The sequence below is a fragment of the Mustela nigripes genome, chromosome 17 (assembly GCF_022355385.1).
Source record: "Mustela nigripes isolate SB6536 chromosome 17, MUSNIG.SB6536, whole genome shotgun sequence".
NCBI classification, from domain to species: Eukaryota; Metazoa; Chordata; class Mammalia; order Carnivora; family Mustelidae; genus Mustela; species Mustela nigripes.
Genome location: NC_081573.1, coordinates 6653993 through 6714940, shown reverse-complemented (window position 1 = coordinate 6714940; position 60948 = coordinate 6653993). Strand labels below are relative to the sequence as shown.

At 54.5% G+C, this 60948-nt stretch overlaps 3 protein-coding genes across 6 annotated transcripts in view; all 3 read right to left on the bottom strand.

Annotated features, from left to right (window-relative positions):
* Positions 1–525: 525 nt before the first annotated feature.
* Positions 526–7810, bottom strand: KPTN (kaptin, actin binding protein). Of its 3 annotated transcripts, none has more exons than XM_059382380.1 (12): positions 7508–7810; positions 7094–7176; positions 6900–6984; positions 6752–6806; positions 5298–5373; positions 5099–5172; positions 4638–4747; positions 4485–4562; positions 3740–3815; positions 2896–3031; positions 2630–2812; positions 526–950 (listed from the first exon to the last, which is right to left on the bottom strand). In XM_059382380.1, the coding sequence occupies exons 1-12, from the start codon at positions 7728–7730 to the stop codon at positions 822–824; spliced, it is 1308 nt and encodes a 435-aa protein (XP_059238363.1). In that variant the 5' UTR covers positions 7731–7810; the 3' UTR covers positions 526–821. The 3 variants fall into 3 exon arrangements, with proteins under 3 accessions (XP_059238363.1, XP_059238364.1, XP_059238365.1); XM_059382381.1 differs by having other exon boundaries at positions 6900–6997; positions 7508–7754; XM_059382382.1 differs by lacking the exon at positions 7508–7810 and adding an exon at positions 7400–7485 and having other exon boundaries at positions 6900–6997.
* A 2679-nt stretch (positions 7811–10489) lies between these two features.
* On the bottom strand, positions 10490–32148 carry NAPA (NSF attachment protein alpha). Of its 2 annotated transcripts, XM_059381188.1 has the most exons (11): positions 31906–32147; positions 23336–23415; positions 20807–20923; positions 16139–16185; positions 15336–15413; positions 15037–15092; positions 14866–14950; positions 13964–14068; positions 12757–12825; positions 12193–12243; positions 10490–11268 (listed from the first exon to the last, which is right to left on the bottom strand). In XM_059381188.1, the coding sequence occupies exons 1-11, from the start codon at positions 32001–32003 to the stop codon at positions 11167–11169; spliced, it is 888 nt and encodes a 295-aa protein (XP_059237171.1). In that variant the 5' UTR covers positions 32004–32147; the 3' UTR covers positions 10490–11166. The 2 variants fall into 2 exon arrangements, with proteins under 2 accessions (XP_059237171.1, XP_059237172.1); XM_059381189.1 differs by lacking the exon at positions 12757–12825 and having other exon boundaries at positions 31906–32148.
* Positions 32149–36294: 4146 nt separating this feature from the next.
* The window catches only part of ZNF541 (zinc finger protein 541), a 24739-nt gene continuing 85 nt past the window's right edge, over positions 36295–60948 (bottom strand). The window contains exons 1-13 of the mRNA XM_059383924.1: positions 59206–60948; positions 57430–57488; positions 56995–57154; positions 56594–56761; positions 55426–55750; positions 48004–48067; positions 47233–47375; positions 46748–46851; positions 45641–45716; positions 44990–45078; positions 37523–37663; positions 37155–37336; positions 36295–37026 (exon numbers count right to left, since the gene is read on the bottom strand). The exon at positions 59206–60948 is cut by the window's right edge and continues 85 nt beyond it. Of these exons, the coding sequence (XP_059239907.1) occupies positions 36858–37026; positions 37155–37336; positions 37523–37663; positions 44990–45078; positions 45641–45716; positions 46748–46851; positions 47233–47375; positions 48004–48067; positions 55426–55750; positions 56594–56761; positions 56995–57154; positions 57430–57488; positions 59206–60948 (3423 nt within the window). The 3' untranslated portion in view covers positions 36295–36857. The remainder of the gene's footprint in view (positions 37027–37154; positions 37337–37522; positions 37664–44989; positions 45079–45640; positions 45717–46747; positions 46852–47232; positions 47376–48003; positions 48068–55425; positions 55751–56593; positions 56762–56994; positions 57155–57429; positions 57489–59205) is intronic.

The window sequence follows — 60948 nt, the reverse complement described above, 5'->3', positions numbered from 1 at the left end:
GGGGTCTTTCCCTCCTGGGTTCCATCTAAGCATGTCTCAACTGGGATCTAAACTCAGTTGCTTTCTGCTGGGGTCTGACTTGGGCCCTTGGCACAAAGTCTAACCATAGTAATTTGTTGGGGGTCCAACCTCAGCATTATTCATGGTCGTGGTGGTGGGGGTCTAGCCTCAAATCCTTTGCTGCAATCTGACCACAGTTTCCCACAACAGCCCTTCCCACCCATATCCTTCCTCTGAGGCTTAATTTCTGTACTTCCCCCAGGGGGTCTAATCTCAGTCCTTTTCCGCTTCTGTAACCTTCCACCTTGGTTTCATTTCAGCCTTTATGGCAGGTCCTCATTTCCGTCCTCTGAGGTCTACACTAGGATCTCACCACAGTCCCGGTTCTAGGTTGAACCTCGGATTTTTCTCTCCCCATGTGTCCCTCTCTCCTATTCTTCTGGGCGAATCCAGCACCCAACAACGAGCCTGGCCCACGGCAGTTGTCAAACACTTGCCAGAACAAAAGAATGAAGACAACTGAAGTCCACTTCCTCTGGACATATAAATAATCACAGGTTGACCAAGTCTCCATGGGGGTGATCAGGGGGGTGAGACTGTCCCATTTTTCAAACGGCGACACTGAGGTACAGAGACAGGAGTGCGTCAGCCAGGCCTGCAGTGCACAAGGGGGCAGAGTCAGAGCACTGACTCCCAGTTCCACCATCCTGGGGGGCCTGGGGAGACCCTCCCTTCCTTCAGGAGGCTTCGCCACTGTGAACGGTTAGAGGCAATTACTCCAGTGACTGCCCCTGGGCCTGGGACGGGCAGTGGGTGGGAGCTCAGGAGGCCGAGGTCTCAGTGGGCCCCGGACCTGCCCTGTCCCCAGGCCTCTGCGACTGATGTCTCTTCTGCTGCACTTCATGCCGAAGCCGGGTCAGAACCAGTTCTGATGCCTGGACCAGGCTGTGCTGTGGGGAACGAGAGGGGGCCGGTGCTGAGAAAGATCAGGAGGGGCGCAGGTTAGACCACACGGGAGCTCGGCGGCGGGAGGTCGGAGAGTGGACCAGCGTGTGGGGTGGGAACAGGTCTCTGTGATGGGGTGAAGGTTAGACCCGGGAGGACGGCCTTTGGTGAATTTCCAGTGGGAGGGACAGAGCCTCGGCCAAAATGTGCGGGTGTGAGGTTTGAACTCAGAAGGGACAGGGAAGGACCGAAACACGGGAGAGACACACATTGTACGGTAGTGAGGCTGAGGTTAGCCCATAGTGGGGGAGACAAAGGTGAGACCTTGATGACAAAGGACAGGCTAATAAGGGGCAGGAGGAAACCAGCAAACTGAAAAAGGGAAGAATGTGGCACCACATGAGGGACAAAATGAGACCCTGGTTGGAGGGTCTCAGGCTAGACCCTAATAGAAGGGACAGAAGAGATTACAGTGACATGCCTTGAATGAGGCAGAGGGTTGAGGGGATGGTTTGGCCACAGAAAAGGGAAGTCCTCTGTCCCACGGTTGGACCCCAGCCTCTTCTACTGGGATCTAACCTATGTCCTTTCAGTTCAGGCTCTAACCTCAGACCCCTCCACTGGGGTCCATCCTTTCTCCTTTCTGCTGAGGTCTAGCCTCGACCATTCCATTGAGGTACAGAATGTAGGAAAAGACCCAGGCAAAGCCTGCAGAGGAGCCAGTACCCTTGACCTCTGAGAGAAAGCAGCCAGGCTAGACCACAGAGACAGGGCCTTGGAGGTGGACCAGAGGCAAGGAGAAGGCAAACAACACACCAGGAAACAAGGTAGAGTACAGCCTGAGAGGTGGCGGGAGGCCACAGGGGAAAGGTGAGAGGTCAGACTGGATGAGCTGCAGTGGGGGTTAGGGTTAGACCCTGGACCACTGGAGCGGTTGGGTACTAGACTCCAGCGGGGGTTATGGCAGTTGGGCTGCTATGCGGTGGGAGTGAGGGGGTCTAGGTACTGCAGAAGGCCGGACGACAGACCCCATGGTTCAAGGGCTGGCTCACTACAGGACGTTCAGGGATTAGGCCAAAGCGGGAAGGTTCAAGATTAGTTAGATGCCAGGGGAAAAGCAGAGACTGGTTGCGGGAGGGCTGGAGGCTGGACTACAGGGACAGTAACTCCCTGCCTGCCGTGGAGGGCAGAGGTTAGACCCCAGAGGAAGGACTGAGGTTAGGTCACAGGGAAGGGGGTAGGAGTTGCAGGGAGGGAAAAAGGAGAGAGTCAGACAAAAGGCATGGAGCCAAGGACTGAAGGTAGGGAGACTGAGGGTGGCTGGGGGCGGACAGCTGCCCGGGTGGGTTCCCTCTGGCAAGACAGTCCCCTCCCGATTGGCTGCCCCGTCGGCCCTGTCTCTTGGGACTTGTCCTTGGCCAACAGGAACTGCCTCCTGGAAACAGTTACTCCTTCCTCCGGGGGGTGGGGGCGGCCCACGGTCCCCCCGCTGAAGGTGGGCTCAGGCTTGCCGAGCTCCTGTGCGGTCAGGCCCCTGAATGCATCTCCTCGTGGGGCTCCTCCCCGACCCCTTCCGTGTTTCTGGGGGAGCGCACCCTTGACACAGCAGGGGTGCACCGATCCCCCCACTCCCACCCCGAGGTCGGGCTCAGCGAGGGGAACCCAAGGTGGGGAGCCCAGCTACCTGCAGGATGTGCACGCCCTTCAGGGAGACCACGGCGAGCTCCTGCAGCCCATCCCCAGTCAGGTCCACGTGCGCCATGGCCAGCAGCGGGCTGGAGAAGCCCCGTTGCCACAGCAGGCGAAATCCGTGCTCGGCCTGGGGCAGCCCGCACTCTGAGCCGAAGTACTTGTAACAGAGCAGCTCCTGCAGGGGATGGGGGGCGAGGGTCACACGGGGATGTGCGGCAGTGGGAGGGGACATGCGGTGGTCCCATCCCTCAGCCCCACCTGCCCGTAGGTGGCCACCAGGACTTCAGGCCTCCCGTCCAGATCCACGTCGGTGACCAAGCCACAGAGGACGCTGTCAAACTGGTCACTGCCGGGCAGGAGAAGCTGGTCCTCGAGGCCCCGGCTCAGCAGGTCCCTGAGGGTCCCCAGATGCGGCAGGGAGACCAAAGTCACACCACAGTGCCTGCCCCCTCTAGGCGGCAGGCCCGGGCTGGGGGCCCACAGTGTTTCCCCTTCCCGGCTCTCGGCCATGCTGTTCCTCCCAACACCCAGACCCCCTCGTCTCCAGCCTGGCCATCTGCATATCCACCAAAGGGAACCCAGATCATTTCCTCAGACTGTTCACTGTTGCCCAGAAGGGACACCCACCCACACTGCCCCCTAGAGGCGGAGCCGTCTCACCCCTGCACAGAGGACCCTGTTGCCCTTTCTGGCAACACCCTTGCCTCCAGTCTGGACACGCACAAGGCCTCTGGGAAGCTGGCGTGGGGGGCTCGGACCCCACCTGGACACCTGTGCTGCCCACCAGGGGAGCCACGGCTGGCTGGCTCTGGCTCCTGAGAGCAGACTGGGACATTTTCAGAAATTTTGCCAGCTGACTTGAAACCCACCATGGTGGGAAGAGGTACGCCCCCAAAACTGGCCACCCTCTGAATCAAGGCTTTCTTACGCACCGAGTTGGCTCATAAGCTCTTGCCCACACACTTGTCTGGGGGTAGTGGGCATCTCCGTTCTCATCCCAAGGCCGCAATGCAGCCCCGACCAGTTCCAGACCCAAACACTGACGCTCCCCTCCCGGGGGGCACAACCGCCTTGACCCGCCCCACCTGGAACAAGCCCTCACCTATATACCACTGCCGGCTCCAACATGCTGGCCACGAGCACGCTGTACTCTTCCCGCTCTGTGGGGTCCTTGGTCTCTGGAGAAGGGACACGGATGGGGGGCACTGAGGGGACAGTCTTCAGGCTCCTCACATCCCCCTCACTCCCGTGTGAGGGCAGAGACCCGAAGCTGTGCTAGGGAAGGATGCATCAAGGTCAGATCATGAGAGGTGGAGGGAGGGGAGACGCCAGGAAGAGGAGCAGGTGTGAGGCCAGAGCAGGAGGGAGAGAAGTGAAGACCAACCCAGAGGGTAGACGGCGGCCTGCCAATGTCAGGCGAAGGGAGCTGCCAGGGAAGGGCCCAGCAAGAGGAATGGAGCAACAGGTGTGGGTAAAGGGGAGCCTGGGGAGGAGGAGGAGGGCAGCGTGGAGTCCCCAGGATTGGGGCTGGGAGAAGAGCTCAGGCTTAGATTGCAGCAAGAGACAGATGAAGAGGCTGGCGGGGTGGGGAGGTGTAGGAACAGAGGAAGTCTGCAGGTTGTGGGTTAGACCACCAAGGGAAAGGCAGAAGTTCAACACCAGGTTAGGTCTCGATTAGACCATGGGGTGGTAAGTCACTGAAGTACAGTAGGAGAGCACGAAGGAGAGCGAGTGGGCCCGGGAGGGATGGGGGACGTGCCAAGGGATCGGACACTTTGTTCCCAAAGGGCATGAATCTGGGTGTGGGGGGCCTGTGGAGTTGCCCCCCCACCAGGCCCAAAGCTCACCCCTGGGGGCCGAGAGGCTGAACACAATGACCCGGGAGATAGGGCCGTCCTGCAGGATCGTCCATGTCTGCAGGACCTCTGTGGGGGAAGGGGGGATTCAGGGCCCTGTCCCCAGCCCCTAGCCCCCTGCCCCGCCCCCATCCCAGCCGTCACCTTGGCTTCGCTGGTCCACATGGGCAACTCGGACATAACCGCTCTGACAGCCAAGGGCGGAGAGTCGCCGGGATGTGCCAGGGAGGTTGTGGACGTCAAGCCAGAGGACGCTGGTGGGTGGGCGGGCAGACCGTATGGCTGGAGGGCATCACTGGGTCCTGGCCCCATGTTCTGCCCCTCAAGGAGCATCCACCCCCTTCCTGTAGCCCTGGGACCCCGCTGGGGAGTCTGATTTCTCTGAGGTTACCCCTACCACCTGCTTTCTCAGATCTCCCTGAGTCTGTTTTGTGTTTTTTCTGTGGACACCACCGTTGACCAGCTTCTCCTAAGTGGCCTGAGTTTGCTGAAGTCCCCTCTCCTGCCCAATTTCTCTGAGGTCATCTCTATCCCCGCTACCCCTGATTTCTCTGAGGCTCCCTGCTCCCATCCCCATGGGCCTCGCTTTCCAGGGGCTCTCTTACCTACTGGTCAGGTTCGTGAGCTCTGGGAAGAGGTTTTCCACGGGCTGTTCTTCAAACTGATGCAGCCCCTCGTTCTGGGGGAACCAAGACCAACCCCCACCCAACCCCCGACCTGGGAGTCAGTGGCCGGCCTCACACCCAGCACCAGCCCGTGGCAGCCTGGGCAGGGCCCTGCCCACCGTGCCTCCCTCTGCCTCACCTCCTTGTACAGATGAATGGCTGGGTCATTCCCACTCAGGAGAAACACTGTCTCGAGCTGATTCCCGACCTGGACCCTGAAAGCAGAGAAATCTAGAGCCCCAGGGTGGTAGAACTTTCTGAATCGCGGAAACCTTCTGTTTCTAGAGCCCTCATCTGCTAGAACCCTCATTCTGGCTGTGGATTCAGGCACGGAACATGGGGCTCTTATATTCTAGAATACCAGAACCTCTTTAATCTAGAACTCCAGTGTTCCAGCAGTTCTGTTTTCCATCTCCTTTGAAATACTCGAATTTCTAGAAACTGCCACCATAAAAGAGCAGAACATCCAAATCCTAGAATCCAGAATATCAGCTTCTAGAATTCTCACCTGCTAGACCAGAGGCTGGCAAACTATGACCTACAGACCAAATCCAACTTACCCCCTATTGCTATAAATAAAGTTTTATTGAAGCACAGTTACACCAATTATTTACAAAGTATCAATTTCTTGCTACAGTGGCACAGCTGAGTAGTTATAAGAGAGAGGATCTAGGGGCACCTGGGTTGCTCAGTGGGTTAAGCCTCTGCCTTCAGCTCAGATCATGATCTCAGGGTCATCTCCTGGGATCAAGCCCTGCGTCCGGCTCTCTGCTCAGCGGGGAGCCCATTCCCCCTCTCTCTCTGCCTGCCTCTCTGCCTACTTGTGATCTCTCTCTTTATTAAGAGAGAGAGAGGATCTAGCCCTTAACAGAAAAACTTGGCTACTCACTGTGCTAGACCACTGGTGTTCTAAAATGGAACTCAGAGCTCAAGTGGAATTTTCAACACTTTGGGATTCTAGAAACCTCACAATCTAGATGGTCTGTATTCTTGAAATATGAGAATATAAAATAGGAGAATGACTTTATCACTAAAGAATCTCAGAATTACCAAACTGCAGAATTTTAAAATCATGGGATCTCAGAACTTGTGACTCTAGAAATCTCAGTATCTCTGGATCTTGCAGGATCCAAATCTAGCACATTGGAACCCAAGATTCTAGATGTCCAGAACACAGGTGCTCAATCAGCTCTCAGATTAGCTAGCTCGGGGCTGAGGCTGGTCCACAGCCACTTTAAAAGCACAATATTTGGGGCGCCTGGGTGGCTCAGTGGGTTAAAGCCTCTGCCTTCAGCTCAGGGTCCTGGGATCAAGCCCTGCATCAGGCTCTCTGCTCAGTGGGGAGCCTGCTTCCCCTTCTCTCTCTCTCTGCCTACTTGTGATCTCTGCCTGTCAAATAAATAAATAAAATATTTAAAAAAAAGCACAATGTTCTAAAAAAACTGGAGTGTGACTGTCTACAGGCAGGTTTGCCTTGTTGGCAGGAGCCTCCACTGTGTGCACACACGCGTGCGTGCATGCGCGCTCACACACACACACACACACACACTCTCTCTCTCTCTCTCTGTTGTATGACACCTGCAGCTTACGTACTCTGCATGGCACAGCTGGAAAGGAGTGAACTGGAGCTCCAGGTTCAGGCAGCTCTCTGTAAGGGGAGCACACGCAGATGGGGACCGGGCACCTGACAGGTGCCCCCTCCCATCTTCCCCTACCCTCCTTCCCTCGAGGCCACACTTACGTGCAATGGAGTCAAGGTTGTACTCAGAGCCAGGCTCGTAGTCGCAGTAAATGTTAAGGAAGGGGCTGCCCTTGTCCCCTGAATCCTGAAGTAGGAAACTGGCCTCAGGGGAGAGCAGGGGCAGTGAGAGGGATTTGGGTCAGGCGTACAGGGACTGTAAGGAGGGAATGGGTAGATGGAGGGGGCCTGGATACCTTGATGAACGTGATTCCCACCACCAGGCCCCGCTTTGGGGGTGACTTGTTGAAGGTGTCAATGGAGACAATCTCTGCATCCACTGGGAGGGGACAAAGTGCACGTCAGGCAGAACCCTATATATGCAATCATGGTGACCCCTGATCTCTAGGACTCACTAATCTCTGACCATGGCAATTACCATCATCTCCTGGTCCCTGTGAATCCTGATCACAGCCCTGGTACGAGGGATCCTAACCTCCGGGTCTCAGGAATCCTGAACCCTAACCATTGACAAGATGCCTCCCGATTATCAGCCTTGATACCTTTCAGTCACACTGATCCCATTTTCTCACCGCGGTGACCCAGCTCAGAGCCTCAGAAACCTTCTCAACACCAAGTTCGAGGCCCCCCAACCCCATGGCGCCACGCACCGGGAATGTAGTTGAACTGCAGCTCCTTGGCCACGGGCCGGATTTTCTGTCGGAGGTCTTGGTAGCGGAAGCCCAGTACCTTGCCTTTAAGGGTAGCGGCCAGCAGCTCCCCGCGCCCGCCCGCACCGCCCGCCAGCCCGTACACATTGCTCTGCGACGAGAAACGCGTGAAGCTATCCTCGCGCAGCGGGCACGGCCCTGCGGCCACGGCCGCCTCCCCCATCACGCCCCTCAACCACTCACCCCCCGACAGCGCCCGGCGCCGCCGCCCACCCTCCCCATCCACCCACCGCTCCCTATGCGACCTGAACCGCCGGGTGCCCGCACGTCGCGCAGACTGATGACGTAAAGAAGCTGCCGTCGCTGCCCTTTACCAAGATGGCCACCCGCCGGGCGGCCAGGGCTTCCGTCCCATGACTGCCCCACCGCGCGTGCGCGTTCCTCTCCGCTCCTTTTCTGAGTGGCGGAGAAGGGCTGCGGCTAGCAGATTGTGGCCTGAACTGGGGGGCGGTCTCGTAGTGCAGTGTGGAAGGTACAGTAGTAATCCTAAAACTCCGTATCGTCCTTACGTACCAGGAGGTGTTCTAAGCGCTTTCCATCTATTTATTTCAAACTCAGAAGCAGGCTGAGGCAGTTACTAGGTTTTACGAAGGAATCGAGGCTCCTGAGGTAATCTGCGTCCTATAGCACAGCTGGTAAGCAGCAGTAGTGGAATCCAAACAAGATAGTTCACAGTCTGTTGTCTTCATCACGTTCCCTTTAAAGTGGTTAAATGGATTCCTACTCAACGAAGAAGGATCTGGCTGTCTGTCCCGGCAAATAACCACCTCCTTCACTGAATACCTACTTGGTGCAGGCACGTTGGCCCCGATTGTCACGGAATGCTGACAACCACCCGGCTGTGGTTACTCTGAATTCATTTACTCAGCATTTATTGAGCAATTCCTGTGTGCCCGGTCATCCTTTATGTATCAGTCTCAACAAACCCTTCCAACTCTGCAAAGAACTTCATTATCCCAATTTACAGAGGATGAAATTGTGGCTCTGATAGGACTCAAAAGTGGTGGAGACTGGGGTGTCAGCCCGGTGTTTCTGACTCTGGGGTCTTCAGGGGTTCACATACGTGCCTCTTTTTTGACCTAGAAGGGCATCAAGAGTTTGAGGACTCTGTATACATCTGTACATCATTTCCAGAAGACATGAGTTGGCCAACTGTGCGGCCACCTTGAGTGATCTGTCACACACACACACACACACACACACACACACGGTAGAAAGCTCACGTGTGTGCACACAATAAACAAGGACAGCGGGAACCATGAAGGTATTGACTAGATGTCCCTTGGTCACAGTCAGATCCCCAGTCCTGGACCACAAGGCTGGACACAAAGTTAAGCATTCAGTATATAGGTGTTGGAAATCCAAAGACTCTGTGCCAGCCCCTTTGCCAAGCACCAGGGACGTTACGTAAGAGACACAAGGGGAAATTTCTCAAAGGCACATGGGATCTGGAGGGTGGTGAAGGGGAGTTTGTGTCCCTTCTCGACTTTGGGATTTGGTGACCAAATCTTGGAGGGCAGGGTCTGGCTGTGTGGTTTCATGCTGTATTCCCAGGGCGTAGCCCAGGCATGGCATACAGTAGGTGCTTAGTAGATACTCGCTGTGTCAGTTGAACGTGGGGTCTAATTCTGCTTCTCAAGAATGTTTTCTTCAGGATGCTTCTCCCTCACGTGGTAACCTCTGAACTATGTTCACTTAACATCTGTTAAGTGAATAAATAAAGTTGTATGTTGGGAAGGAAAGAAGTGTCCTGCTCAGTGATTTCCACCTCTTGTGGCACATGTGACTCAGCTGTGGAATTTACAGGAAAAAACCAAAACCCCCCAGAAGGGTGGGGAGCTTCACCCAAATCACAATTTATCACGCTGTGACCCAAGCTTGTGTACTTTAAATGATTTTAAGCACAGCCAGGGTCGAGACTCACTACTGAGGTCAGGGTGGCAGAAAAATTCTGACCTACATATCTTTAAACCTGTGCCAGTGGCAGACATTGGTAATCGATCTCAGGTCTCAGGAGTCTTAACTGAGCCCTAGGCAGCCATCATCAATCAATCCTTCTGAGCTGTGGGAGGAGCTGAAGGGGACAGGAGTAGGGCCTCCTACAGTAGTCTATAGAGAATGGACTTGACACTGAACCTGAACCTCTCTTGGGCTTCTTCAGGGTTCTGGCCTGGAGCACCTCTTTGAGGAGCCTGACCTGGTCTCCCAGGCAGCCCCTCCTCTGCATCTACCCCACTCCCACCCCCCAGTTCACTTCCTGACATCCCAACCCATAGCAACTGTGCCTTTTGGGCAGAGCTTCCTCCAGCTCAGTGACCCCACAGCCCAGGGCCAGGCACAGCCCATGTACATCAGACTGCTCACCTCCACACAGGCCTCCACTGTGGCGTGTGGTGGAGGCTGGTGGTTCTTGCCCACCTTCCCTGGGCAGAGGGCTCCTGCCATCTCCTCTTCCACTGCCATGCCCGCTTGGTCTTCATGCACTGCCCACCTAAGCTGTTTCCCCCCTTGTCCTGGGATGCCTGGAACAAATAGCAGTGGGGCTTTCAACCCTCCTTCCAGGCAGACTTGAGCACCAGGGGACTCTCTTTCAGCCTCCTTACCACCACTGTCCTTAACCTCCATTCTCCAGCCAGCTGAGGGCTGGGACTGCCACCCGCCATCCCAGCTGAGGAAACTCAGGCCCACAGAACTCAGAGGCCATAGGATTAAGCTGGGTACTCCTAGACTCCCAAGCCCACTCATCCCTAGGCCTCCCTGGGGACCTCTGACCCCAGCCCTGTCTCCTGGTCACACCTGCCCTCTTTCCCACCCAGTGTGTCCAGAGCCCAAGCCCGGGACCAGGAGGGGTAGGGAGACAGGACACCAGCCCTGAAGGGAGAAGGGGGCAGCAGAGGTGAGGAGGAGGAAGGGAGACTCATGCAAAGTATTCTTTTTTATTTTTTTTCTTAGGCCAGCTGCAGCTTCTGACCATAAAACCTCAAAGCACTAGGGAAGGAGCAGAAGAAGGGGTGAATGCAGGGATGACCCTGAGCTCCAGGGCCTGCGGTCTATCCTGAGAGGTCAGGGCTGCAGGAGGCTTAGTGGGGGGGGGGGGGGGGGTCCCGGGGCTGGGGGGGGGGGGGGGCCCCCCCCCCCCCTCCAAGGTGAGAGCAAATCTCAGCAGCTACATGTGCTCAGAGCTCGGCTGGAGGACAAGTGGGAACAGCAGAAACCAGCCTCACGCCTCAGCTGGTCAGGAGATGGGGGACCAGTCACTGACCCCCACCCCTGGCAGCACCCACAGCAAAAAGGTCTGTGTCAAAGAGTCTGTGTTTTGGGGCAGAGAAGGGGACCTTTGGGGGGCTTAAATAAATGGGCAGGAGGCAAGGGGTGCAGCGAGAACAGAGGGGGACTGTCCGGCCAGCAGGCCCCGCCTCAGGGGCTCCAAAGCAGGGCTGAACCCACACTATGGCTTGGGGAGACTCCTCTGCGGGAAGGGAGGGAAGGTCTCACAGCCAAGGTCTCGGCCCTGCCTTTCTCTCTGGGCTCACGCACTGGAGGGGCGCGGGGGAGAGAAGACGGGGCAGGAAGACAGTTGCCAGGGGGCTGGGTGGGGCTTAGCGCAGGTCCTCCTCATCCCCCTGGATCGTCTTCTTGATGCGGAGCAGCATGGTGGTGAGCCACTGGTCCAGTCGGGAGATGGCATCGTACTCCTTCACCTGGGACACACAGGGGGCGGGGGGGTGTCTGAGGGGCCGGTCCCATAGCTGGCCCTGGCCCTGATTCCCTCCTTGTCCCCAGTTCCAGAGTCTCTGGTCCCCAAATTCTCTATGTGTGTCCCAGCCTGCCTCCCAGAGAGGAGCAAAGGGAGGGGGTTCCCTCTAAGGCCGCCTTGGGAAGAGGAAAAGATGTCGCAGCATAAAAATGCTCCAGCTTCCTTGTTTTATGGGTGGGAAACAGGCCTGGAGGTGTGAAAGCCTGTTCACAGGGACGGAGGCCAGAGGGAGAACCAGTGCCCTGTTGCCTAGAGGCAGCCCTACTCCTCCCTTCTCCTCGCTGGAGCTTCCTGACGTCCAGCCCATCGTCCCAGACAGGAGGGAATGGAGGGACTTCAGTATCTGTCATCACTGATAGTGTAGGATTCCTGAGGAGCTCCCAGGAGACACCACTGGACAGACGCAGTCTACACAACTGCATTAGGACCGGAACTGGGCCCAACAGAGTCCCAGATTGTTCCAGAGAGTAAGAAAAGGGAGAAACACCTCTGTAGGGTGCTTCTACCAGGGAAGGTGGTTATGGAAGGGGAGGCCCTTTCATGACTTGTCTCCCTCTCTCCCTGTCCCCACTGCTCATGGGGGGCACTCATTGGTGCAAAGACCTTGGCTCAGGGAACAGAGAGACAGATGTGGGTCTGCCTCCCCACTCTGCCCCCAAGAGGCCGAGGATGAGTCTCCTCACCTCACCCCGGTGTCATCATCTCTGGTATGCCAGGAACACCTCCTGTACCTCTGGGGCTCCCCGTGAGAATTCTGGGGTGACTGGAGAAAGGAATTCACAGCCAGGGCTGGGCCCAGACCAAGGGTGGGATTCACAGGACAGCGTGTCTGAGAAGGACGCCCCCTGCCCCTGCCCCAGCCACTCACCGCCTCAGTGTAGCTGTCAATATTCTGCTCCTCATGGGCATCTAATAGTTTCTGTAAGAAGACAGCAGACAGGCAGGGGTCAGGGGCCAAGACTGGCCTGAGGCCTGACACCAGAGTCCTATCACTGAGGCCTGATAAGACACACACCTACTCCATCTGGGGGTTGTAGGTTGGGTGGGGGAGGGGAGGGTGGAGGAAGGAGCTAGTTCTACCTCTGCCTGGTGCGTGTGTGCACGTGCATGTGTACGTGTGCATGTGTGTACGTGTTCGTGCAAGAGATCACGCGGCCTCCTGGCTCTGCTCCCACCTCCACCATAACCTGAGCCTTACTTCTCGCATCTAGAAAATGGAGGCCCAGACAGGAGAAGAGGAAAAACAACAAACAAACGAAAGACCCTGAAGAACCGCCCGTACAAACTTTGGTGACGGTGACAGTGACGGTGATGGTGACAGTGCCAGTAATACCCAGAGTCCCAGCCTCTGGATCCCGTCCCCCAACAGGGTCCTGGCTGAGCTCTCCAGGCTCAGAGGCAGGGAGAGGGCGGCGGGGCGCCTGGCACTCACTTTCATCAGCGTGCACTCCCGGGAACCGGAGAAGGCGGGGAACAGCTCCTCGTACTTCTGGACAGCGAGCTGGACATCGCCAGGGTGGTAAGAAGGAAGGAAGGAAGGGGACAAGCTAATGAAGATGGGACATGGGAGCCACCGGCCTGGCAGCCAAGGGGATCTGAGCCACCTGGCCCCGAGTCAGCACTCTGTGCCCTTCCGCCAGCCTCCAGTATCACCTGGCTCTGTGCCCCACAGGCACCTCCATGGGACTGTGCCCGGCCAAGCCTGGCCGCAGAGACAGCTTGTGGGGAAGAAAGCTGAGGTGGGGGTAGAGGGGAGGGAGAAGGTCTTCCAGGCCGGCGTGCAGGGTAGGGGGCAAATGCCAGGCCGGTGCACAGGGTAGGGCGTAAATGACCGCTGCCTCATGTGAGTCCTTCCTACGTGCCAGGACTAGTGCTGGGTTCGTCTCACATTTAACCATCACGTGGACCCGGGGAGGGTTGAATGATAGTGACCCCCATTCTGAAAGTGGAAAACGCCCGATAACCTGCTCAGGGCACAGAGTTCATGGGGGCAGGGACGCGAGCCAGCCCGACACCAGAGCCTGGGCTCTTACCCCAGTGGGAGCAGAGAGCAGTGGTGCTCAGACACCCCATGTGGCAAAAGGCAGGGCGGAGGGCAGGGCGGCTGGAGGCCCCTCGAGACTCCAGCTCCCCCGCCCCTGCCGTTCCCTGCCCCCTCGCCCAGCACTGACCCCTCTATCGCCAAGAAGCCCTGCAGACGGATGACGAGGGCGCGCAAGCTGTGGTTCAGATCATGACACTGGGAGCCAGAAAGATCTGGACTCTGGCCATGAGGCCCTGAATAAGGGTCTCTGGTCTCAGCCTCAGCATCTTCATCGGTAGGACAGGGGACAGTGACGCTGACCTCAAAGGAGGCAGGAAGGACTCAAAATGTGCCCTCAGCTGAAACACCACCAGGCACTGCGTGAGCCAGGAGCTGGATAAACTCAAAAGCAGCAGAGACTGGGCGGGGGATGCCAGGGATGGCCACACAGCAGCGACAACACGCAGCTGACTGTTGGGGGGCCAGATGTGAGGGTGGGGCTCACCACCCACTAAGGGGTCAGGCAGCAACCTAGCTCAGTGACAGCCCTGATGCTCTGAGGTGGTCAAGGGGAGGCGGGGGAAGCCCTGGGCAGGCTGATGGGGCCCCTGCTCACCTTGGCATTGAGCATGTCGATGCAGAAGTGGCAGAGGGCTGCCTTGAAGAAGTAGTCCTTGGCGCTGTACTTGAGGAGGGGACTGTCCATGGCGTTGGTTCCCACCTGTGGGCATGTGGAGGCAGTGCCATGGGCTTGCAGCAGGCAGCCAGAGGGTCAGAGTCATGGCCAGGCACACGGGCCAGCGGGGAGCAGCACCTGTATCCTAGGTGAGGCCCTTCTAACCTGGGACCCCAAGGGCAGGGAGGCCAAGGACCAGCCCCAGGGAAGTCAGCCAGTGGTGCACAAGCAGCCAAGGCCCAGGGTTTGACAGGGGGTGGGTGTTGCCACAGGGCTGAAGCCAGGTGTCCGTGGGCCCCCCGAGGTGCCCAAGACGCTGGGAGGAGGCGGCTCTGCTGTCAGGCCCCACGGGAGGCTGGCTCTCGGTGGGCAGAGGGGTGGCAGGCTGAGGGAACATGAGAGGTGGTGCCCACCCCCCTTCTCCTCCGAGGCCAGCTGCCTGCCATTCTCTTGGCCAAACTGAACCCACCAGGACAGCCTGGCCTGCCCAGCCCTCCCCACACACCCCAGGGAGCCTGCGCACCCAAAGGACACTCCCTCCCCATCCCTCCCCCCTGGCCCCCCTCCCGGAGGCCCCCTGGCCCCCCCCGGCCCCCCCCCCCCCCCCCCGCCCAAGCCTCAGTGATTCTGCCCACTCCCTCTGGGACCCTAGGCCTCCCAGAAAGCTCCCTGTGAGAAGCGTACAGGGAGAGAACGGTGACACCATGTGGGTTGTGTGTGGAGAAAGGTTTAGCCAGTGAGGCCAGGACAGAGCGCCAGGGAGGTGATGCAGGGAGTGGAGAGGAAGGCACGGGTGCAGGGCCCTCCCAGAGAGCAGGGCTCAGAGCCCCACCAGCCCCCACCTGCTCGTAGATGTCAATGGCCTTCTGATACTGCTCTAGCTGTGCCGCGTAACCAGCCACCTTCAGCAGACACTTGTTGGCTGAGCTGTGTGGGGTGGGCAGGGAAGACAGAGGTCAGTAGTGGCCTAGGGGCTTACTAAGGGCTGGGGAGGGGAGCCCGCTGCCCCATACCTGTTGGATTCCTCCCCTTTGTAGTAGTCTGCAGACTGCTCATAGTGGGCGATGGCCTGGGGAGACATGAGGCAGGCGCAGAGGGAAAAAGGGGGTAGCAGTGCAGCCCTTGCCCATCACAGGCCGGGCCCTGGGCCCATTACACAAGCTCGGCCCAAGCCCCACGCCCTCTTCCAGTACTCAGACATCAGGGGACTCCCCAAGTGCACACAGCAGTGAGACGAGCCCCAGTCCAAGGGGACTAGCTGCCGCGGTCCTCCCCCACCACTGGCCAGGCATGGCAGCTGACCACCCCTCACCTTCTCGATGTCCACCAGCTCTGTCTCGTAGATCTCGGCAATGGAAATGTGGTGCTTGGCCGCGATCGTGAATCTGCCCTGGGCGGGACACGGGAAGGAGCTCTCTGTGATGAGTGTTGGCCCCAGTGCCTCACCTCAGCCCCTCCTCACCCTTCCAGGTCACTAAAGCTGGTGGGTCCCTGCCCCTCAGCCACACCACTGAGCCAGAAGGGCACAAGCCTTCAAGAGGAGGCTTTGCTGAGGCATGGGTCTGGGTGCTGCCCTGACGGGGGAGCCCTGTGCATGTCCCTCCACATTTAGCCTCCGTGTCCATCCTGTCCACAGGGACACGGGCAGACAAGGCAACGCCAGAGGTAATGGTGGCATGGGTACCCGGTAGAGGGCCTGGCCCGGGGAAGCATTTGACAGCCCACAGAGGTGGAAGGACCAGCTTAGAACTGCCTGGTGAGAGCTCTGGAGAAACCAGGCTGATGGTCTGACCATTCCCAGTAGTCTGCAGACTACTCATAGAACAGCCCCTCTTGGCCTCCTTGGGCCCCCAGTGCGGCCACGGAGGCCAGTGCCCATCTTCCCCCAAAGACACACATAGCATGTCTAGGTCCTGGGTTCTGGGTCCCTGGCGGAGCCGCCTCTGGGCCTCACCTACCGTGGGGGTGGCTCCCTGGGGCAGGGGCTGGCCCAGAGGACCACACTCCCCTCACTCCCACTGCCCCTCGCACATGCTCTTGGTGCTGCGGTTGGGGACAGCAGGCTGGAGCAATAGGGCAGGACAGGAAGGGGACAGGATGGGCAGCGACCCTTACCATGTCTGTGTAGATCTCGATGGCTCTCATCAAACAGTTAATGGCCTCTGGGGAGAGAAGAAGGTAAGTGAGGAGCAAAAATGAGAAAAAGAAGTCATCTAGGCAGAAGGCTGGAGAGGAGCGGGTGGCCGGGCGGGTGCTCAGGGGCCTGTGGAGAACATCGGGCTCATGCAGCTGCCAGGGCTGCGTTCCTGTGGCTGGGCCGGGGGTCTGAAGGGATCCCTGAGCCTCAGGGAATGTGCTCAGAACCATGAACGGTGCAGACCGTGACTTGCTGAGGGCTGTCATCTCGGCAACGCCAGGCAAGGAACACAGGCCGACAGCCAGCCTCCTACAGGGTTTTGGAGCCAGGCCAGCGAGGGCCCCACCTGCCAAGACAAGAGGGGCTGGCAAGGGGGACAAGAGGCAGCCAGGCCTGACATGTGAGGGACCCCTAGGTTCCACCAGGGCCCTGGAACCTTGACACTGCCCCACATCCCTTGCACTTGACCAGCCTCTGTCAACAACATGAGGGGAGCCGGACGTTAGGACACCCAGGCCCCTGGGGCTGTGACCTCCGTCACCATCTCATGCACACATGTCGGCATTCAGCAGAGCCCTCCGCTCTCGTCCCTCCCCCTGCCATCCGCCCACTCCTGAAACCACGCAGCAAACACCAGGAAGGCTCACGAGGAGAGAAATTCGGCTACCTTTGTGGTACTACCTCTTCTAAGACCTGAAATTCGGGTATGGTTTTTTGTTTTTTTTTTTTTGACACGTTATTTGGAGGAGAGCGAGCAGCATGAGTGGGAGGCATTTTCTAGCAGACAGAGATGAGCTCTCAGGGTGGCTTTTTTTTAAAACACATCTCCAAGGAAAAGGTGTTGGGGGAGGTGCGGGGGGAAGGACAGAGAGCCTGGACAGACCGAGGACACAGGCTCGAAGCTGGGCTAGGGCTAGCGTCCTGACGTCACAGGCACCCTGCAGGCTCCTGGTCTGCCTCCAGGGCTACTCTACCCCCCACCCCAAGTCAGCCAGGTCCGCTGGGTGGAGAGGCCATTGAGAAGGGCCGAAGCTCGTGCTGTTCTCACAAGGCCCAAGGTCTCACTACCTGGGCGGGGTGGGGGGTATGTGAAGAGAGGCTCTTTGCCTCAGACCTGTGGCTGGGCCTTCAGGGAGTCCACAGGCGCCCCTAAATTTACATGCAAAAGGTGGGTGTCTGTGAGCACTGCTCTGGGGAAGGGAGGGCCTGTAGGTTTGGTCCAATTCTGAAACTGGATGCCAGAGATCTCCTGAGATGCCAGAAACATTCAGAGAACGAACAGCATTCGGTTGGGGTTCTGAGGCTGACCGCTGGAAGCCTGGGGCACCAGAGAAAATAAAATGAGATAAAGAGAAGGCAGAGAGAGAGAACACAGGGCCCAAGTTACAGCCAGAAACGGTCTTGCTTGAACACGCATACACGTTTTGCAACAGCATTTCTGAGCCGGGTGACCGGCAAGGGGCTGCTTGCAACCCTGTGCTGAGGCTGGGGAGGAGCTGGCTGGTTGGGCTACAGGGGAGCGCCTCTCACCGGCTCCCCCTTCTGGAACAGTGTGGTGGGGGGGAGGCCCACCCCACACCTGTGCCTGCTCCCGCCACAAGGAGCATGGGGACAGGGAGACAGGGAGAGGCTGCAAGTTCCTCCGGAGGACAGGCTCTCTCAGTGGCTGTTCTGGTGCTACAGGGCTGTCAGCAAGGCACGGCCCCTGGAGCAGCAGCAGGGGGCAGAAGATCAACCCCCCCACCCCCAGCAGCAACATGGATTCATGGGGTTAAGGCCCCCTCACTCCTGCTCCTGGCTCGGGGACAAGCGGCAAGCTGCCAGTGAACACCCCGGGGAGCACTGGCTCCCGGGACATAACCGGCTTATCTCCAGGTACCAGGTCCCTGAGGAGTAGCTACAGCACCCCTGGATGAGATCCAGCCCAGGGCGGGGGGTGCTGTAGTCCAGAGCAGGGAAGGTGCTCGCTTAGGCTCACTGGGAGTCATGCAACCCAGGGCCTTCGCCCTACCTGCTGGGCTCCAGCAGCCTCTGGGTCTGGCTGCTGGTTCCCACATCAAGCCTGGGACTCAGCCCTCCTGGGTATAATGGGGGCAGATGGCAAAGGCCCCCAGGGAAGTGGCCTGGGTTAAAGCAAGCTCTGGCCATGTCTGGTTCGCAGGAGATACCCAGTAGCGTGTGCACGCAGCCCCGGGCCTGGCTCTTGGGTGGCTGGGGTTAGAGACCTCCCAGGCTGAGTCCCTCCACCATAGCAGGCAGAGGCTGGGACCCCCGGGAAGCACCCACAGCCAGGGGCATCGTGGCCCCACCCCTGGCCACCCAGGGGGCAGCAGGCAGCCCCGGTCCACCATTCCAGGCAGACTGGCAGACACAGGGCATGCTGACAGCCGCCAAGTCCGCTCCTCCATCCTGGCCAGCTCTGGCCGGCCTTCTGTGTGGGCTGGGTGCCAGCGGCCTCTCGCGGGGGCGGCGGGAGTGGGCCTCCAGGACTCCTGGAGGTGCTGACACAGGATAGAAGCCTTCAGGGAGGAAGGCCCCAGGGAGCTGGCTACCTGCTTGGGGCAGTCCAGTGGGGATCTGAGCGGGCCCTCTGGCTCTGTTTTATAAGCCACGAAGCCACGGGGAGGAGGCCGGGGGAGGCTGGGCCTCTGATGGGAGCCAAGGGCCACCCCACACCAGACATCTGCTACACACCAGGTGCTGGGCTGGCTGAGCCTGTGCTTCTCACATGTGGCCTCTGCCTTGCCAGACAAGGAAACGGAGGCCCAAAAGATGAGGTGACTGCCAGCCTGAGGTCACAGGGAAAGGGGCTGGGTCCAGACTTGGGAGCACGCCGAGCCCCACGTCGCATGAGCCATTACTCAGGTGGGGAGTCAGCGAGGCTACGGTGCAGGGTCACTACTCTGGGGCCCCTCCCTGCTCAGCACCAAGAACCCGGCGCTCTGGCCAAGGCACCCATTCCAGGCCATGCCCAGATGAGGCTCCCCTCCTCGTCACTGCTCCTCTTGCTGCCTGAAAGGTCCTTCCCACCCCAAACCCACCTCTGCCCCACCACCACACTCAGCATCCAGGCAGCAAACTGCACTTGCTGATCCCTGGAGAAACCAAGTTGGCCTCTGGGCCTCACGATGGCCACGTTAGCATACCCAACGACTGCTGCCTTCCCACTCTTGTGGCACAGCTCCTGAGGCGGGGCGCCAACCCTGGCCTGAGCCCCAGCACCCAGCCCACCCCTTGCAGAGCCCTGCCTCTGGCTGGAGAAGCTCAGATCAAAAGCCACCTGAGGCCCAAGGACGCAACATCACAGACGCAACATCGCGGAGCCGGGTGGGGGCCCGTCCAAGGGAAGCGCTGGCCTTTGTTTGCACTTGACTCCTGCCCCCAGAGACCTGTCCTTCCGGTCACTCTGGAGCAGCAGCTGACCATCACACAGGCCTAGGGTGACAGCTCTAGGAAGACCAGTTCCTCAGGGAGCAGAGGGAAGGCTGACGGTGATGGCGAGGGGTGGGGCAGGGAATGGGACAGACGTCCCTGGGTGATTCAAGGCTGCCCTAGGTCCTCCTCACATCACCCACACGGCCAGCCGTGGCTCAACCCCACCACAAGGCCTTCCCTCCAGTCCCTGCTGAGCCTGGGCCCACCATGTGACCCCTCACGCCAACCTCTGGGAGACCCCCAGGTACACAGCAGAGACTGGTCAAGTCTGGGGACACAGAGACACTACTTGGTCTATCGAGACACCCGATCCCCGCCTAGAAACGACAGGTTCCTGGTGGCCGTAGTGGATCGGCCAGCAAGTCCCCCACACGGGGGTAGGAACCAGCGCTCACTGAGCCTCGCAGGCACCTCGAAGCCCAGCTGCAAACTGTTCTCTCCTGGGAAGGGCTGGTCTTTGTTCCAAGATGAGGCATCTTTTTTTTTTTTCTTTCCCTTAAAACATTCACGTATTCCCTATTCTCTTCTGAGAGAACAGTAGCAATAGATGGTCACCCAAAAAAAGCATCTTGGCTCGCTTAAATTAAAAAGTTAGCAACCTGTGTCTGGCACTGAGATGAAAAACAGAAATTAAAATTCCAGCTTCCCGAGACCCAAAATTCTGGTCCCCACTGGGCTGTGCTCCTGTGTCGGGACGAACCCAGTGGGACAAGTGGTTTTCTTGCCGTGAGTCAGTCCCAAAGCGGGCTTCTCTCCCCAGCACGCCCTTGTTTTAAGTAACTTGTTCTCTGGCAACTCCCATCTTGGGCTCTGCTCTGATTTCCCCCCCAGGGGGTAGGGAAGCCAGGTTAGGATAATTTCCGCTCCTTTTTCGGCAGCAACTCCTACCTGGCTGGTCTCAGAACCCCCTCCCACCCCCCTTCTGCATGTTAATTCTGACACCAGAACAGATTTTCCTCTCTCCTTGGCATGCGGTGGGTCTGCGGTGTAACTCCCACTCCCAAATGCTCCAGGCTCCAGGAGGGAAGCATCAGCTGCGCGCACAAAGCAGCATGGGGAGGCGGAGGCTTGGAGCGGGATGCAAATGCCAGCCGGAAGGGAGCCAATCATGAAGTTCAAGCGCAAGTATCTCCCTGCCGGCCCTGGGCCGGACACCTGAGGACTTCTTGGGAGAGGGCTTCGCCGGGCCCCAGGGACCCGCAGAGGCTCACCTTGGGGGTCGGCCTTCTTGAATGCGTTGCCGGCATCCACGAAGCAGGTGGCCGCGTCGTGTTTGCTCTGGAGCTGCAGGTGCAGCTGGGCTGCCTGGCAGAAAGCATTTCCGGCAGCTGGAACAGGAGAGAGCGTGCGCAGCCTGAGTGGGGCTCTGCCCGTCAGAAGCCGCCCTGACGATGCCCCCCACAACCCTGTCCCCCTGGGAGGAGGGGGGCTCCAGATTGGCCCTGGGGGAGTGGAGGTGAAGGCCTTGACCTCAGGCTTCCTGACCCTAGACAGGGCTGAGGCTCCTGAAGGCCTTGACGTGGACAAGGAGGGAGGAGGAAGCGGCCCCCTGGGGGTGGCCCCTGAGCCCTGTGTATATATAGAGAGAGCCAGGTGGGGGCCCGCTATGATCCCACAGCCTGAATCCCAGCCTCTGGCAGTATTTCCAGGGCCACCTGGTTCTAAAGATCTGAGGAGAAGGCCAATGGGGCTGAGAGCTACGCAGGAAACAAAAACTATCCCCAGCTGACCCCAGCAGTGGCCCCGGGGGACAGCGGGAAATCAGGTGCAGGGGACAAGTGCTCCCGGGGCAGGGGCGGTGCAGACACCACCGGAGGCCCAGTCTGTCTTGTCCCTGGCTGCATGTGGTCTTCCTGCGCTGCTCCCAAGCCACTGCAGTCACCTGTGACTCCTAAGCTGCCTGGCAGTTTGCTGGAAACAATGGCATCGCTTCTCCTATGGGGCTGGAGAGCAGGGGTGGGGGGTGGGAGTGTCCTGACTGGAAGCTCCAATGCCCACTACTGTCTTCCTCTGGCCACATCGGAATCATAGACTTCCAAGCAGGAAGGGGACAGGAGGGCCTGACCCATCCTGGGACATCGGAGCAGCAAGAAAGACAAATGCAGCCCAGTTCCCATCATGTAGGATATATTATCTTTAAAGGCTCAAACGTGAGTGCAAAATTTCCAGAAAAGCAGTATCATAGGGAGAAAAATGAAACAGAGCCCAGGATTTTTTTGACTAGTTAGGGGTGGGGAGGAAGCAACACGTTTTAGGGGCAAAGCGACACCTATGCGATCGAGAAGTAAATATTCCTTCTCCGATGGCACCTCGTTAGCTTGGGAGCAGAAACTATATAGGGCGTGTGGCTCTGTGCACAATATATCTGGTGAAAGCTCAGGAAAAACCCTTCTAGTTTCCAGGAAACCAAAGGTGTGCTCAGGAAATGAGGCAACTCCGTCTCACCCCAGGCCTCCACACCTCTGCCTCCAGGGTCCCATGCCAGGCTGTGTCTCCTTCTGGTCAGAAAGTTCCTCCCAGGGTCCCAAACCTGTCTTTGCCCAATTTCCTGGATTCAGTCTTACTGGGGCTGGAGGCCACATCCCGGAACTGGCCCGATGAGCTCCACGCCACGCCAGATTCTCCAAGCTCTCCTCCAGGCCCTCAGGCGGCTCCTGGCCACCTCTTCTGGTCTCTCCCACCTCTAGGAGCCCCTGCCTGCCTGCCTGCCCACCCCACCTCGGCTCCGCGGAACCCGCCAAGAGCCAGCCCTGCCGGAGCCGGACCACAGCCCCACAGCCAAGTCAGAGGAGTCGTAACTCTGGGCTCGTTCCGCCTGCCAACACAGGTCGTGAGCATCCCCGGAGGTGTGGGAGCTGGGACACCCTCCCCCCAAGGATGGAGGCCCTTGCAGCAGTGTGCGACACTGTCACAGTGTGTCCTCCCCCAGTCGGAGCGAGAGCACACGGGAGGCTATGCCGGGCACCTTGTGGCCGCTCCGGAAGTTTGCTAGTCTGCGGACCAGAATCCTGTGAGCACTTCAGCTTCCACCCCAAGGCGGGGTGGGGGCAGTGCTCACAGCTGCAACAGATGGTGCCTGGGGTCACACGGCCGGCTCCAGCTGTGCCACAAACCTCAGTCCCTCCCGCTGCGGAGGTCCTGAAGCTGCAAAGAGGCCGGCCGAGCACCGCACTCCAGAATCAGAGCTCTGCCTTCTGAATTCTGGCTCTCAGTCCCTCACTAGGGGCACCACCTGAGGCCTCGGGGCTGAGTCAAGCCTCGGTTTCCCACCACGGGGAAGTTAGAGGCAGCGCCCCTCACAGAGCTGCCCTGCCAGTTCCATTCAACACGCATGCTCGGCACCTAGGGGTGCCCTCAATAAATGGCCGATGGTTAAGGTGACTAATGGACCGCTGGAACGTTTCCTCAGGCCTAGAACTCAGACCTGATGAAAGCACTAGGGAGGAGGTTCTGGGGCAAACTGGACATTCTGGGTTTAAGGAGAAAGCCCTCCAAGAGCTACCCGGATTCAATAATGTATTATCCCTATAGTCCTCTTGCCAAGGCCCCGTGGCCCAAGTAAAAGAACCCGGGGGCTCAAAGTGACCCGAAGGTAGGCCAATGGGTTTCCGGTGCCACAGATGGCAGAGAGAGATGGGGAGGGGGTGGTGAGGGTTGAGCCCCGGAGCCAGGCCCTCAGGACTGGAAGCTGAGGGAAAGGAGAAGAAAGGAGCATGAAGGGTTCTGCAGAGATCACATACCACTCCAGTTTTTGGCCATTTTGAACATGTTCGCTGCTCTGGTGTAGATCTCGCATGCTTCCTCTATTTTGGATGAGCCTCTGGGGAAAGAAGGAAAAGGAGATGAGACGCACGAGTCAGGCAGTGAGCAGCAGCCCGCATTCTGTCCTGGGGACGGTGGGTACCTGCACTCCCTACCCCCATAAGGCCCCTGTGAAGCCCTCTGCAGCCCAGGCCTCTGCTGATGGCTTAGGGGAGACCGAGCCCATGGTCCCCGCTCCCCCTGCACAAAGGCACACTCACTGCAGGTGCCTGGGCAGCCAGGGGAGCCGAGGTTGTCATTACACGGCAGGGGTAGGCTGGGGAGGGGGAAGACTTCCCAGCCTTCCTGTAAGGCCAGCCTCTGATGGCCTCTTCCACTTCTGTTCATTGAACGCTGGTTCCCAGGCTCTACGCAAACTACCCCCCCACCCCACCCCACCAACACATCGCAAAGCATTCTCGGGGAGGAGCCCACTCTGGACACCTTGTCTATCCCCCAATGCCTCAAGCCCATGCCTTACTCGCTGCAGGTGTTCTGGGAAGACCTCCCAACCCTACGTGTGTGCCATTACTATTTCAGGTAGGAGCAGATAATACACAGAAAACCAGTCACTGCCTTTCCTCTCTTAAGGTGGGGTCTACAGGACTGGGGGGGCCAGGTGTGAGAGACAAGATTTCACACGCTCCTCCTTTGTACTGCTTGAATTTTCTTATCTTCTGCCCATTTTATCTGCTAAAACGTATTTATATAGAACACAGAAAAGATATATATAAATCGTTTTAAATATCAGGATTTACATTTGGTTCTGTGGTCCAGCAATGAGTTACATTTCTAGCACTCTACCCCAAAAAAACTAATCAGAGAAGGTGCAAGGATGTTCAGTGCAGAATTAATTAAAATGACAAAACCACCTTCGAAGACCTTCTTGTGCCAGAGCAGGGGTCTGAGAGATATACAGAGGTACATCTGAAAAAAAAAAATCAAATAAAGAGCACTCCGCTGGGGCAGCTTTATTCCGCCCTCCTGATCTCCAAGCTGTGCACCGGAAGTCTGTCCGGAATTGGGGGCGCCCTTCATGTGTACCCTGTGAGTCCCCACCATATTTCTGTCCACCTCCAAGAATGCAACGCCGCCTTGGCTCATGAGGTCTGTGGTCTCTGCAACTGTCCAAATTCCCATGCCCACATCCACCAGTAGAAAACACCCCACACACCGAGTTCCACCAAATGGATTTCAGATTCTCTCTTCGCTGACATCAATGTTTTGTGTTAAATGAAGAAAAAAGAGAGGTATTTTCTAACAGAAAGCCACACAAATCAGCCTTCCTGTCCTCCCCCCAACACCTGTGTTCACTGGCCCTGGAAACCAGCCAGCCCCCCGCTATGGTTATGGAGGGCCTCCGGGGTAATTCTGGAAGCTGTGTTCATAGGGCTCCTTCCTTCGGTCCCTTCCTTTGCATCACAGGAGCGGATGGTTACCATGATCACAACAGACCCCCCCTAGCCACCTTCTGGGAAGATTTCACTCAGTGGGTCTGGGTGAGGCCTGGAGTCAGGCTTTTTTACACAGTGGGCCGAGGGGATTTGGAGAGCTCAAGTGAGTTCGGGAGGAAAAAGCTGATCTATACCCATGGCTCACTCTTCTCTCTGGGAGTCAGGCTGTTTCCGTTGGTAATATGCCCCCGCTCCAGGGCAGGCTAGCTGGCTGGCGAGGACTGGAATCCCGGCCTCCAGGATCTACATCCCAGAAGGTAAAGTTCTTCTTTGGATGAAAAGTCTCTACCTTCCAGAGTTATGCTGATGCCGTCTTCCCTAGCCTCTGCTGTTCCATAGGAAGCGGCCCCGCGGAGTAATACATGCCTGTGCTCACTCTGCTGGGTCTCACGGTCTTCCCAGGCCAGCTTCACCCCAGCAGGGCCGACACACCTTGGGCTCGGGGCTCCTGCTTGGAGTGACTTCTGTAGAACCCACTACTGGCCTGGGAGAAAAGAGGAACTTTCACCGGCAGTACGGGACCTTTGGGGCCTGGCTACAAAATCCTCTGGGGGACCTTCTCTAGAACGATCTCTGACTTAAAGTAGATGGATGCGCTCACAGACCAAAATCGGGTCTCCCCGTGCCGAGCTCCTCCTTCCCTTCTTTGTGAGAACAATGAAGCCCTATCCAGATTCAGCCAGTCTCTGAAAAAAACTCAGGCTCCACGAGCAGAAACAGCTCGACCCACTGAGGGGCCCAAAGAGGGGTGACCAACAATGGACAGGGTCAGCCCCAGCTGGTGTGTTTCAGCTCAGTGGGACAGAGAGAACACAGCACACAAAGGCCGGCAGCTGCCAGGCTGAAATTTCTGTGATCACAGGCCAGCCCTGCACCAGGTCAATGATTCTAACTGCAGAGTAGGAAAACCAGAGGGATTAATGTCTGCTCAGGCCTGCCTCCTCCCTCCTCTCAGGACCTGGGTCCTGGCCATTTCCATGCCAGACGATGACAGGGGAATCTCTGGGATTCCATCATCTTCTTTAAGAGATGGAAGTGGAATTCCCAGAGGGGACAAATGACTTGCCTTGGGTCACTGGCAGATCCTGAAACAGAAGCCCTTCCCATAGCCACTGACTCACCTGGGGAACAAATCTGAGCATTCTCTATGTGCCAGACACTCGCAGGTATTAACAGTAAACCAAGGAGAAGGACCTGGCCCTCGGTAAACAGGAAATCAGCAAGACGATTTCAGACTGAGTAAGCCCTGGAGGGACTGGGGGAGGAGGGGGCCTCTATGCACGGGCAGATCATGGCCACTGCTGTGAGGACGGGAAGTTCAAGCTCAGTCCCCAAAGATGACTAAGGAGCTACCAACAGAAAGAGGGAAGACCATTCGAGAGAGCGGTCACAGCATGTGCAAAGCCCCTAGGACAGAAACAGGCACAGCCAGTTCCAGGAACAGCAGCGGGCCAGGCTGGCCACGGTGCAGGGAGGGCGGAGAGGCAGGTGGGGAACCCCCATACAGGAGGCCGGGGGAAGGGGTGAGGCCCTATTTATATAACATGACAGGGAGGTTTCTGGCAGGGAGAGTGACCAGAAGGAAGAAGTCTGCGCAAGCACTCTACCAAGGGGCCGCCCTGCAGGATGAGGCTATAGCTGACTACAGGACTTCTCCCCCAGGTCAGGGTAGCTCTTGGAGCACCCATGAAGCGCGGTGAACTCCCTTCTGGGAAGAAACCAGCCCTCCTCCAGTGCCTCCTGCAGGAGATCCAGAAAAGCTAGTTGGGCCTGCCCCTCCTGAAGAGCCCAGTGGCCGCACCAGTGACAGCTGACAGTCCCTCCCCCACAGACCTCCCCCGAGCTGCCTCTGCTTGGCTCTCCCTATCCCGCAGCTCAGGCTCCGAGTCACGCCGGGAATAGAGGGAACTGGTTTGGGCTGGCCTGCTGCAGGGCTGTCTATAATTACCCACTCAGCTCTGCTTTCTGCCCCCTCCCCGGGTGGAGGAAGCAGCCTCAGGGCTCCCAGGCACAGCCACCAACCTCCGGCGACTGCCATATGGAGAGGCGCGTGCGGTGCCAGCGATGCACAGACGGTCCAGTGGGCCCCAGGCCTGGTGGAGGGGGGTCTGCAGGGCAGAGCCGCAGCCTCCCTCGCTCCTTCCTCCACCCCCTGGGCACTTCCTGGCTCCCAGAAACATGCCACCCGGCCCACCGGCACTCTCCCAAGGGCTGCAAAGGGCAGGCCGGATGGAGTAACTCCCACTGCAGGTCCTCGGGCAGCCCTGGGCCTCCTGTGTGTCCAGAGGGCCACAGCCACCGCCCCTCGGTCCTGTCCTTGTCCTCAATTGGCTCTGCTTCTCCAGGCAGTGTCCTGGATGGGCAAGAAGGGACCCCAGGGCCCATCCCACCCTTACTGTGTTCACGGTTTATACACCCCTATCACGTGACTAGAACTGCTTGCTAGGAGTGCCGAGTTCCTGACAGCGAAGCCCTGGCTGTCACCTCTGCTCCACCAAGGAGGAAGCTGGGTCTTGGAAGAGTTGGGGGGCCAGCTCATGCTCACACTGCCAGAAAGTGGCAAGGCCCAGAACTAGGACCCAGGCCTGGAGATCAAGTCCTGCCTTGCTTCTCACTCAGTGATCTGGAGGCTTCCTTCCCCACGTCCAAGGGTCTTCTGGAAAATGAGAAGGGGACCATGGTCCCCACCTGCTCCAGAGTAAACAGCCAACACTGGGCCAATCTCCCTCACCCGACAGGCAGACGCTGCTCTCTGCTGGAGCCACACAGAGCTGCCTCTAGGCAAGGGAGAGAGGCAGTAACCAGGCCCTCCACAGGGGCCCCCATCAGGGCTGCAAGTGGAAGGAACAGCAGAGAACACGAAGGACCACCTGGCACAGCGAGTGGGCAGCCACCAGCCCTGTTCCTCTGCTGACAACACTGAGCTGTCAGAGCACCACGGAATCCCTGGCCATCCCCCCCCCCCCCCCCTTGTTGGGGCAAAGCCCTCCCCCGCCCCAGCCCCCCCCCCCTACTGGGCTCGGCAGTGGCCCCCCCCCCTCCCCCCGCCTACCCCATGGGTATGAGCTCCTGCGGGGCAGGGCCTGGGCCCCCAGAGTGCACACACAGGTCCCAGCAACAATGAAAGGATAAAGTTACATGCTAATTGCTGCACTCCGCAACCACCTCAGGTTGCTCTTGTGACATGTCTGTAATGGGCAACAAGCAGAAACAGAATGGACTTGGGGGCCAAGGGACCTGGGCTGAGCCCAGTTTCAGGCACTGTGATAGCGGCGTGACCTTGGGTTAGCAACAGCGGAGCCTCAGTTGCTTTATCTGTAGAACAGAGGCAAGGAACCCAATCTGAGAAGCGGCCCTGTGGGGATCAGAGAGAACAGAAGCGCCCAGCCTGGCACAAAGGGCAGAGCTAGGGCAGGTGCTCAAACGGCTGCTATTCTGTGAAGGAGGAGAAAAGTGCTCTGAGGGCTGCCAGCCACCTGGCAAGGGGAATTCTAGAGTCACGAGGGGGTGGTAGAAAAAATCGGGGACTGCAGCAAGGCCTGGACTCAAACACAGAACCTTCTGTGACCCTGGTGGGGGGGTGGGGGTGGGAGACACTGTACCTGACGGGGCCACTGGAGGCTCTTGCAATCTCGCGGGCAGTACCTGGGAGAGTGCCCGCCACATGGCAGGTGCTCAGCCTGGCTCTTATTGGCACTGGCAGAGAGAGCACGTTCTAGAAATGTTTACCTATTTCCAATCTCAGTGTGAGCTTAACCTCCTCTGCCCCCCAGGTTGGCAAAGGGCACCCACTCTGATTTCCACAGAGCCCCGAGGCCTCCAACGTCCCCACCCCTCCTTCCTACATCCTGCTGACCAAGCTTATTTCTGGGCCACCGCCTTCCTGACCATAAGCTCGGTGGCAGGGGTCAAGCCTGTGCACAGTGGGATGGGTACTCCTCTAGCTCTGCTATGGATGCATCTGCACCCCGACAAGATGACTTCACCGTAGCCCAGGAACTGAACGTATTTCCTTGCCTTAACAGACGTTTCCGAAAGACCTTGGCCTCTCTGCTGTCCCATCCCAAACAGGAGCACTGAAGTTCTGTATAGCCAGGTGGCAAGGTCCCCTCCGTCTTGACAGGCAGAACCCTGGGACCACCGCAAAATGACAGCCGGGGTACCCCAGACCCTGCATCCCTTAGGGAAGGACTCCACTCTGAGACTGGACGAGGGACCCCCAAGTTTTCGGCCGTGGAGCCCAGCAGCTGGCAGGGAGCTCTGTCACCGCAGTGCCTGCTGGACACAGGCAGGCCGGGCCGTGGGCAGGCTCTACAGGCAGAAAGGCTGTCCAAGGCATGGCCAGAAGCTGAGGTTCCTACACCGGGCTGGGCTAAGGGCCCACCCACCTGACCTGGGCACCCACTCTTCCTCTACACAAACCAGCCTCCAGGGCTCCTGGGGAGTGCTGGTGCCTATAGGCAGTTTAAACAGGAACTGATTGGTCCACAGTCTGTCTTCAGGAACCTGCTCTTGGTCTGCGCAACCTGCTACCATTCCGATTTCCCTGGCGCCTCCTGCCCAACTTGCAGTAACAGTATTAATAACAGCGAGTACTTAAACATTCACCAGGGCCAGGCGCTGTGTGCTCACCACAGAGCATGTTCCCAGTTACTGTTTAGGACCATCCCGTGAAGTAGGTATTACTATGATTTTCCATTCACAGACAGAGAAACTTCCTATCAACACTGGTATCCTAGTGGAAAAGAAGTTTTTGTCTTGGATTTCAGTTGGTGGGAGCAGGGGGACGAGGGTGGAGTTGTCAGGGATGAGGACAAGCCCCAGGGAACACAACCACCATTTAGAGCTTGCACCATTCCCGAGGGGGCACAGTGGTGAAGTTTCTGGACCCATCTGAAGCCCTGGGACGGGAAGGAGGAGAAAGCGTGCTTCCCCTCCCCTTTCCGGTGGTTTCACTGTGCTTTACTCAGGAACTCTCCATCTTTTTGCTTCCAGAGAGCCGCCTGGGTTGCCCCCTCCTCATTCCCCACAGCTCCCTGTCCCAGGTGCACCTCAGGTGCCCGTGCTCTGGCTGGGGGCCTGAAGGAGGAGGGAGCCAGAGGGAAGGGACACAAGGAGCTCCGATCTGCTAACTGGATCTGCTAACTGGCTGATACCGCCTCCCTCCTCTCTCGTGGGCTGCTGGTGCCCCAAAGCCCTCTAGTGTCCAGGAGCCCAGGAACAGGGAAGAACACAGAAGGCCTTGACATCCAAGGATATGGGGCTGGCCCTGAATCCCGGTTGGGCGCTATCCCACTTGGCACTCTGATGTGACCAGAGGACTCTCAGTCTGGAATGGTACCGCTGAGGTTTCTGAAAGAGGAGGGAAAAGCACGAGGGACGAGCCGAGCCCCAGAATGCCTCCCGTGGTCCCCGAAGCCACAAGAAAAGGCAGCTGTGAAATGCTGAACACACAAAATCCCAGCTCCAGAGGGGAGGAGGTGCCAAGAGTGGCTGCTGGCCGAGAGGAGTGTCTGGGCTGACCTGTCGCTCTCAGACAGGCTCTGGTCAGTCCCTCTGCTCTCTACTCCCGCCTTGCCCACTCCCCTCTCAGCACCATCTCAACCGCTTTTGGAGCTGGAAGGGACTGGGAGGAATACACCGGCTCTCTCGAACGTTTGGAGAAAACTGCCATGGGAGGCAGGGAAGGAGGGAGAGTTACAGGGGTGAGAGCCCCCTCAGACACTGGAAAGTCTGTCAACATCCTCCCTAAGCGTAGGGTCCAGAAATGGGCACAACCCTCGGGGAGAAATGCGTGTGGCAATAAGATAGCTCTGGGATCAGACAGGCCCAGGTCTCCCACTTACTGAGGTCCAAGGCAAGTAAATCTGTCCATCTCCACAGGGATGTTGTGAGGATGCAACACAAGGACACAGGTGAAGTGCCTGACCCAGTCTGACTCAGAATCATAGAACTTAATAAATCTAATCCAGTATTATGACCGTCACGGCCTTTGCTCTCCCCCACACCAGCTGCTGCAGTCCTTTCTAAAAGGCCAATGAGAGCCCTCCCAGAGTGGCCCTGTTCTGGACTGAATGGGTCGCCTCAAGACTCATGTGTCAAGAACCCAACCTCCAAAATGATGGTATTAGGAGATGGGCGCCCTTGGGAAGTGATTAGGTCATGAGGCAAAGCCCTCCTGACTGGGACGAACACCTTTATGGGAGACTCCAGGATGCTAGCTCATCCCTTCCGTCACCCCTTCCACAATGAGAGAGCGCAGTGACAAGTTCCCTGTCCGGGCTCTCATCAGACATGAAATCTGCCAGCACCCAGATCCTGGACTTCCGGCCTCCAGACTGTCAGAAATAAATTTCTGTCAGAGATAAATTACCCCTTCTAGGGTACTTTGTCATAGAGGCCCAGACAGAGTAAGACGACCCCCATTAAAATCCTCAATGTTCTCCAGCACCTCGAGTCCACGCCTTTTCTCCAGTTCAGGCAGCTTTCTCTCAGGCGCCTCAACACACCTCAGACTTGGGCTCATCGCTCCCAGGATCACCGTAGCCCTAACCCCCCTGACCCCCATCATCCAGAGTTCACTGAAACCCACTGCGATGCGCCTTGGGAAGGTCAATCCGCCGGCCAGGTGTCAGTCCCGGCGCCCCCCGCCCCCGTGCCCATCAGGCAGCCTTCAGACAGGTTCTCCTAGAACTCCAAAAGACTCCTTGACCTGTCTGCTCTCCCAGGCCGGTCCCCTTGAGGGCCTCAGACCGTGTTGGCTCCGCGCAGGTTCTCCTCCAGCCCCTTGGCCCATCTTCAGCCCAGACGGTGTGGCCTCGGTTTGGGTGCCCTCAGCCCGGGGCCCTCCCAACACCGCAGACTGTCTCTCCTCCAACCGTGTTATCACTGCCGGGGTCAGCTGTCCTTAGCCTGTGTCGCCTCTGTTACTACCTCCTCCCGGAATGCCCTCCGTTCTCTAGGCTCGAGCCGTGCGACTCTAGCCGCCGCTTCAGGCCCTGACTCCTTCGTCCTCTCAGTGCAGGTCCCAGCCGACCCCTCCGCGCGGTTCTCACCCAAAGAGGCCCGAGAAGAAGGACTGCGAGTTCTTCACTTTGCGCTCCGCCTCAGCCAGCAGCGCCATCGCCTCCGCTTCTTTCCCGGAGTTGTCCATGACGGCCCCAAAGGTACTCAGCAAACGGCCCGACCCGGGCCCACGGGGGACTCAGCCGAGGCCCCGCCGCGGTAGACAGGTCGGGGAAGCTTAGACCGCTGCGTTGACGTCGCACCGGTGCGCGCCGCCCGCAGCTCGACACCATGTGACGTGCGCCGGCCAACCAGCGGACCGCTAAGGAGGGGCGAGCCCCACCGGCCACACCCCCGCCAGCAGCCGCACACCTCCCCGTGACTCAAGGCCGCCAATGAGCGACGCGATAATTCAACGCTTGCGCGTACTTCCGCGTAAGACTCTCCACTCTTCCTGGTGCGCTCCACGAAATCCCACGTGACTCGTCTAAGCCAGTCGTATTCCCCACCGTCCAAGACCCTGTCCGAGGTGCTTTTTTCTAGCTCCTGCTTCACCAATCACCAGCATTCTCCGGGTCGGTCCGTCCCTCCTCGCGGAACTTGAGCCCCCGTCAGCTGACCACTGACCCTCACGTGACAGCTCCCGGCCCTGGCCGGAAGATACGCCCCGCCTTCCTCCGGTTTTGACTGGTGTCCAGCGCGCTGCTCAGTCCCCGCCTTCGCCCCTTTTCTCGCGGGGCTCTACACTAGGAGAGGCGTCGGCGGTCAGGAAAGCGCTCTGCCTTTTCTTGCGCCCTCTGCTGACGGATACTGGAACTGTTTTGGGAAGGCCAGTAAAGTAACCAGACGGGGAAACAAAACAGCGAGGGCTCCCTGCATTCATTTAAAAAAAAAAAAAAAAAAAAAGGGCTGGAGAGAGCGTGTCAAAAATTCAGACACTCAGAGACTAGATCTTTAATACCATTCCCCAATAAAAGGAACCAGGACTCCTTGATAAGTGGCTGCTTTGAGTCTTGGGCAGGAAATTACACAGGATGAGCCTGGAGCATCTTGTAGTGCCAAAAAGGAAGTGTCTGTGTGAGAGAGACACACACACAAGTGGTAGGATATGTCAGAGACACAGGAGCCAACTGGAAGAGCTCCCAATGGCCAAAGCTGGAAGAATTTCAGCAACACATTAAACTAGTCCGGGATTGTCGTCCACTGTATAAAACGTCCCTGAGCCCACGCGGTATAAATGAACGAACGAACGAATAGACGGGGAGAATCGACAAACATTTTATGCAGAAGAGCTCTGCCTAGTTCGTGTGGACTCCTCCCTCCAGAACGTGGAGCTTGGCCCCTCACTCCTGCTTGTGGAGGTCCAGAGTGTGGTATGGGACGGGGATGGCAGGACTGTTTCCAGCGCAGAAACCCGAGAAACCCGGTCAGCCAGGTGGCTGGGGTTACCATCGATGGTGGTGAATCACACTGATAGAATGTGCTCTCAATACTGTGACATGAGTGGCACATCACTTCGGTGAAGGATGGCTCCTGACACGACCCTCTCCCCATCGAATCACAAACATCAGACAAACCCCAGCTGAGGCACATTCTTTGAAACACTTCACCAGGATGTCTCAACACTGACAAATTATTTAAAAATAAGGAAAGTCAGAGATACTGTCATCGATAAGGGGAGTCTATGGAGACGTGTCCACTGTATGTAATCTGGTGTCCTAGGTGGGAACCTGAAACCAAAGATGTTGGGTAAAGACTAAGGAAATGTGAATAAAGTATGGGCTTTAGTTATTAATAACATGTCAGTGTTGGTTCGGTAATTGTAACTGACTGGGTGGCTCAGTCAGTTAAGTGTCTGACTCTTGGTTTCAGCTCAGGTCATGATCTCAGGGTTCTGTGATCCAGCCCCAGTTGGGCTCTGCACTCAGCAAGGAGTCTTCATGAAGAGTTCTCTCCCTCTCCCTCTGCCCCTCCCCCTGCTTAAGTTCACTCTGTCTCACATAAATAAATCTTTTAAAAAATAATGGGGGGGGCACCTGGGGGACTCAGTCGTTAGGCATCTGCCTTCGGCTCAGGTCACGATCCCTGCGTCCTGGGATCGAACCCCATATTGGGCTCCCTGCTGGGTGGGGAGCCTGCTTTTCCCTCTCCAGCTCCCCTGTGCTTGTATTTCCTCTCTCGCTCTTTCTGTCATAAATAAATTAAAAAAAAATAGGGGGACATGGGTGTGAGGTATAAGAGAATTCTTGGTACCATTTTCACAATCTTTCTGAAGAATCTAAAAATGATTCTACTATGAAATCTTCTTTAAAAAAGATTCAAGTTCCAGAGCCCTACCCCCTATCCAGAGCAATTCCAATTGTGAAAGTCGGTGGCAGGATTCAGGAATACGAATTTTCTTACAGGGCTCCCAGATGACTCAGACAACGCTGTTATTTGGGGGGGGTGAGGGTGGGGTTTAGCTGAGGGGGAGTAGTTCACAAGAAACCTTGGCTCTGACATTCAGAGACTCTCTTGGAACACCTTCTTGCGGTGGCTGCTGTATTCTGACCACAGATCAGGCGGGGGTGGTGGTGGTGGGGGGGTCTGGATTGCCACAGGCATTTTTGGTTCCTTGTCGGTCTGAGCGGGGCTATTATAAAAGCTCCAGTTTGTTTAACACTGTTAATTTCAGGGCGATTTGTTATGCAGCACCAGAGAACTAACAGACCATCACCCACCCGTTAGGTCAGGGTCTTTCATTTCCAGCAGCTGAGCTTGTCCTCCTGGGCAGGATGTAAACAGTGAGAGCAGGAGGGCGCTTTTAACAGCTGCTGCCCAGTTCCTGTGGTGCACCCTGCAGAAAGCGTTTACCTCTTCTCATTGAACCAGGACGTGGGGGCAGGTACTTTCCATCCCATTGTACAGACTGAGAACACGGAGGCTAAAACAGGGTAAGTGACTTGTCCAAGGTCACAAAGAAAGACAAGTCAGGCTGTAAATTCTGGCGCCAAGGAATTCCGGCGCCTGAGCCCTGTCCCTTAACCACAAGGGTCCTCAGTGCTTTAAACTCAACTTGCTCCTCTGCTCCCACTCCAGTCCTGGCTTTAAGATTGATTTAGCCACACTGTGGCCCCTTGGGATGGCTCCTGATACCGCCCTCTGCCCGCATCCCCCTAACCCCATCCCTCAGTCCCTCTGAATGCAGCACCCGCTCTGCTCTGACACAATCGCACCTCGAGGCAATCAGTCCTCTGAGGAATCCCTGCTCTTCCCTGTCTGACTTACTGACATCCACTCAGGCGCCAAACCCCAGAGCTGCCACGTCAGCCCTGACCTCTCCCTTACCACCTCTCCCTGGGAGGGGACCCGCCAGCAAGGTGGAGTCTTCCCCCAAGATGCTTCCCTACTCCCCAAATTTCTGTCTCTCTTCAGCCCAGGCCACTGTCGCACCTTCTCACCACCGTGTCTACTGTCTATGCTTGCCCTCTTGCCTCCTACAAGCTCCACAAAGCAGCTGGGGGACCTTAGACCATCCTCCACTCGCCCCTGTGCCAGGGCGCTCAGCTGTGCTACAGCCTGGAACCCAGACCATGGCCCCAGCAGCCTCCTCGGTGTGGCCTTCCCTGGCTGGCCACCGTCTGCCACTTCCCAGACACGGCCTAGGACTTGGCCCCCCCCACTTTATTTTCTTCATGTCACCCTATGGTAGACACACTGTCTCCCTGCCCAGTAGCCCTCTCTGTGTCCCCTTCTTTTTCTGGCAAACCAAATTCCAATTTTGACCTGGTGGTAACAAACTTGAGGGATAACACTGGGTTCCACCGGTTCCTGGAGACACAGCTGGAGTGTCCGGGAAAACCGTGGCTGTCTTCCTTCCAGCTGTCAGGGATCCGTGGATAAAGGGCAGGGGCTACAGTTAGCCAGCAGGACAAAAGAGGCATCCTGCCGGGGGCTGCTACCAGCTCTCCTGGCTCTTCCGAAGGGACAGGAGGAAGGGACGGAGAGGGCCATGTTCTTTTACCCCGCAGCCTCCAGAGGTCTGGGTGTTAGAGTAGAAAGAGGTGATTGCTGTGGCAGGCCCCCTGTGGGTGCTCCTGACCTCACAGCTGAGCCCCAGGGGGGCCACCACCCATCCCTGCACCAGAGCCTGCGTGTCCCTCCACATCCCATATCCCCTTTCCATTCCTTTATCACCGCGACTCTCCCACTCTGATGAAGGAAGAAGCTCTGCAAGGAGAGGGGCTCTGTTTCTCCTGCGTCCCTGTAGCCCCACTGCACAGATTGGGCTCCCTGGGGCTTACACTCTACGGTGGGCACTTGCTAAATTCTGGCTGAGCGCATGGGGCCCCTGGCTTCTCTCCTTCGGGATCGGGGTTCCCCTGACTCATCTCCGTGGCTCCAGCGAGTAGCAGGGGCTCAAACGCCTTTGTCGGATCAACAGGCCAGGGAAGCCAGGAGACAGCTGCTCAAGAACCCAATTTAATAAGATTTACAAGTCGACACGTACAAAAAAAACCTAACAATGTACAAGTCATTGCAAGACTAGGGACTGAATCTGGAACGCAGAGACTCCCCCGGTGAGGAGGCCCCACATGTTGGAGATCTGAAGGTATCTTCCCACTGATTCTCTACGTCTTGGCCTTATCGAACAAATGTAACCAAACCCCAAAACTGAGGCGAAGATTTAAGAGCTACCCAGATCTACCTCGTTCCCTCCCCAAGCCTCCCTGCTCTCCAAGGAGTGGAACTGAAAGAAAGGGAGAGACTAATTAAAACCTAAAGAGAACAGAGCCTCTGGCATCAGCCGACAGTGGTCTGAGGACCAGGAGCTCCTCCTGCCGACTTCTAGCCAAATCCCCGCCATGTTTCCGAGCAGGGCTGACCAGGGAGGGACAGTAAGGATCGGGGGGGAGGCAGAAGGGTGCCCCAAACACCCTGGAGAGGCCGAGGGCATAGTTGACAAGGCTGGAGGCCCCCATCCAGACTTGCGGCCTCGCCCCAGCCCCCGCCCCCGCCCCAATCACCACTGCAGGGGGCCGATGTCAGCCCCTATCTCCTCTTCCTCCTCCTCTTCCTCCTTCAGCTGGAAGGGCTTCACGGGCCACTTCACCCTGACGATGGGCTCCACATGGTCCTGAAGCCGGTGGCGCTTCATGTGGGCATTTCGACTCTTGATTTTGTCAAACACCCTGAGGAGTCACCAGAATGACACAGGTCAGAGCGGGGTTCGGGGGGCAGGTGGCTCAAGGGCAGCTGCCGTGGGGGGGGGTGGGGAGAAAGGAGGTGGTGTGGGCGCATCCAGGGACAGGAGTAGCACCTCTCACATTCTCTGCAGGGAAAGACACCCTGGCCCTCCACACTCCCTGGTGGCTCTGGGGTCCGCTTGGGGCCGGCATTCGGACTGGAGTTGAGAATGGACTCCCTCCTGTAACTCTTGGTCTTTATCTTGAACTCAGGGGTAGGACGGTGGCTGGGTCTCTCCCGAGGGCTGCAAGTGACCTGCAGAGGGGCAGAAACGACAATGGAAGGGTGCCAACCCTCCACGCTTCTCAGGGATCCGCTTGGCCTGGCAGGGAAGCCCTTCCCAGCGGGGGCCCTTCCCCCTTCCCCCTTCCCTGACTTGGACGGGCAGCGGCATCCCAATCTGGGCCAAACTCCAGCCCCACCTCCCCCCGGACCGTCTACCTTTGCTTCTGTCCTGTCTGCCTCATCTGGCTCTCTCTTGACCCTCTTTTCCAGTCCTGGGGCTCGACCACAATCAAACTTGATCATTTTTTTCCAGATGTAATAATACTCCACACACTGGGCCACAGTCTTTGTTTGGATCTAGCAAGGGAAAACAGAAGGTGGCTGTGGACAACACCCCATGAGCAGCCTCGAGTGTTGCCATGGTGCCCTGAATACCTTCCCCATGAGGCCACTTTTGGAAAGCTTTCCTGAAATGTCCCTCTGCATGGCCTGGCGTGCCCCTTTGGAGCAAGGAGCAGAAAATCACAAGTCCTTGCAGGTGGCAAGCGGCTCAGACTGCAGACACCGCCACTAGCACCGGTCAGCATTGCACACGCCAGAGGGCAGGTCCATCCCAGGGATCCTCCCCTGTGGGAAGGTACACTGGAAGGCGTACCACTAGGGTGTTCACAGGGAAATCACACCCAGGAGCCTCGCATTTGCCAGCTGGGACCAATGACAGCAGAATGCCCTGAGGCAGTGGGGGCCACACAGCCTTTGGGACAGTGATGCAGGGCCATAGAGTCCAGAGGAAGTGGCCCATGAGAGAAGGAAGGGGCTCTGAAGGCATGGCTAGATCCTGGCCATGCAGACCCCCACCATGTGCTCCTCCCTCCACTAAGAAGTGATCCCGTTAACAATACCTTCTGTGAAAACAAAACAGGATGGAAAAATTTCATTGCCCCGGAGACAACGTTTCTCAGGTAAATGCAACTGGCCATTTAGTATCTGGAGCTCACTTCAGGACATTCCTTCTCTGTGTGAGTTTTTCTTTGGGCTGTGTGGGCCTTTACAAAGTAAGAATAAAATTTCCTAGGACACCCCCTGTCCATTTCCTAGGACATCCTTGGCTGAAATACCTGCCAATGGGGGAACCTGAAGAACAATAGAGAACTCCTCTTTCCCCAGTGCAATAAACCTGGACATCCCCTGTCCTAGGAAATGGCACTAAGTTAAAAAAAAAAAAAAAAACCAAGAAGCTGAACTTGTGCTTCCAAACAAAACAGGGTAACAGGAGGAGCTGGGTCTCCCTCCCAGCTGAAACGAGAAGACACAGGAAACGGTGGTTGGTAAGACACCAGGCATCGGTCTGAAAACAGCTTTCTGAGAGGCAGAAAATACACCACTACCTTGGGATGGTTTCCAGGCCACAGCCAAGGGGGAGGGACCCAGGCAGAGTCCAGCAGACTCCTGAGCTGAAAGCAAGGTGAGTGACTGCGGAGACCGAGGTGGTAAGAGTCCACAGGACAAAGGACAGTAGAGGAGACAGCAGCATGGAGAAAAATGCCAGAGATCTGGACAGGGTTCCCCTCAGGGATTCAGGGACACGCGTGTGAAGAGAACCCAATGCTAGGTAAAGACCCATCATAAGGGATCAGAGGGAAAGCAGCCTGTGGCTCTCAGGGGCCAGACACAGTGCCTGTCCCCACCAGCTAGGGGTGGGAAACCTCCTAATTCGTGTGGCATTGGTAGAGGAATGAGAAGGATTTTGCCTCAGAAATGAGAAATAATTAGCCCTAGAAAAAAAGCTGTTCCAGGTGCCTGGGTGGCTCATTGGGTTAGGTCTCTACCTTCGGCTCAGGTCATGATCTCGGGGTCCTGGGATCAAGTGCCACATCAGGCTCCCTGCTCAGCGGGGAGCCTGCGTCCCCCTTTCTCTGCCTGCTGCTCTGCCTATTTGCAATCTCTCTCTCTCTGTCAAATAGTTAAAATAAAAAATCTTAAAAAAAAAAAAAAGCTGTTCTGGTACCGCCATTAAAAACCTAAAAGCAATATCCAAAAGGATCAAGTTGTTCTCACTGGTCTACACACAGTGATGTAAGGCAGTAAAAATGGTAGCCATGTGGGTAAAAATATAAGGCTTTGTATCTTAAATCTCTCTAAACATAATTGACTGTTCAAACAAAAACAGTAACAAGGTATTGCACAGTTAGTAACGTATAGAAAAGGCATAGCAGTAAGAGTATAAAGGCCAGGAGGAGAGACCAAGCCACTACTCTGTGGTTCTCATGCACATGGAGTTCTATCAAATCACTTGCAGGTTCTAGCCTGATAAGTTAATGACACACAGTATAAACCCTAAAGCAACCACCAAACTAATAGTTGTAGTCAATAAGCCAGCAAAGGAGATAAAATGGAATCCTAAAATTTACTACATTAATCCAAGAGGCGGCAGAAAAACTGCAGAAAGGAGAAACGAAGAACAGATGAGTCAAACAGCAAACACACAGCAAGGTGACGGACTTAAAGCTCACCAGCCCAGTAATCATGTTAGATGTGAATGGTCTAAATGCCCTCATTAAAAGAATGGATTTTTTTTTAAAGATTTGATGTATTTATTTGAGAGAGTGTGAAAGTGAGAGAGATCATAGAGGGAGAGGGAGAAGCAGGATCTCCATGGAGCAGGGAGCCCGATGTGGGACTCGATCCCAGAACCCTGGGATCATGACCTGATCGGAAGGCAGAAGGTTAACCGACTGAGCCACCCAGGCGCCCCAAGGCTGGATTTTTTTTTTTTTAAGCATATAACAGAATATTACTCAACTCTAAAAAGGAATGAAATCTTGCCATTTATGACAACATGGATGGATCTGGAGAGTATAATGCCAAGTGAAAGAAGTCAGAGAAAGACAAACACCATATGAGTTCACTCATGTGTGGAATTTAAGAAACCAAAACAAACAAAAAAAGAAAAAAGACAATTAAGACAGATTCTTTTTTTTTTTAAAAGATTTTTAAAATTTTATTTATTTGACAGACAGAGATCACAAGTAGGCAGAGAGAGAGAGAGGAGGAAGCAGGCTCCCCACCGAGCGGAGAGCCCGAGGCAGGGCTCGATCCCAGGACCCTGGATCATGAACTGAGCCGAAGGCAGAGGCTTTAACCCACTGAGCCACCCAGGCACCCTAAAGACAGATTCTTAAACACAGAGAACAAACTGGTGGTTCTCAGATGGAGGGTGAGTGGAGGGACGGGGGAAATAGGTGACAGGAATAAGAGCACACTTACTTTGATGAGCTCTGAGCAATGTACAGAAGTACTGAATTACTATATTGTGCACATGAAATCAATATAACACTGTATATTAATTATACTTCAATTAAAACAAATTAAAAAGCACCATCCAACACATGCTACTTATAAGAACACACTTTCCATATAAAAACACAAATAGGTTAAGAGTAAGAAGATGAAAAAAGATATACCAGGCAAACACCCATTATAAGAAAGCTGGAATAGTTGGCTTTCTTATATAATATAATATATATAATAATGTAATGGCAGAAAAATAGGCTTCAGAGCAATGAATAATACCAGGCATAGAGGAAATCATTTTATAATGATAAAAAGGACAACTGATCAAGAGGACATAAGAATCCTAAATGTTTATGCACTTAACTCAGAGCCTCAAATACACGAAGAAAAACCTGAGAGGACTACAGGGAAAAATAGATCCACAGTTACAGCCAAATATTTTAATAACCCCTTCCCAATAATGGCTAGAACAAGGAGATGGTAAAGGTATGGGAGATCCAAACCACATTATCGACCATCTTGAACTGGTATTTCTAGAGCTCCAGTCAACAGCGGCAGAATGCACCTTCTTCAAGAGTACTCGGGACCCATACTAAGATATAGACCATATTATGGGCACTAAACAAGGATCAAAAAATTTAAAAGGATTCGAGTCACATGAAGTATTTCTCTGACCACAGTGACATTAAATTAAAAGTCAGTAACAGAAGAACTCCAGAAAATCCTAAAATATCTGGAGACTCAATAACACACTTCTAAACAACTCATAGGTCAGGGGCACCTGGGTGGCTCAGTGGGTTAGGCCTCTGCCTTCAGCTCAGGTCATGATCTCAGGGTCCTGGGATGGAGCCCTGTGTCAGGCCCTCTGCTCGGCGGGGAGGCTGTTTCTCCGTGCCACCCGCCCCCGCCTACCTGCCTCTCTGCCTACTTGTGATCTCTCTCTCTCTGTGCCAAATAAATAAATAACTTACTCAAAAAAGAAATCAAAAGGGAAGTGAAAGCTTTGAACTAAGTAAAAATGAAAACCCAACATACCAAGATGTATCAAAGCAGTACTCTGAGGAAAATTTATAGCACCAAATACCTATATGAGGGAAGAAGAAAGGTTTCATAACAATGATCTCATTTTCCACCTTCTGAAACTAGAAAAGAACAAATTAAACTCAAAGCAGGCAGAAAAAATGAAATAATAAACAGCAGAGCAGAAATCAATTAAACAGAAAAAAAATCAACAAGCCAAAGCTGCTTTTTGAGGAAAAATCAATAAAATCAATAAATTTGATAGATCTCTAGCCAAACTGGTCAGGAAAAAATTAAAAAAAAAAGAGAGACAAATTACCAGTATCGGGAATGAGAGAGGTGACATCCCTATAGTCAATGAATATAAAAAGGACAATATGAGACTATTACAAGCAATTTTTGCTAATATATCAGACAACTGAGAAGAAATGAATGAATTTCTCAAGAGAAAAACTACGAAAGCTCACTCAGGAAGATGCGACAATGCAAATCACCCTACATGTATAAAACACCTGAATTTGCATTTCAGAACCTTCCCGCAAAGAAAACTCCAGGCTGAGGTGACTTCACCACCAAATATTTAAGGAATAAATAAAGCTGATTCTAAACAAGCTCTTCTAAAAAATTGAAGAGTAGGGAATACTTCCCAACTCGTTCAGTAAGGGCCATATTGCCCTGGTACAAAAGCCAAAGATGCTACAAGTAAAAAAGTCTACAGACCAATATCCCTCCTGAACACAGACGAAAACTTCTAAACAAAGTTTTAATAAATAGACTCCAACAATATATATACAAAGGACAAGACATTGGGACCAAGTGGAGCTCATCCCAGAAATGTGAGGCCGATTTAACAATCTAAAATCGGTGTAGCTAGTCATGCTAAAATGAAAAACAATAACCATATGAGCATCTCGACAGATGCCAAGGAAGCACTATTGATACAACCTCATAGCCTTCACCGAAACAAACTCTCAGCAAACTGGGAATAAAAGGAATTCTTCAACCGGATAAGCAACATCTGGAAAGACCCCACAGCTAATATCATACTTAGGAGGGAAAATAGGGGCTGGTTTCCCGCTAAGATCATGAACAAGTCCAGAAGGTCCACTCACCATTTCTACTCATCAAGTTACTGGAGGTTCCATAGTACAGTGAGGCAAGAAAAGATGAAAGGCAAGGAAGAACTAAAAGTGTTTTTATTTGCAGATGATATGATTGTCTATGTAGAAAATCCAACAGAATCTTCAAAAAAGCTACGAAAACGAATAAATGAGTTTAGCAAGACTGCAGAACAGAAGATCAATATTATTTCAATTTTATTTCTATATATACCAGCAAGAAACCATTGGAAAACAAAATTAAAAAGAGCCTTCCATAACAGCATAAAAAGTAGAAATACTTAGGAATAAATAGGATGTAACACCTATACACCCAAACCTTCAAAACACCATGGAGAGAGATTGAAGACTTAAACAGATCCACTTTGTTCGTTGGTAGGAAGACTAAAGATATCCATTGTCTGCAATTGACCTGGAGAGTCAACGCCGTACCAGACAAGAGCCTATCAAAATTTTCTTAAAGAAATTGACAAGCTAATTCTAAAATTCACATGGAAATGCAAAGGACCCAGGATAGAAAACACTTTGAAAAAGAATAACAGGGTTAAAGAACAAATCAACAGCAATAAAGAGCATGGTAACAGCTTAACAGTTCACAAATAGACTAACTGAACAAAATGGTCAGTCCAGAAACAAACACGTATGTATACAGCCAACTGATGTTTGACCGAGGTACCAAGGCCGTTGGCTGCAGAAAATGCATTCTTTTCAACAAAAGGTACTAGAAGGATTAAACGTGCGTGTGCGGAAAATGAACCCAATCTGTACCTTGCACGGCAGGTCAACCCAGAACAGATCATAAATCTAAACGTAAAACTGAAAACCATAAAGCTTATAAAGAAAACATAGGGGAAAATCTTGATGACTTTGGGTAAGCAAAGCTTTCTTAGAGATGCCACCAGAACCATGGTCCCTAAGAGAAAAATTAATGAACTGAGCTTACTCAGCATCTGAAACTTTTTCTGAAAAGACACTGTTGAACGGACACTGAGAAGTCAGACACCGGGAGCAAATACGTGCAGGGCAGGTATCTAGAAGAAGAGCTTTGGTTCGGAATGAAGAACTCCCACAGTTTAATAAAAACACAAACACCCATCCCCCCAAAAAAACATAAACAAAAGATTGGGAGCAGACAGCTCAGCACGTGAGGGTGTGGGGACGGCACACAGGCCGGGGGAAAGATGCCCAGCATCGTCATTCCCTCGAAAGCGCAGGGAGCGAAGGCCGTGTCGTGTGCTCAGAAAGGCGACGAGAGGAGACCTGGCCGTGGGGTGCGCTGGGGAAGGCGAGGGGCCCCTAGAAGTCTCCTGAGCTGCCCGTGGGCATGTGAAGTGCCACGATGGCTTTGGATCACCGTTCGACAGCTTCTTCAAAGTGAAACATGACCCTCACCCCACAATGCTCTCCTCCCCCTGCTAGGCGTTCACCCCACAGGGAAACAGTGCTACAGAAGTCTGCCACACGCCTCAGGGCTCACAGCGGCTTCATCTCTAAGTGCCAGTGTCTGGAAACCACCCAGATATCCACAGGCGACAGACCGAATAGCCGGTGGTACACCCACACAGTGACACGGTCCCTGGCAATGAACGGGGGTGAGTGACTGCTACTCGGCCACCCGGATGGAGCTCGGGGATGCTGAGCAGGAGGAGCCAAAGCAGAGCACATGTCGTACGACGATTCCACTCAAAGAAAAAACTCTGGAAAATGCAAACCAATTTACAGGGACAGAAAGGAGACAAGGAGTTGACTAGGGACAGGGGTGGCATGAAAGAGGACCAAGGGGTATGGGAAATGGGGGGGGGACTGATGTGATCTTGACCGTGGTGATGGTCTTGTGTGGGTGTAAGTATACGAAAACATCCAAGGTTACACTTGGATCATGGGTCGGTCGGTGGTCATCAGGTTAACGGAAGAACAACCCCGCAGGACATCTGGTGTAGAAGGATCTCGGCCTTCATAAGGACGTGCACGGGCGAGCAAGAGAGGCATACAGACCATGCCAAGCCTGAGGCTCACAAGCAGACAGGCCAAGGTTAGCCGCCAGGAAGAGGCTCTGCAGAGGACACGGAGCCCTTTACTGGAGCATTCCTCAAGCTGAGAATGGGAGCATTCATTTATTTGAGCACTGACACATTTCTGTACTGTTTGGAGGTATTCACAACAATGTGAATGGCAGGGCCTTCTGCTCTAGCTGGGCTCAGTTGCGCAAGGCGAGGCCCTGTCTATGCCAGCACACCTGCGTTCACCTTACCGTCTTGTGTATCAAGTAGAAGTCCTTCTTGTGGGCACAGAATGCCTTCTTAAAAAGCCTCTTCTCCATGGGGGTCCAGATGTCAGAACCTATCAGAGAAAGAGTCAAGCATGGGGACAGGACGGGGCTGACGTGCAGACCACCGTCCTTCCCAAAGTTGCCATCACTAAGCATGATCATGTGTCAAACATTCTGCTAAGCCCCTTACTTTCTTCATCAGCTACAGTCCTCACAAAACCTCAGCGGGTGGGGCCCTCATGATCTGTGCTTTACCGAGGCAGCCATGGAGGCCTGCACTGGGTGAGGGTCCAGACTGCCTGACTCCAGGGCTGGCACATCCACTCTCACCCCTGAAGCTCAGTCTGCCTCCTCCCCTCCCTGGCCCGGGGGCATCCCCTTCCAGGCTGGGCATGCCCCCCCCCCAGGGAATCAACGGAAAAGGGGGAAGGCAGGATGTAACTAGCAGAAAACAGGCCCACGGAGTCCTGTCCCCTCACCCCCCACCACCCCAGGGAGAGGGAAGGCCTTTCTGGAAAGGCAGGTGAAGGCCCCAAGAGAACTCCCAAAAGGCACAGGTGAAGCTTGCTGTCAGGACTGTTTTCACGAGGTCTCAGCCGGGCAGAAACCACGCCCACACCCCCGCCCAGTCACCTGCATAGCGGTAGTCGGCCAGCGGGTGAGTGTGTGGCTTCTGGGGCCCGCGCAGTAAGAGGGTCTCCAGGGCGACCTGGAACAAGAGGGGCCGCAGGATACTTTACACAGAGGGGAGGAAGAGTCTTGCCTCTGTTCCTTCCTTCCTTCCGAAGCCACCGCTGGCTCTCCTGAAGACTCCCCAGCCCTATACTCAGTGGGGTGGGTCCTCGGACCAGCCCACACCTGTGACCACTGAGCGCAGCTGCCGTGGACGCTCCCGGGAAGGTGCTCCCGACCAGGAGACAGTGGCTGTGTGGGTTTGCTCCTGGGGTGCACGTTTCTTGCCATCAAGGACCAGCATTTGGAACAGCCCTGCCCTTGCCCACCGCCCCCTTTGTTTCCTTCATGGCGCTAATCGCTATCCAGCCACCTTCCGGAACTATTTGCTGTTTTGGCTCTTCTCAAATGTAAGCCCATAAAGAAAGGGACTTTGTCCTGTTCCCCAGAGTAACCCTTCAGGCCCGCTGTGGCATCTGTGGGACCCAGCGCAAAATGAAAACCCTTGTCCAAAACTTACTAAGGATTTCAAGATGACAACATGAGCATGAAAGCAATACTGGGGCCCCAAAGCTGGCCCCGGCCCCCACATCACAACATTCATTACCAAGCCTTCAGCGGAACCCCAGAAAGGTGGGTTGCCCGCTCTGTTGAGCACCTACTATGTGCCAGCCGCTGTCTCTCAGCTCAAGAAAGAGCAGGACCGTGGCACTGGCTCGGTGATGGGCCTCTTCCTCTCCCACTACTCAGCAAACTGAGGAGGGTCCTCAGAGGAGACACAGGCAATTCTAATACACCAGCAGTTTTCATACACAGGTTTTTATTCGAAGAGAGAAAGCTCAGTAAGAAACCTGATGAGCTCAGGACCCGAGTTGGGTGTGCTGGTGGAGCCCAGCACTGCTGTCACACCAGAGCCCACCCCTGCAGCTCATGAGGACCACACCGATCCCAAAGCCACCGGGAAGAAGGACAGTGGCCTGCCCAAGCAGACCACACAGGGCATGCGCCTGCCGCTCCAGCTCCCCCAGGCACCCCCAGCCGCTGCCCCTGGCCCTGCCTCCACTTCACCTGAACACTGCCCCGGGCCTCGTGCAGGCAGTGCAGAGCGAGCTCAAGGTTGGTACCCCCTCCCGGCATCACGCTGGAGCAGGCCACGTTGCAGAGCTCAGTGACTGTGTCCGGCAGCCATCCCAGCAGAGTGTGAGAGAGGAGACAGGGAGTCAGCAAGTGCCGGGGAGACTTCCCCGACAGCACAGAGGGCGGGCTCCTTGTCACTGACCCCCTTACATCTCCGCTGAAAGTGGGATGAGGGAAGGGAGGGACAAGAAGGACAGGCACAAACCCTTCCCCAAACAGCCAAACAGCCGACCGGGCTTGTGGGCGGGAGACTGTAGCTGCGGAGAAGCCGTGCAGCACCAAGGGGCGCCCTCCCGCCTCCTCACCCCGGGTACTGCTTCTGGGCCCGAGGGGAGAATTGGGAGGAGATGTCCTCAGACATGGGGTGGGGGCTAGGAGCAGGGCCCACTGGAATTTGGCCCCAGAGCCTCAGCCACCTCTGTCCTGCGTTTCTGGGTTGGTCGTCACATCTCCCCATGGCTTCCAGACCAGAGAAGCAACGTGCTCGTCAGCAGCTACCAGCGCTCTCTCCTGGAGCTCTGGGATCTCAGCCTGAAACCGGCTTCCTATGTTGATGTGTCTGAAACAACGCCGCACACACAGACACGTGGGAAAGACACCCGTGACTAAGACGGGAAATGAAACAGATACAGGTGGTATTCCCCTCTCTCAGGCCACAGCCTTGCCCGATGCAAACCCTGTGCCATCTGCCAGACGTGTTCAGTGTCCATCATCCCTGACAGATACGTACAGGCATTCCAGAAACCCCTCAAAGGAGTACTTCCTTCCCTCCTCTCATTTTCCTTATTGCCATATCTCTGGCCTCAGGTGTCGCTGCGGGTCCAGGACAGGGGAGTACATGCTGATAGCTCTCATGCTTCTACACCCACGGCCATACTATCCAGCCACACCCTATGGACACTCGAAAGTCTGGACCATACCACCACCAATTTTACCTAGAACCCCAGGGTCCTGGGCATTTTGTCCCCGGGGCCCCAGCTATGGTATGTCTAGACAGAAAGAATACTAGGGGAGCTTCCCACCTACACCCACAGAAGTGCACTTCTCTCTTAGGGAGGCTCCATAGTGAGACCTGATCTCCTGTGACGAAGGAGCCCCGGGAAAACTGATACAGGCCCGCAAGGCAGGTAGAAGCACCCCCACTTTGGAAGGACGCACCCTCTAGTGCTAAGTCTATTCCAACTTACGGTTCAATGCTGATCTTGGTGTCATCCTTTACCATGCAAATGCCGAAAGAGCTGTCCACTTGATCTAGAAAACGCGACAAGAACAAAAGCCTCAGGAAGACTGGCCATAAGGCCCTTCTGCCTGCCTTCGTGGCACAGCTAAAAACTGGCTCTTTACAGCTGTGTGGTAGGGAGAGTCTTCGAAAAATTAAAAGGAGAACTACTGTAAGATACAGCAATCCCACTTCTGGGTATTTTTTCTGAAATTTTATTTATTTATTTGACAGAGAGAGGGAGCCAGAGAGCACAAGCAGGGGAAATGGCAGAGGGAGAGGGAGAAGCTGACTCCCCACTGAGCAGGGCACCGGATGTGCGGCTAAATCCCAGGACCCTGGGATCATGACCTGAGCCAGAAGCAGATGCTCAACTGACTGAGCCACCCAGGCGGCGCCCCACCCCCACCCTGGGTATTTATCCAAAAGAACGCGAACCAGTATCTTAGCGATAACTGCACTTCCATGTTTACTCAGCACTATTCACAACAGCCGAGTGGGAACAATCTGATGTCCTTCGACAAAGGAGTGGGTAAAGAGAATGTGGTATTTACATAGGATGGAATACGAGTCAACCTTTTTTTTTTTTGAGAGGAACCTCCAATAGGCAACAACACGAATAAACCTTGAGAACATCATGCCAGGCACGGAGAAGGAAATACTGCATGACTTTGCTTATGTAAGTATCCAGAATAGTCCAATTCAGGGGCACCTGGGTGGCTCAGTTGGCTGAGTATACAACTCTGGGGTTTGGCTTGGGTCATGATCTCGGGGTCCTGGGGTCGAGCCCCACATCAGGCTCTGCCCTCGGCACGGGGCCTGCTGGAGATTCTCTCCTTCTCCTTCTCTCTCTGCCCCTCCCCCCACCCGTATGCATGCTCACACTCTTTCTAAATAAATAAGAAAATCTTTAAAAAATAGTCCAGTTCATATAATCAAAAGTGGGATGGTGGTTGCCAGGGGCTAGGAGAGTGGGGAGTGGGTATTTACTGATCAATGAGCATAAAGTGTTGGGTAAGCCAGATGAGTTGGCTCTAGAGGTCCACAGTGCAACGTGGTCCCTATAATCAACAATGATGTTCTGAGCACTTACTCACTTAAGGGAGACTCATGTTAACTTCTTATAATCATAAAACACAATTTTTAAAGAAAGATTTATTTACGTGAGAGAGAAGTCAGGGGAGAGGGGCAGATGGAGAGGGAGAGAGTAACCTAAGCAGACTTGGGGCTGAGCACAAACCTGACATGGGGCCCAATCTCACAACTCTGAGATCATGACCTGAGTGAAACCAAGAGGTGGTGACTCAACCGACCATGCCACCCAGGTGCCCTGATAACACACAATTTAAAGAAAAAACTGCATGGAAGAGGCAGAGGAACTCAGCAAGATGACAAATTAACTGATTAAAAATTATTTTATAGAACAGGAAGCTAAGGTCTCTGGAAGCTGTCCTAAAGGCATACAGCATTTTAGGAAATACTCATTTAAGAAAATGACCAAATATTGGTAAGAACAGTGAAAGTCTATGGCATCTGCCCATCACTTCCCCACTGGAGGCCAAGCTCCATTAACAGAAGCTCTACCTGGAGTGCCTCACCCTAGGCAGGTGCACCCAAGGAGGGGGACCTCTTCTCTCAGCAGCATCCACGCTTAAAGAATTAAAGGGAGGTATGATGACTTCTTATCAAAGAAAGAATACTGTAAAGAGACAGAAGATTTTTAAAAGAACCAAGTGAAAATTTGGGGATTAAAAAAGCACAATAACCAGGGTGCTTGAGGGACTCAGTCACTTAAGTGTCTGACTCTTGGTTTTGGCTCAGGTTGTGATCTCAAGGTCATGAGATTGAGCCCCGCATGGGGCTCTGAGCTCAGTGGGGAGTCTGCTTGAGATGCCTTCTCTCCCTCTGCCCTTCTTCCAACTCTCAAAAAGAAAGAAATCTTCAGGAAAAAAAGAAGCACAATAACCAAGATTAGGCTCAACAGCAGATTTCAGCTGGTAGGAGAAATGATCAGCAAATCTGAAGATAGATCACTGGAGATTATGTAATCTGAAGACGGGAAGAAAGAATGGAGAAAAATGGAGTGAGCCTCAGAGAAATGGGGGTCATCATTAAGTGCCGCAAAATACGTGTAATCAGAGTACTGGAGAAAGACAAGGAAGGGACGACAAAACATGTGAAGTATCATGGCATTGATACAACAGCTGAAATCTGCCCAAATTTGTTAATAACAAAAACAAAACCCCAATATATACAGCCAGGAAACTATAAACACCAAGGAGAATAAACACAAATGGCTCTATGTCAAGACACATCCATCACAGGCAAAATGCTGAAGGCCAAAGATAGAGATCTTGAAAGTAAAAGGAGAAAAACAACTTGCTTCACGCAAGAGCACCCCAGTAAGGTTGACAGCTGACTTCTTGTCAGAAGCAACGGAGGTCCAAAGGCAGAAGGATAACATATTCAAGTCATTGAAAATAAAAAACTATCGACCAGGAATCATATCCAGCAAATTACTTTTCAAAAATAACTGTGAAATAAAGTCATTCTCAGATAAATAAAAACTGAGATTTGTTGCTATCAGATCTGTCTTATAAGAAATAGTAAAGGGGAGGGGAGCCTGGAGGGCTCAGTCGGTTCAGTGTCTTGAGTCTTGGTTTCAGCTCAGGTCATGATCTCAGGGTCATGGGACTGAGCCCCGTAGTTGGGCTCCATGATCAATGGGGAGTCTGCTTGAGAGTCTCTCTTTCCCTCTCCCTTTGCCTGCCCCCTACCCTCTATAAATCTTTTAAAAAAAAAAAAGAAAGAAAGGTGGAATATCATTCAGTCATAAAAGGGAATGGAATACTGACACACCCGGCAACACAGGTGGAACCTGAAAACATTATGCTAGGAAACAGTCAGAGAACACCACATACTGCAGGATTCCAAGTATATGGAATGTCCAGATTAGCCAAATCTACAGAGACAGAGAGTAAACTAGAGGTTACCTGTGGGTGGGGGTGGGGGGCAGGGACAGGAATGGCTGCTAAGGAGTGTGGGGCTTCTTTTGGAAGTGCTGACAATCTCTGAAACCTGACAGTAGGCAATGGTTGCACAGGTCTCCTGTGACTAATAAAACCCACTGTATTCCATGCTTTAAAGGAATAAATTTTATGTACATTGTATCTCCATACTGATAATAGACACCTAAGAAAGTTGCTTAGACTGAAAGCAAACAATAGGAGATAGTAAGTAAATCAAAACAAAAAAACAAAGGGTGCTGGTAAAGGTAATTATATGGGTAATTTTAAGATTATAATGACATTTTTTAATGGACTCGAAAAACAATAGCATAAAACAGTATGTATTGTGGGCCTATAAAATATAGAAATATACTTTGTGTGGCAATAAAAAGGAGTTGTACTACAGTAAAGAAAGGATACCCCAGACAGTGACTTGAATCCACAGGAATAAATGAAGTTATCAGTAATGGTAAGTGAGAAGGGCAATAAAACAAACTCTATAATGCCTGCTTTCCTTTTTCCCCCTCCTCTTTAAAGACTCCATTGACAGAGAGAGCAAGAGAGCACAAGCAGGGGGGACAGTGGGGGGAGAGAGGGAGAAGCAAACCCCACACTGAGCAGGGAACCCGGATTGGGGCTCAATCCCAGGACCCAGGATCACGAGCAGAGCTGAAGGCAGATGCCCAACCATCTGAGCCACCCAGGCACCCCTATAAATAATGCCTGTTTTCCTTTATTGTCTTCTTTATTATAACACAAAATTACATAAAGTAATAATTACAACAATGTATTTCTGGGTTTCTAATATATATGTGTATATACATATATAACATAATATTATATATATCCATACAACAATAATAGCAGAAGGGTTAGAAGAAATGGAATTAGATAGCTATGTTTCTATATTTGATTAAATTAATATACAACTGAGCATACTCTAATAAATTAAGATGTATCTTTTTAAGTTCTACAGCAACTCCTAAGAAATGACTAAGAGAAAGTGAAAAATTAAAGGAAACGATGTGTTCTACAAGGAAATATTCACTGAATACAAAAGAAAGCAGAAAAGGGTGAACAGAAGGAGAAAATGACATGAGACCTATAGAAAATAAAAAGCAGAATGGCAGATATAAATCTAACTGCATCACTGGCTCATAAAAGAGAATGCTTAAACAAACCAATCAAAAGGCAGTTTCTCAGACTGATATAAAAATATGATCCAACCGACGCTGTCTGTGGGAGACACGTGTTATTTTCAAAGACACAAGGTGAAGGTAAAAGAACAGGAAAAATCAGACCAAGTGAAAAACAATCATAAAAGCCCTGGAATGGCTATTCTAATGTCAGGAAAATTAGACTTTATTATTTTTTAAGATTTATTTGCAAGACAGAGAAAGAGTGAGGGAGCAGGGTAGGGAAGGGGGAGAGGGAGAGTCTCCGGCAGATTCCTTGTTGAGTGTGGAGCCAACGCAGGGTGACCTCATCACCCAGAGTTCACAACCTCAGCTGAAATCCAGAGTTGGATGCTTAATGACTGTACCACCCAGGTGCCCCTGCAAACTGGGACTTTAAAACAAAAAATATTACTCAAGAAAATGACAAAATTCTTGTAAAAATGATAAATGATATCCTATCATAATGATAAAAGGTCAAGTCATCAGGAAAATATGGCAATTATATAAAAATAATGCACCTAAATCAGATTCCATAAATACATAAAGCAACAATTGATAGAACTAAAGAATAAAATGAACAATTAAAAGATAATAGTTGGAGGGGCGCTTGGGTGGTGCAGTCGGTTGACTGACTGACTCTTGATTTTGGCTCGGGGGGTGATCTCGAGGTTGTGTGGAATCGAGTCCCAAGTCAGCCTCTGTGCCTGATGCGGAGTGTGCTTGGGACTCTCTGTCCCACTCCTTCTGCCCCTTCCCTTCAGGCGCGCATATGTGTTTTCTCTCTCTCTCAAATAAATAAATCTTAAAAAAATAGCTTAAATACATAAATACTTTCAATGATGCACAGGACAACCAGGCAGAAGGCCAACAGGAAGTAGAATACTTGGACTAATGGCACATATCAGACATCTACAGTGTTTTCTGCTCATCATTGGGAGAATATATTCTTCTGCAGTACACATGGAACATTCTCCATGACAGAATGTATTCTAGCCCATAAAAATGCCTCGAAAAAAGTAAAAGCACTGAACTAATACAAAGTATATTCTCTGACCACAACAGAATTAAAAATCAATTTTAAAAAGGCAACTTGGAAAATTCACAAAGAGGCAGAAATTAAACAACATACTCCCTAATAATCAATGTATCAAAAAAACCAGGGACGGCTGGGTGGCTCAGTCAGTTAAGTGTCTGCCTTTGGCTTAGGTCATGATTCTGGGGTCCTGGGATTCTGGGGTCCAGCAGCCCCGCATCGGTCTCGCTGCTCAGCAGGGAGTCTGACTCCTCCTCTTTCTCTGCCGCACCCCACCCCCACTTGAATAATAAATAAATAAATCTCTCAAAAATAAAATTTTTATAAAAGACATAAAAAAATCAGAACATGCTTTGAGATACATGAAAATAAGAATATAACATGCTGAAACTTGTAAAATGCAGCTAAAGCAGTGCTATGAGAGAAATTCATAGCTGTAAATGTCTGCATTAAAACAGAAAATCTCAAGTCATTTATGGTTAATCGGCTTTCCACAAGGTGCAGAGCCAATTCAAGAAGAAATGAACAGCATTTTCTTTTTCTTTTCTTTTTTTTTAATTTTACTTACTTATTTGACAGAGAAAGAGATCACATCTAGGCAGACAGGCAGGCAGAGAGAGAGAGAAGAAAGCAGGTTCCCCGCTGAGCAGAGAGCCCGATGTGGAACTTGATCCCAGGACCCTGAGATCATGTCCTGAGCTGAAGGCAGAGGCTTAACCCACTGAGCCCCCCAGGCACCCCGGGAGCAGCATTGTCAGTAAGTGGCGCTGGAACAATGGACAGCCACATGAAAAAGAATGAGTTGGGACTCCCACCTTACACAATACATAAAAGTCAAAATGGATCAGACATAAATTTAAGACTTAAAATGATACAACTCTTACAAGAAGACAGAGAGACAAATCTTTGCAATCTTTGCTCAGGCAAAACTTTAGATACAACAAGGAAAGCACAAGTGACAAAAAATAAATTGGACTTCATTGAAATTAAAAACTTTTGTGCTACAAACAAGACCACAAATAAAATGAAAAGGCAATGCCCCAAATGGGAGAGAGTCTGCAAACCCATGTACCTGATAAAGGCCTTCATTCCAGAATAGAGAAGAAGCTTTTACAACTGAATAATAAAAAGATAACAACGCAATTCAAAATCCGGGCAAAGGATCTGAAAAGATTACAAACAGATGGTAAACACGCAGAATGACCCTCAGTCTCAGGAACCATCAGGGAAATGCAGCTGGAAACCACCTTACACATAGCAGGATGGTCACATGAGAAGAAAGACCACGACAGCTGACAAGGATGTGGGGAAGCTGGAACTTTCATACAACGCTGGAGAGAATTTAAAACATGTCCGTCATTTTGGAAAACGGTCTGGTGGTGACGGAAGTGGTTAAACTCAGAGCTACCCTATGACCCAGCAACTGCCCTCCTGGGAACATACGCGGGAGAAAAGGAAACATGTCCCACAGACACCTGAACACGGTGTTCAGGAGCACATAACTCACAGCAGCCGGAGGACAGAAATGCCCCAAATGCCCATCAAGTAAGGGACAGGTACGCAGAACGTGCCATGTCCAGACTGTGAGATGTCATCAGGCCCTAAAGAGGCGTGCGGCTGTGGCATACACTGTCACATGGATGTCTGTGGAGGCTGAGGCAGGAAGCTAGACAAAACGTCCCCCAAGGTATGAGCCCAGTTATACACAATGTCCAGAATGGGCAGCTCCATAGAGAGAAAGAGTAGAGGAGTGGTTGTTCAGGGCAGGGGGAAAAGGGGGCCCCAGGGTGTGTGTGACTGCGTGGATCTGGTGCTTCTTTTGGGAGCGACAAAACTGCCCTAGGATTAGACAGCTGTGAGAATACTAAAGAAACACTGTCTGCTTCCAGTGGGTGATTTGTATGGTGTATGAATTCTGTTCTGGCCCAAACTGGTAAAATTACTCAAAGGGCGAGCAGGACGGTGGTCAGGGTCAACAGTCCCTGCGTTTTCTTTCTGGCTGTAAAATTCTTGCACCTAGAAGACTGCCGGTCCCAGGGGGTGCTGGGCTTCTCCCGAACAGCCGTGGGGCTCACATAGCAGGCCCGGCGCGGTGGGAGGGAGGGGACCCGGCCCCCCGCAGGCCCGCCCCACCTGGAGCAGAGACCACAGTCATGCCCGGCGTCACTCACCACGTATGTGGCTGATGAGTTTGTCAGGCCCAGCATGAGCAGAGGTGGAACAGAGGGTGTTGAAGTACAGCCCTGAGCCCTCCCGGATGGGGCTGAGCATGGGGGGCGGCGTGTAAGGGGAGCACTGGAACAGTCCCTTGAGGAGGCGGTCCACCAGGAACACCGGAGACCGCAGACAGCTCTGGTGGCATCCCCCCAGGCCTGGCTCCCCAAAGGACGAGGGTGGAGGAGGGATGAACAATGCCTTGGACTGGGGGCGCTTCTTCCGCTTCCGGTGTTGGCTGCCATCTTTGCTGTCTCTCTCTTCCCCATCTTTCTCTGGTCCCTGTGGAAGAAGAGAGTTCAGAACTCAGGGGATCTCCTGAGGCACCCCGCCACACAGATGTCTTTAGGATAGCGGGCGAGAGGGAACGGACTCCCACGACAGAAGGACACAGGACCTGCAGCCTAGCACGTCCATGCCTGGGGCCCTCAGAATAGGGAGCAGAACAGGGCCTCTGCACCTGAGCCAGACCCCAGACCCTAACTAAGGAGAGGCCTTGACTCAGGGGAATCTGAAAATAGGTGAGGCCAGTATCAGTTGTCAAAATGCCTGGCCCTTAGATAGTGGGGGGCAGAGAGGGCCACAGCTTGAGCAAATGAAAAATAGCAATAGGTCCTGCAAGACGAGCAAAGATATCCATGCGACCCGTCCCCGTACCCCCGGGCTTGTCCGGCGGGATCCTCCAGTATGGGCTGAAGAGACCGGGCATGTGAACTTGCAATGCTCTCTGTCACCTCCATGCGATCTCTGCTCCTCTCTGCCAGTCCCACTCCTCCTCTCCTCCAGGTCTCTGCTCCCACACCTCGTCTGGGAAGAACCCCTGACCTCCTTAGTTTGAATCCCTGGTGCCCCCTCAGGATGCTCTCTTGCTCCCTCCAGTCCCCCTCACAGCCTGGCGGACAGGTCTACTCACTACCGGACCAACAGGTCCCGGGGAGGCGCAGTCACCAGAGTCTGCAGCGCTGCTCCCATAGGCGGACACCGCGGAGCAGAGGATGTTAGTGACTGAATGAGCTCGCTCCGAGACTCAAAGAGTTTTTGGACGTTTGGCCGGGCTTTCCCTCGGCCACTTTGGCCAGCAGGCAGGGGAAGCAGCAGGAAGAGAGCGGCCTGACCGGCACCCACCTTGGCGGTGCTCCCGACGGGTCGGTTCCCTGGAGCTACGGGCACAGGGATCCCTGGAGGGGCCACAGCCGTGTTGTCCAAGGACTTCTTAGCTCCTGGAGGACTCTGCCCATCCCCCTCTGGCCTCGGCACCTGTCGCAGTGGCTTGCAAAACTCCGTGCCAAACACCTGAATGCAGAGAATCGACGGCTCTGTAAGCTTCACTGGTGGGCAGGACAGGAAGAAGAGCGGCTCCAGCTAGGCCGCTCCAGAGCAGCCCAGACCTGACTCCTGGCCCCCTGCCCAGGCTCCCCCAAGGGGCACACCTCCATCCTGAGATAAGTGACGTCTGGTCGGTCGCGTACCCCCCGAAAACCTCCCAGAAGCCCCAGCAGCACAGAGCCAACTGCGCAACACTTCACCTGCTGCTCCTGCTTCCCTCGAGGTGATGGCCACTGGTCGCTGTGAAAACACATGTGGCTGCTCAGCCCTTTGTCTGTATAAAACATCTGGCTGCAATTCTTGCAGACATAAGTGCTCCTTGGCTCTGCCCAGTCTGCAGGGCCCCCATTTTGCTGGTTACTGTGGGGAAACACGGCAGGAGGGAAGAACGGGAGAAAGAGACTCGGCCCCCATCACTAATTTCTCTTTGTTTATTTAAGTCTGATCCCCTGCTAACACTTGATAAACCCTGGGAAGTGGAGAGGGGGTGCCCCGATCTTCATGGCCGGATGCATACCTCTTCAGGACTGAAGCATCCAGAACTTGGTGACTCAGGCCCAGCACACAAGAGCCACCAGAGGAATCGGAGGGTTTGAGTTCCCCCAGGCCGGGCGGGGTGTGTCCTCTGAACTTACCATCCACCTGCCACGTTCTCCTCCTTCAGCGGATGGGGGAGCCGGTAGATATTTCCACCCTGAAGATGAAAACACATCTGAGCCACCATGTTGGAAAGGAGGCCTACAAGACCTCCAACGGTCAGACTCTGAGACAAAAGCCCAGGTACAATTCTCCGTGACCTTGGAGGAGGACCCAGTGCCCTGGGGGTGGGGGGCACTGAACCAGAAAGACAGAACTGACAATTCAACTTCATCAAAAGTCCGAACTGCCATGCGTCAAAGGACCCATCAAGAGAGGGAAAAGACGGCCCCGGAATGGGAGAAAATCGCTGCAGGTCATGACCTGACAAGGGACTTGTATTCATAACATATAAAGAACTCCTACACAGCTCAGCAATGAAAAGTCCAACACCGCAACTTAAAAATGAGCAAAGGATCTGGAAGACACGTAACCCAAGAGGCTTTCCAAATGGCCACTAAGCACATGAAAAGGTGCTGGGCAGTTTCAGTCGCCGGGGCAAGTGGCACTTGAGGTGCCAAGTCACAGCCGCAAGCATGGCTGGGTGAACAAGCCTGGAGCACAAGCGGGGCTGATGAGGCCGTGAGGCTTGCGCCCTCCTGTGCTGTGGGTGGGGACGCTGAGTGGTGTGGCCTCTCTGGAAAAGTCCCACAGTCCCTCAGACTGAGTCACCATATGACCCAGCAATGCCCCGCTTCGGTATTTCCCGAGAGAGGGAAACCTACGTGCACGTGGACATTGTGCGGGAATGTTCACAGCAGTCACACAGACTGAGCTGCGGGAACAACGCCCGACAGCTGATGGACACATTCACAAAACATGACCCAGCCGTACGGGGAGTGTCACTCAGCCGCAAAAAGGAGCAAAGCACCAAGAGGTGCCACAGCATGACGAGCCTTGAAAACACCAGCCTAAGCGTGAGAAGCAGGCACAGAAGGCCACGCGGTGTGTGATTTTCAACTACTCCAACTACACGAAATGCCCATAAGGGGCAAATCTGCAGACACAGAAGATAGGTTCATTGTTGCCAGGGGCCAGGAGGGATGGAGAGATTGGGCAGGACAACGAAGGGTCCAGGGCCTCTTTGGGGGTGATGAAACGTTCTGGAGAAGAGCAGTAACAGACACCCAACCTTGTGAATATACTGAATGCCACTGGAGGATACACTTTAAATGGTGAGTTAAATGATACAGGCTGTTTAAAAAAAAAAAAAAGAAAAGAAAAAAAAAAGGCAGCTGTGGGGGTGGCGGGAAGGGTGCTGCACCTCGGGCCGGGGTAAGACAGAGAGGCCCCCCTCTCTGTGCCCAGACCCTGTGCCATCTGCAAGGACCAGCAAGAACCAGGCTACTACTGCTCGGCAGGGCCAGCCGGGGTCGTGACCGTGACTCCCATCGTGACTCCCATCAGGAGAGAGACAGTATTGCACGCAGAAATATTTACGGGGGCAGGCCCTCTACCTTTATATCCTCTGAAGAACTGAAGGAGGCCAATCCAAAAGGAAGTGAAAGGCAAACAGCAAGCAAGCAGGAAAAGCTTTGGGGAGAAAGCATCTGACAACTCGAAAGACCTCGTTCTCAGCTCTTTGGGGGGCAGGGGGCAGGAGGGACCACAGTCTCCACGAACATTCCTTTCCACCTCTCTAAACCTGCCCTGGAGGAACCCCCGAGATGAAACATGATGCCCGACCAACCAGTAAATGCGGGAGCAAGTCAGGAATGAGACTCCGGGCTGGAGCACAGGCAGGTGTTGGGTCTCGTGAGGGAGAGCCCAGGTACCTGGATTCTGTTGAAAATGGTCAGCTTGGACTTGGAGTCCTGGGGTGGCTCTGCTGGGGGCCCGGCCGAGGAGAAGGAGGCCATGGCTACCTGGCTCGGGGAGGCTGTGCAGCACATATCCATTTTCACCTTCTCCTTCCGGAAGCCTGAGAAGCGCTGGGACCTGGGGTTGCCGGAGAAGAGCCTGTAGCCTCCGCCCCGGGCGCAGGCCTGGCTCTTTTCCCCTTTTGTGGCCCCTAATGACGTGCTGTTCTCCGCCTGGGCCTGCTTCCCTGAGAGTGGGGCTCCGAAGGGTTCCTCCCCACCTAACTGGGTCTGCCGTGTGCCCCCAGGGGAGAAGATGTCCCCCAGGTCCAAGGTCCCTTTTGTGGATCTCAGCTGCTTGGCCAGAGAGGAGATGTCTGGATTGCCGGGGGTGTCCAATGATGAGGCCGTGAGGGACGGTGGAGCGATGGCCCCTTTAGGTCCTCCCTTTGAGTCCCGTCTGGTGCTGGCCGGGGAGGCCTCCCTGGGGAACACAGGCGTGATTTTCCTCCTGCGGGCTGGGGACCCCTCTGGCTCCAGGTTTCCGGGGCCAGCATGGAGAGAGTCGACGGGGGGTGCCAGCGGCGTTGGCTGCTGCGGCCAGGGCCCTGGCAGGGGCTTTAGGGCAGCCTGCTTGCCCTCGGACCCAGGGAGCTGGGAGAAGATCCGCTGGGACTTGGCAATCATCTGGAACACCTGCATCTGCTCGTGGCTCACCAGAGACTCCTGGGACTTCAGGAACAGCTGCCGGAAGAGAGGCGTGCCGTCCGACGGGAGCCCACTCGGCTTCTGGGCATCCTGAAGGCCCGGCTCCCCGGGGTTTTGCCACGAGAAGGAGTCACAGTCAAACTTGCTCTTCTTGGAAACCCAGGCGTCGTCTTCCCCACCGGCGTATCGGGGATCACCGGAGGCTTCCCCGGGCGCCTTCAAGAGTGTGGCAGGGAAGGGCAATGTGTCCTCCAGATTGACGGTCCCTGGGCTGGGCGAGGGTTCCCCTGCGGGGGAGATGCTGCTGGGCCCCGGGCCTGACTCGCCACCCTCCCGGGACGGCATCGACGGGGTCTTGTGGACCATGAACACGTTGTTCCCTTTGCTCTTGGCGCAGCCAGGCAGGTTCCGGAGCCACTGGAAGTTGTGGCCAGCTGGCTGGGAACTGGCAGGGACAGTCTGGCCTCGGAAAAGAGGGAGGCAGGCAGGCAGGGGACCACCCTCAGGCCAGCCCTCCAGGCTGGGCGGCAGCGGGAGCACCGGCTCGGACTCAGCGGAGTCGGAGCCACCGTTTTCCACGCCTCTCGAGTGCACAGCCGTGAACATGGCAGCGGCAGGCTCCTTCCGCAGGGGGCGAGGTTCCTCCGGAACGTCCGTGCTCAGGTTCCCAGGAGCCGCAGGGATGCCTGCTGAGGTGCAGGAGGCGGCCCCGGAAGAGGGTGCACAGAGACAGGCCACAGTCCTGCCCTCTCCGCCGTCTGCGGGCCCTGCGGCGGCCGGGACTGGCGAGGGAATCTTCTGGTGGACAATGCTGCTGACGATGCAGCGCAGGAGGTCTCGGTTGGGCAAGAGGGAGCCGGGGGACCGGGCTTCCGGGGGTGCTGGGGCGCGCAGGCCAGCGGGCGCAGGCTGGCTGGCTGCTTCGTGGGCCTGCGGGGAGTCCCCGCAGGCCTCCTCTTCCGGGGGGGCCTCCTTCAGGATGCACAGGCCGTGCTGCACCTCGTAGTGGCG

Bases quoted from the DNA above. Each gene is read 5' to 3' on its own strand.
- KPTN (XM_059382380.1), bottom strand. From the start codon at position 7,730: ATGGGGGAGGCGGCCGTGGCCGCAGGGCCGTGCCCGCTGCGCGAGGAT. The intron at 6,985-7,093 runs GTATCCAGGCCC...TTCCTACTTCAG, and splicing joins TGGGAATCACGTTCATCAAG to GATTCAGGGGACAAGGGCAG. The intron at 2,813-2,895 runs GTGGGGCTGAGG...CATCCCCTGCAG, and splicing joins TGGTGGCCACCTACGGGCAG to GAGCTGCTCTGTTACAAGTA.
- NAPA (XM_059381188.1), bottom strand. From the start codon at position 32,003: ATGGACAACTCCGGGAAAGAAGCGGAGGCGATGGCGCTGCTGGCTGAG. The intron at 23,416-31,905 runs GTGAGAACCGCG...TTCTTTCCCCAG, and splicing joins TTCTTCTCGGGCCTCTTTGG to AGGCTCATCCAAAATAGAGG. The intron at 12,244-12,756 runs GTGAGTGCCAGG...GTCTTCTTACAG, and splicing joins GGGAGTGCACGCTGATGAAA to AAACTATTAGATGCCCATGA.